This window comes from Arachis stenosperma, chromosome 9, assembly GCF_014773155.1.
Source record: "Arachis stenosperma cultivar V10309 chromosome 9, arast.V10309.gnm1.PFL2, whole genome shotgun sequence".
NCBI lineage: Eukaryota > Viridiplantae > Streptophyta > Magnoliopsida > Fabales > Fabaceae > Arachis > Arachis stenosperma.
In genome coordinates, this window is record NC_080385.1 from 71,518,448 (window position 1) to 71,590,536 (window position 72,089).

Sequence of the window (72,089 nt, forward strand, 5' to 3'; positions counted from 1 at the left end):
TAGTTTTTCGTTAAAATTCACTTTTCTGGACTTTACTATGAGTTTGTGTGTTTTTCTGTGATTTCAGGTATTTTCTGGCTGAAATTGAGGGATCTGAGCAAAAATCTGATTCAGAGACTCAAAAGGACTGCAGATGCTGTTGGATTCTGACCTCCCTGCACTCGAAGTGGATTTTCAGGAGCTACAGAAGCCCAATTGGCTCGCTCTCAACGGTGTTGGAAAGTAGACATCCTGGGCTTTCCAGCAATATATGATAGTCCATACTTTGCCCAAGATTTGATGGCCCAAACCGGCGTTCAAAGTCACCTACAGAAATTCCAGCGTTAAACGCCGGAACTGGCACCTAAATGGGAGTTAAACGCCCAAACTGGCACCAAAGCTGGCGTTTAACTCCAAGAGGAGTCTCTACACGAAAATGCTTCATTTGCTCAGCCCAAGCACACACCAAGTAGGCCCGGAAGTGGATTTTTATGTCATTTACTCATCTATGTACACCTTAGGCTACTAGTTTTCTATAAGTAGGACCTTTTACTATTGTATTAGAGAGCTTTTGATCATGTTTTTATGATTGAACTCATTTTGGGGAGGCTGGCCATTCGGCCATGCCTAGACCTTGTTCTTATGTATTTTCAACGGTGGAGTTTCTACACACCATAGATTAAGGTGTGGAGCTCTGCTGTACCTCGAGTATTAATGCAATTACTATTGTTCTTCTATTCAATTCCGCTTGTTCTTTGTCCAAGATATCACTTGTTCTTCAACTTGATGAATGTGATGATCCGTGACACTCATCATCATTCTCACTCATGAACAAGGTGACTGACAACCACTCTTGTTCTACAAGCATCAAGGCTCTAGTGTTTATCTCTTGGATTCCTGATACACGATGCATGGTTGATCGCCTGACAACCGAGTGCTCGCCTGACAAACGAGCCAGCCATTCCGTGAGATCAGAGTCTTCGTGGTATAGGCGAGAACTGATGGCGGCATTCAAGAGAATCCGGAAGGTCTAACCTTGTCTGTGGTATTCTGAGTAGGATTCAATGATTGAATGACTGTGACGTGCTTCAAACTCCTAGCAGGCGGGGCGTTAGTGACAGACGCAAAAGGATCAATGGATTTTATTCCGGCCTGACCGAGAACCGACAGCTGATTAGCCATATGCTGTGACAGAGCATGGGAACATTTTCACTGAGAGGATGGGAGGTAGCCACTGACAACGGTAAAACCCTACATGAGCTTGCCATGGAAAGGAGTAAGAAGGATTGGATGAAGACAGTAGGAAAGCAGAGAGACGGAAGGGAAGGCATCTTCATATGCTTATCTGAAGCTCTCACCAATGATATACATAAGTATCTCTATCTTTATCTTTATGCTTTATTCGTTTATCACTATACCCATTTGAGTCTGCCTGACTGAGATTTACAAGGTGACCATAGCTTGCTTCATACCAACAATCTCCGTGGGATCGACCCTTACTCGCGTAAGGTTTATTACTTGGACGACCCAGTGCACTTGCTGGTTAGTTGTGCGAAGTTGTGTTTATGCCATGGTATTGAGCACCAAGTTTTTGGATTCATTACCAGGGATTATTTGCGCTGTGAAAAGTATTGATCACAATTTCGTGCACCAATCACTAATCTAGAGCTGCTCATGGAGAAAATGATGAAGAACCAAGAATTGACAACAAAGAACCAAGAAGCTTCCATGAAGAACCTAGAGAGGCAGATTGGGCAAATCTCCAAACAGATTTCTGTTGAAAAATCATCAAGCTCACTACCAAGTGACACCATTCCTAACCCAAAGGAAGAATGCAAGGTCGTGCAACTAAGAAGTGGAAAGATGTTAGTGGATGGTAACCAAGGAGCAACCAAGAAACTTATGGAGAATGACAATGAGCCAACAAGGAATGATGAAGCCATCAACAAGGACATGACAAGCAAGAATGTCCCAGAAAAACTCACAGAGGAAAATAACCAACCACAGAATCTGAAGAAGGGAAAGCAGATCATGGAAGAGCCAATTCCTAGACAACTTCAAGGGGAGAAGAGCTTAACATCACCACTATCTTATCCATAAAAATTCAACAAAGAGACAAAGGATCAGCATTTCCACAAATTTCTTGAGACTTTCAATAAGCTGGAAATCAACATACCTTTGGCTGAGGCATTAGAGCAAATGCCTCTGTATGCCAAGTTCTTAAAGGAGTTCATCAATAAGAAGAGAGACTGGAATGAGAACGAGACGGTAATGCTCAGTGAAGAATGTAGCGCCGTGCTCCAAAAAGGAATTCCACCAAAGCTTAAAGATCCAGGGAGTTTTATAGTATCATGCACCATAGGGAAGCTAGCCTTGGACAAAGCTCTCTGTGATCTTGGAGCTAGTATAAACTTAATGCCCTTGTCCATGATGAAGAAGCTTGCTATAGAAGAACTCAAATCCACCAGGATGTCACTAGTCATGGCTAACAGATCAATCAAGATACCCAATGGAATTGTGGAAAATTTGTTAGTGAAGGTTGGAGAGTTTATCTTCCCTGCGGACTTTGTAATCCTAGACACTGACGAGGAAGGAAACAATTCAATCATCTTGGGAAGACCATTTCTAGCAACCGCAAGAGCCATAATAGATGTGGAAAAAGGAGAAATGATTTTCAGAGTACACAATGAGCAAATGATCATAAATGTTTTTAAATCAATGCAACATCCTCCTGAGCAAGAAGATCATTTGAGAGTGGATATGATAGAGAGCCTGGTGGAAGAAATATTAGACACTAATCAGCATGAGCAAGAAAAAGAAAATCAAGAAACAGTAGAGGAACACGCAGCTGAGATCTCCATTGACAAAGAGGTGGAACCAAGCAAGAAAGAAGAAGCACAAAAGCAAGAACTGAAGTCATTACCTTCTCATCTCAAATATGCATTTCTTGGCACTTCAGAGAGCTTCCCAATGATAATTAATTCATCCCTGATAAAGAAGGAAGAAGGAGAGCTTCTTGATGTTCTCAGAGCTCACAAGGATGCTTTAGGATGGACCATTGATAATCTGAAAGGCATTAGCCCTGCAGTGTGCATGCATAAGATTCTCCTGGAAGACAATTCCAAAGCAGTAATTCAACCTCAGAGAAGACTAAATCCTGCAATGAAGGAAGTCGTCCAGAAGGAAGTAATGAAATTGTGGAATGCAGGAATAATATATCCTATTTCTGATAGCTCATGGATAAGCCCAGTCCAAGTGGTACCAAAGAAGGGTGGAATGACAGTCATTATTAATGAGAAAAGTGAACTCATTCCCACAAGGACTATGACGGGGTGGAGGATGTGTATCAACTATAGGAGGCTGAATGATGCCACACGCAAAGATCACTTCCCACTTCCTTTCATTGATCAGATGCTTGAAAGGTTGGCTGGCCATGCTTATTATTGCTTTCTGGATGGCTATTCTGGATACAATCAGATAGTGGTGGATCCAAAGGACCAAGAAAAGACTTCATTCACATGCCCAGTTGGAGTTTTCGCTTATAGAAGAATGCCATTCGGACTATGCAATTTCCCAGCCACTTTTCAAAGGTGTATGCTCTCCATTTTCTCAGATATGGTTGAAAAATTTTTAGAGGTTTTTATGGATGACTTCTCTGTTTTTGGTGATAATTTCAATACTTGCCTAAACCATCTAACTCTTGTTTTGAAACGGTGCCAAGAAACTAATTTGGTTTTAAACTGGGAGAAGTGCCATTTCATGGTGCCTGAGGGGATTGTTCTTGGTCATAAAGTTTCAAGAAAAGGGATAGAGGTTGACAAGGCAAAAGTGGAAATAATAGAAAAGCTCCCTCCACCAACTAGTGTGAAATCTGTTAGAAGTTTCTTGGGGCATGCAGGATTTTATAGAAGGTTTATCAAGGACTTTTCTAAAATAGCCAAACCTTTAAGTAATCTGTTAATGATTGATAAACCTTTTGTTTTTGATGAAAATTGCCAGCATACCTTTGAAACTTTAAAACATAAACTCACAACAACACCAATTATCACACCCCCGGATTGGAGCTTACCCTTTGAACTCATGTGTGATGCAAGTGATGTTGCAATTGGTGCTGTACTAGGACAAAAGAAGGGAAACTTGCATCATGTCATATATTATGCAAGTAAAGTATTAAATGAGGCTCAAAAAAATTACACTACAACAGAGAAGGAATTGTTAGCTGTAGTCTATGCATTTGATAAGTTTAGATCATACTTGATAGGATCTAAAATTGTGGTTTATACTGATCATGCCGCCCTCAAGTATTTGATGTCAAAGCAGGATGCCAAACCAAGACTTATCAGGTGGATACTACTTCTACAGGAGTTTGACATTGAGGTAAGGGACAGGAAAGGTACTGAAAACCGAGTTGCTGACCATTTGTCACGGTTACCACAAGAAACAATTCAAGAAGCGTCGCAACCTGTAAATGAAAGTTTCCCAGATGAACATCTTCTGCTGATCCAACAAACACCATGGTTCGCTGATATAGCCAACTACAAAGTGGGGAGGAAGATACCTCAAGAATTCACTAAGCATCAAGTGAAGAAGCTAATCAATGAAGCAAGGAAGTTCTTGTGGGATGAACCTTATCTGTTCAAAAGATGTTCTGATGGAATAATTAGAAGATGTATCCCTGAGAGTGAAATAAGAGATATATTATGGCATTGCCATGGCTCAGCGTATGGTGGACATTTTGGTCCAGAAAGAACAGCTGCAAAGATATTGCAAAGTGGTTTCTATTGGCCAACTATCTTCAAAGATGCTAGAGAGTTTGTCCACCAATGTAATGAATGCCAGAGAGCAGGAGGATTGACAAGAAGGAATGAGATGTGACGATTGGATTTTTGACGGTTTAGAATTTCACAAATGAATTCTCGTTGCAAGTATAGTCTCTAAACCAATCGCTAATCCTTTCATGCAAAAATTTGTTTGTCACAAGTACAAACCCCTAAAATCTATAAACCGAAGTATTTAAACCTCGGGTCGTTCTCCCTAGGATTTACAATAAAGTGTTTTGTTATTGGTTGTGAGTTATATTTGGGGTTTTAGAGGAGAAACATGAATAGTAAATGGTAAGAAAACTTTATTAACAAAATGGTCTTGGCAAGATTTGGTTGTCAAGGGTCTTCATCATTATCACTAGCCACAAGTATGGTAGTTGCAAGGATTAATCCCACTTAGTCATCCTTAAATCAATTAACAAAGGAAAGTCAAGTGAGTTATATCAATCCTAGTCCATAAGTCCTAGCTTTCCACTAATTGGATTAATGAAGGCTAGAGTTAATGGCTATCAACTAGCAATCAATTGGACACTAGTGACTCAAGAAATCCTAAGTTACCTTCTCAAGCCAAGAACATAAAATCCTACTCTAACATCCTCTCAAGCATTTCATCAAACACTTGGAGGGTAATGAAAGAAAGCATTTTTATTTGTAAGAATAAAAGAAATCAACAACCAACAATTACAAAGAATTAACAAAACAACAATCAACAACATCACAATCACATGAATTATCTCAAATTGCATTATTAAGAGAAAACAAAAGAACAAGAATATCTCAATTACAAAACCTAGAAACAAAATAAGAGAAATTACAACAAGAGGATAGGGATAGAAAGAAGAACCAAAGTGTAGCAATCACCACTTGAAGGTAGAAGTAGAAGGAGACTTGAATTAAACCTAGAATTATGAGATCCTAATCTAACCCTAATTCCTAATTCTAGAGAGAAGTGAGAGCTTCTCTCTCTAAAACTAACTCTAACTCCTAAAACTAAGCTAATGATCAAAAGTATCTAAAGTATGAAAAAGTATCTAAAGTATCTAAAGTATCTAAAGTATGTTGATTCCCCTTCAATACTTGACTTAAATAGCATCAGAAATGAGTTGGATTGGGCCCACAAGGCTCCTAAAACCGCTGGGGACGATTTCATTAAAGTGGGCCACGGACAGAATCGGCGCGCGCGCGCAAAGTGCGCGTGCGAGTCCCTGAACGCGAAGCAACATATGGCAAAATTTATATCATTTCGAAGCCCTGGATGTTAGCTTTCCAACCCAACTAGAACCGCATCATTTAGACCTCTGTAGTTCAAGTTATGGTCGTTTAAGTGCGAAGAGGTCGGCTTGACAGCTTTCCGGTTCTTTCATTTCTTCATGAGTTCTCCAACTTTTCATGCTTTCTTTCTTCATTCCCTTGGTCCAATCTTTGCCTCCTAAACCTTAAATCACTTAACAAACATATCAAGGCATTTAATTGAATCAAGGAGAATTAGATTTAGCTATTTTAAGACCTAAAAAGCATGTTTTCACTCTTAAGCACAATTAAAGGAGAAGTTATAAAACCATGCTATTTCAATGGATAAATGTGGGTAAAAGGTTATAAAATTCCCTAAAATCAATACAAGACAAACCGTCAAAACGGGGTTTGTCAAGATGCCACAGAACTTTATTTTGGAAGTAGAATTGTTTGATCTATGGGGCATTGATTTCATGGGACCCTTTCCCCCTTCTCATTCTTTTAGATATATCTTGGTAGCAGTGGAGTATGTTTCAAAGTGGGTGGAAGCCATAGCCACAACTACCTGTGATGCACAAATTTTCCTTCAATTCCTAAAGAAGTACATCTTTACTAGATATGGAGTACCCAAGGGTCTTATCAGTGATGGTGGTGGTCATTTTTGTAACAAACAAATGGAGAAACTTCTTCACAAATATGGAGTTATCCATAAAGTAGCCACACCATATCATCCTCAGGCTAATGGGCAGGCTGAATTAGCAAACAGAGAATTGAAAAAAATCCTAGAGAAAACAGTAGGTAGCACAAGAAAGGATTGGGCTAGGAAGTTGGAAGATGCATTTTGGGCGTATAGAACAGCTTTCAAAACTCCCATTGGGAAGTCCCCCTTTCAGCTGTTATATGGCAAATCTTGTCATCTCCCTGTAGAGCTTGAACACAAAGCCTTTTGGGCTACTAAACTTCTAAACCTTGATTCTGAAGCAGCAGGAGAGAAAAGGTTGTTACAGCTAAATGAACTGGATGAGTTTAGGCTAGAAGCCTATGAAAATACCAAGATATACAAGGAAAAAGCCAAGAGATGGCATGACAGGAAGATTTTGAAGAAAGAATTCAAACCCGGACAACAAGTACTCTTGTACAACTCACGACTCAAGATATTCCCTGGCAAGCTTAAGTCTAAGTGGACTGGTCCATATTTGGTAACTAAGGTCTTTCCTTATGGGAGTATTGAATTGCTAGATGAAGCAACAAAGAGTCAGTTTACAGCAAATGGCCACAGAGCAAAACCATACCTAGGAGGACAATGGAACAAGGAAAAAGAGGTTCATAACCTAAATCCTTCTTGAAGTACAAACAGAAGATGTCAAGCTAATGACAATAAAGAAGCGCTTGTTGGGAGGCAACCCAACCTGAGGTAGTTTTCTTTTCATAGATTTTTCAATAAAAATGTTGAATAATTGGTATGCATTGCAAGGAGCTAAGTTTGGTGTTGCACACCAAAACAATTTAAGGGAGAATGAAGGATTCTAAGTTTGGTGTTCCACCAAAAATCTCACTTAAAAGCACATTCTCACTTCTTGCATAATGCTAGCTCCAAGCAATCAGACAAATTATTCAACTATTTAACTGCTTTCTAGCTTTGATTCCATAACCTTTAGCAAGGACACAGGGTTTCAAATATGGTTAACTTGTTGCATCTGAGATAGTGGCAAACAATTAAGTTTGGTGTTCACACACCAAAACAAATCCAAGAGCCACACTCAATTTATGCATACTAACCATACACTTAAGGGCTTGAGAAGCAAGCAACTTTGAGAATTAGGCAGGACATGAGTCAATAATTGAAGATATTGTGCATCCTAACTCAAAGAAAACACAACAGAAGGAAGAATCAAAGGGCTGCAACTTCAAAGGTTGTATCTAAACGTAATCCTTGCTGCTGTGTATTATTTTGAACATGGGAACCATTATATATCCTGCTAAATTGTTTATTTAGTTGCAAGTGAAATTGTTTGATTATGTATGCTACATCTGCATAATGCTTGTCACTCATCACTTAGCTTTAATTTTGTTTTGTTTCCCATATGCTTGAATAAAAGAGATGTTGTTTGAATTGAAAAGTGAAATATCCAATGTTGCATAAGTAAGGATGGAAGTTAATGGTGGTATATATGTTTGATTAAATGCATAACTCATGAAATAATTGTTGCATAATATCATTCTCATTCAAGTGTGAGTTAGCTTGCTGTTATAAAGACCCTTATCAATAAATAAAAAGCCCTTGAGAACAAAAACAGAAAGAAAAGGAAGAAAAAAAAGCCAAAGTGGCAAGAAAAACAAAAAATAAAGGTTGGACACCAATAGCTTGGACCCTAGGACATATGCCTGTGGTGTTCTTGTACTAGGATATGCTTGGATAAGTAAATTCTGAGGGGTATTTCAAAACCCGGTCACTTAGATCAACTGATTTGGGATGACCAATTGAAAGTCCACAATAAAGAGCAACCTAGATACAGAACATTTAGTTATCCAAAGAGATGCTGGGCATCAATGATCCTAGGAAGAAATAGTGAGCCATGTGTCTGTGGTGGAAAGATGTTGAGTAAAAGAAAGAAAACAATAAAGCCAAAGGCTACTACTGCAACATTAGACACCAAACCTCCAAAAGAATAAGCTTGTTAAGCATTATAAGAAAGAAAAGTTAGCAAGGGAGTAATTAAATAAGTAAGTCTTATAACAGCAAGTTTAGCAAGCCTTTGATGAAAAATGTATACTATGTAACAGCAAACAATAACTTGAGTTATCATTGTCTGCATAAAGACCCCATAAATCAAGTTCTGCTATATGCCTAATAAGGATATGTGTTCTTTTCTTGTTCATTTCAATTTCTCTTAGTTTTGATGCTTGCTTGGGGACAAGCAAGATTTAAGTTTGGTGTTGTGATGACTGGTCATCATATACCTATTTTTCAAGCTAATTTTACTTGTTTTGTTAGTCTTTATGCACTTTCTTGCATCCTAAGTAAGTGATTTGGAAGGGAAATGCATAACTTCTTTAAATCAAACAACCACCATGAAATTAATGTTAACTCATGAGGTTTAAGCTAAATTTAATTGAATTTTAATTGATTTATAAGCCTCTTGAATTTAGTGATACTTTGAGTGGTTGTTTTGGTTTATTGTAGGTGAAGAAAAGAAGAAAAGAGGAAAGCGTGGCCTAAGAAAGCGTGGCCCAAGGAGAAGAAAACGTGGTCAAAGGAAGGAGAGGTGTGGCGTATGAAGGAGGAAAGCAAGCATTGCCCTCCACAAGGGCACACTGCCCTCTAGGAGGGCAACATAAGGAAACAAGGCTTGGAAGGCAACTCTGCCCTGCCCACGACAAAGGCAGAGCACAAAATTGTGCCTTGGATCAAAGGAAAGAAAAACCTTGCCAGCCCCCCACAAGGACAGTATCGGGCCTTCATGGAAAATAAATCAAAGGAAAAAGTTCACCCTTGCTTGCCACAAGTCTCGAACACGGCACAATGAGGAAGCAAGGAACTAGGCTTCATTATGGTGCCAAGAAAGCCAAGGAAAATGGGTAGCGTGTGTATCGGCCAAGTCTCGAACACGGGACTTCAATTTGGAAACACTGCCTTGCCCTCCGCGAGGGCAGGGCAGCATTTTGTTGTGGCACGGCCAGCGCACCATTCTGGCGCACTAAGGCATCATTCGGCAGCACCAGGAGCACGCACAGGCACCAAAATGGCGCACCAGAAATTTCTGCCCTGCCCTCCGCGAGGGCAGGGCAGCATCCTGCGCACCAAGCTCGCACCACACGCACGCACCATGGGCCAGACGCATCAATTTTCTGCCCTGCCCTCCGCAAGGGCAGGGCAGCCTCCTGGAAGCAATTTTTCATGGGCCAAAAATTGAGTTAAAAATTCAATTTAATTCAATTCTTCACCAAATCAAAAGCCCATCCAAATCCCAAGATCCAAGAATAGAAAGTGTATAAATAGGAGTTAGTTTGATGTAATTAGGACTTTTACTTTTCACCTTTTACTTGACTTTTGAATTTGGCACTTTCTTTGGAGCTTTGAATTTTGCAACTTCTCTTGGTGACTTCACTGAGATTTCAGAGAATTGGGGAGGAGAATTGATCTCTCTTCTTCCTCGTTCTTGCTTGGGCACTTTTACTTTTCTTGTTTTGAGTTTTGGGTGTGAAGAATTGAGGAAATTCTGTCTCAATCTCCATTCAAAATCTCTTTAATTCCTTTCTGCACAATTGAGTTCAATTTCAATTTCCTTTACTGCTTCTTCTTCTATTTCTTGTCAATCGCTTTGTGAACTTGGATCTGGGAAGGCAATTGAGATCTAGACTTTGCTTTCTAGTCTCTTGAGACCTGAGATCCCATTTTCCTGGTTGGTTCTTCTGTGAACCTCTGCAATTTAAATTCATTTTCTGTTTGAAATTTAGTTTATCCCAATTCATCTTCTACTTTATTAATTGTTGCAATTTACTTTCTCTCGCTGAAATTCTGAATTCCCAATCCTTAATTCCCCTTTTATATTCAAGCACTTTACATTTCTTGCACTTTAAGTTACTGCAATTTACATTTCTTGCACTTTAAGTTTTAGTCATTTAATTTCTTGTTCTTTAAGATTCAGCACTTTTACTTTCCTGCTCTTTAATTTACTGCAATTCTCCCTTCCCCCTTTACATTTTCTGTCATTTACTTCCTGTTAAATACAAACCACTCAACCAAAACTTGATTCGCTTGACTAAATCAACCACTGAACTAAAATTGCTCAATCCTTCAATCCCTGTGGGATCGACCTCACTCATGTGAGTTATTATTACTTGATGCGACCCGGTACACTTGCCGGTGAGTTTTGTGTCGGATCGTTTTCCGCACATCACCAACATGAGAAAGCATTTCTAGCATGATCTCCTCATCCATTTTCCAAGGCTCAGAGGAGATCCAATTATGGAGAGTTTCTTTTCCAAGACAACTAACCAATTGATTTAGGATCGAAAGCTTTCTAGTAAATCCAGAGAAAAAAAAGAAGAAGAAGAATGAAAACTATAATTGATCTATCAAATTACAACAGAGCTCCCTAACCCAATGAAAAGGGGTTTAGTTATTCATAGCTCTGTAGATGGAAGATGATAGAGAAGAGTACATTCTCAAGTAAACTAGAAATTACAGGAAAAGTAAATATACAAAGTGTAGTTCTCCAAAATGCCAAGCTCCTCTCTAGTTCAAAACTACTCCTATATATACTACTCTTCTTGATCTTCTAGTCAGCTCTTCAAGTCTTGGATATGGGCCTTTGATCTTGAGTTGAAGCAGTTACAATCTTCAGTGGACTCAGCTTAGCTTGCAAAAAAAGTGTGAGTCAGGCATGGGTGGACGTTAGTTAGGATGTTAGTGGTGTTAACGTTAAGTGAAAATGTGGGTTCGAGAACATTAGTGACGATCACCTTTTTTACTAACGCTCTAAACCAATTTGATCCACGTTAACTTCAACGTTAGTGGCACTAACGTGACCACTAATGTTGCTTCTTAGTCCTTCGCAAACGTTATTGGCATTCACCTTTACCAATAACGTTGCTCTTTGCTTTCTTTCCCCATGTTCGTGATCCGCGTTATTGTAACTAACGTGGCCCTTAACGTGGGCATGCCCAAGCTTCGAGAGCGTTAGTGACACTTACCTTTGTCACTAATGCTTCAAACGCCCCTCTTTCCCACGTTAGTGTCTCACGTTAATTCCATTAACGTGACCACTAACGTGGTGGTGATTGCTATCTCCAACGTTAGTGACAAAGGTGAGTGTCACTAACGTTGGCCTATCATTCCTTGCTCCATGTTTTCCTTCACGTTAGTGGTCTTAACGTGACCACTAACGTGGGCACTATTGGCTTAGCCCAACGTTAGTGACAAAGGTGAGTGTCACTAACGTTGGCGATTGCTTTCTCCTCCCACGTTAATTGGATTAACGTGACTCTTAACGTGGCTAAGTGTGCCCTTTTTGGAACGTTAGTGGTATTCACTTTTACCACTAGCGTTGGAGCTTCCCTTTTCCTCCACGTTAGCTACCACATTAATATAATTAACGTGACAACTAACGTAGGCTATGATGGCTTCGAAGGCGTTATTGGCGATCACTTTTTCCATTAACGTTGCAAGCTTATTCCCATTCCACATTAGTGGTCACGTTAATTAGATTAACGTGACTTTTAACGTGGCTCTTCCTTGCTTCCTTTGTCCTGAAATCAAGCAAATAAAGTGCAGCAAAGCTCTGTTCCAAGTCATGAGATCATGCATTATCCATTTTATCATTCAATTCCTGCATAATTCTCATGAAATCATGTAAATTTCACAATATTAGCTTGAATCAAGATGTAAGTGTATATCTATCAAAAACTTGCTTATTCACTAAGAAATTGCATGAAACTATCCTAAAACAGTAAAGAAAAGGTCAGTGAAACTAGCCAAGATGCCCTGGCATCAGCATCTCTGAAAGGTTGCAGGTGCTTGCACAGTCCAAATGGCATCCTTCTGTAGGCGAATGCTCCAGATGGACATGTGAATGCTATTTTCTCTTGGTCCTGGGGATCTACTGCAATTTGGTTGTAACCTGAATAGCCATCCAAAAAGCAGTAGTAATCCTGACCTGCTAGTCTCTCTAGCATATGGTCTATGAATGGTAAAGGAAAATGATCCTTTTTGGTGGCTGTATTGAGCCTTCTATAGTCAATACACATACGCCACCATGTAACTGTTCTTGTAGGAACCAGTTCATTTTTTTCATTATAAACCACTATCATGCCTCTCTTCTTGGGGACAACTTGGACAGTGCTTACCCAGGGGCTATCAGAAATAGGATAGATAATCACAGCCTCTAATAATTTAGTGACCTCTTTCTGCACCACCTCCTTCATGGCCGGATTCAGCCGCCTCTGTGGTTGAACCACTACCTTAGCATCATCCTCTAATAGGATCTTGTACATGCATCTGGCTGGGCTAATGCCCTTAAGATCACTTATGGACCACCCAAGAGCTGTCTTGTGTGTCCTTAGCACCTGAATTAGTACTTTCTCTTCCTGTGGCTCTAAAGTAGAGCTTATGATCACGGGAAAAATATCATCCTCTCCTAGAAATGCATATTTCAGGGATGGTGGTAGTGGTTTGAGCTCGTGTTTAGGAGGCTTCTCCTCTTCCTGAGGAGTTTTCAGAGGCTCTTTTGTTTTCTCTGGTTTCTCCAGATCAGGCAGAACATCTTTAAAAATGTTCTCTAGCTTTGATTCGAGACTTTCAGTCATATTGACCTCTTCCACCAGAGAGTCAGTAATATCAACGCTTATGCAGTCGTTTAGGGTGTCTGGATGCTGCATAGCTTTGACAACATTCAACTTAAACTCATCCTCATTGACTCTCAGGGTCACCTCCCCTTTTTGGACATCAATGAGGGTTCGTCCAGTTGCTAGGAATTGTCTTCCTAGAATGAGAGTTTCACTCTTGTGCTCCTCCATTTCCAGCACCACAAAGTCAGTGGGAAAGGCAAATGGCCCAACCTTGACAATCATGTCCTCAATTATGCCTGATGGAATTTTAGTGGAGCCATCAGCAAGTTGGAGGCATATCCAGGTTGGTTTGACTTCTTCAGTCAAACTAAGCTTTCTGATAGTGGATGTAGGTATCAAGTTGATACTTTCTCCAAGATCACATAGAGCTGTCTTGGTACAAGCATCCCCTAATATGCATGGTATCATAAAGCTTCCGGGATCTTTAAGCTTCTTTGATAAGCTTTTCAGAATGACTGCACTGCATTCTTCAGTGAGAAACTTTTTTAGTTTCTCTCTAATCCTTCTTATGACTTAAGATCTCTTTCATGAACTTAGCATAAGAGGGTATTTGCTCAAGTGCCTCTGTAAACGGAATCTTTATTTCAAGAGTCCTTAGATAGTCTGCAAACCGGGCAAATTGTTTATCCTGTTCTGCAGGCAGAGTTTCTGGGATGAGGCATCTTGGCTTTGTATTCTTCAACCTTAGTTGCTGCAGGTTTATTTCCTACAGAAGTGGTTGGAGAAGCCTGCTTAAGGGGGTTGTTATCAACACTTACAGGTGTCTGACCCCTTATTGGCGTTTGAACGCCAAAATTGGGTGCTGCATGAGCGTTTAACGCCAGATTGCCACCCTTTTCTGGCGTTTGGACTCCAGAATTGGCTGTCCCTTGGGCGTTTAACGCCAACTGTCCATTCTTTTATGGCGTTTAAACGCCAGAATCATTCCTCTCTGGGCTCTTACTGTCCTTAGAGGAATTTTGGGTAGTGGTTTGGTTATCCAATGTCAGTTGTTCTTTTCTTGGCTTTCTGCTACCTTGAGCTGAATTATTCAATGTCTTCTCACTCTTTAGTTGAACAGCTTGGCATTCTTCTGTTATCTGTTTGGATAGTTACTGTCTTGTCTGATTCAATTGTGCTTCCATATTCTTGTTAGCATTTTTAGTGTCTTGGAGCGTCTCTTTAAATTTTGCTAACTGTTTTGTTATAAGAAGCAATTGCTGATTAAGTTCAACAACTTGTTCTTGAGGACTAAGATCAGTATATACTGCCTTAGCCTCTTCTTTCATGGAGGACTCACTACTTGAGTACAGATGTTAATTTCGAACAACTGTAACAATGAGCTCTTGAGCCTCTTTAATTGTCTTTCCCATGTGTATAAATCCACCAGCTGAGTGGTCTAGAAACATCTGGGCTTTTTCTGTAAGCACGTAGTAGATGATGTCTAACTGCACCCATTCTGAAAACATTTCAGAGGGGCATTTCCTTAGCATCCCTCTGTACCTCTCCCAGACATTATAAAGAGATTCATTATCCTCTTGTCTAAAGCCTTGGATGTCCAGCCTTAGCTGTGTCATCCTTTTTTGAGGGAAAAATTGATTCAGAAATTTGTCTGATAAATGTTTCCATGTTCTTATGCTTGTTGTGGGTTGGTTACTTAACCACCTCTTAGCTTGATCCTTTATAGTAAATGGAAACAGTAATAATCTGTAGACATCCTGATCCACTTCCTTATCATGTACTATGTCAGCAATTTGTAAGAACTGTGCCAGAAACTCAGTAGGTTCTTCCTGTGGAAGACCAGAATACTGACAATTTTGCTGCACCATGATAATGAGCTGAGTGTTTAGCTCAAAATTGCTTGCTCTTATGGGGGGTATATAGATACTACTCCCATATGCAGTAGTACTGGGGTTAGCATATGACCCCAGAGTTCTTTTGGACTGTTCATTTCCACTTAAATCCATGATAGAGAAAGGGAGATGATGTGGATTGCAAATAAAATATATTTTTGTTTTTATTTTATTTAATTAAGGATAACCGAATTAAAAAGAAAATAAGATGAAATAAAATAAAGTAAAATAATTAAAAAATATAATATAGATTTTGAAAATTAAAAGAAAAGGAAAATAAATAAATAAAAATTCAAATGTTGAAATGACTAATTAATTGAAAAGATTTGAAAAATTTTGGATACTATTTTCGAAAAATAGAGAGAGAAAGTGGTTAGGAAGACTAAATTATGAGGTTATTGGTTTTAAAAAAATTTTGAAATTAATCTAGAAAAAGAAAACAAGAATTTAAAAATTTCACCAAAAACAATATTAAAAGACTCAAAGAAAAATCAAAGATTAATAAAGAAACATAAAAATTTTGAAAGATTTTTGAAAAACAAAAAGATAAAAGACTCAAATTTAGTGACTCTAAACCAATCAAAAAGGTAAATTCTTCCTAATCTAAGCAACAAGATGAACTGTCAGTTGTCCAAACTCGAACAATCCCCGGCAACGGTGCCAAAAACTTGGTACGCAAAATTGTGATACACAACTTCGTGCAGCTGACCAGCAAGTGCACTGGGTCATCCAAGTAATACCTTACGTGAATAAGGGTTGATCCCACGGAGATTGCCGGCTTGAAGCAAGCTATGGTTATCTTGTAACTCTTAGTCAGGAGATTTATGATAAAAATGATTTTTGTTTATGAAAAATGAATAATATGGAAAATAAAAAGTACTTGTGATTCAGTAGTGAGGAACAGGTTGAGGTTTTGGAGATGCTCTATCTTCTGAATCTCAGCTTTCCTACTGTTGTCTTCTTCACGCACGCAAGGCTCCTTCCATGGCAAGCTGTATGTTGGTGGATCACCGTTGTCAATGGCCACCATCCGTCCTCTCAGTGAAAATGGTCCTCTACAGTTTTTCGTATGGCTAATCATCTGTCGGTTCTCACTCATGTTGGAATAGGATCCATTGATCCTTTTGCACACTGTCATTGTGCCCAACATTTGTGAGTTTGAAGCTCGTCACAGTCACCCCTTCCCAGATCCTACTCGAAATACTACAGACAAGGTTTAGACTTTCCACATCTCAAGAGTGCTGCCAATTGATTCTAGCTTATACCACGAAAACTCTGGTTGCACAGATTTGAAGACTCTGTTGTCAGGAGAGGCAATCAAACTTGTGAACCATGAATCCAAGAGATACACACTCAATCTAAGGTAGAACATGAGTGGTTGTCAGGCACGCGTTCATAAATTGAGAATGGTGATGAGTGTCATGGATCATCACATTCATCATATTGAAGTGTGAATGAGTATCTTAGAATAGAAACAAGCGTGATTGAATACAAAATAGAAATAATTCCATTAATCCGTCGAGACACAGCAGAGCTCCTCACCCCAACCCTGGGGTTTAGAGACTCATACCGTAGAAGATACAAAGTCAGATGTAAAATGTGATGAGGTACAAAATAAATCTCTAAAAGTAGTTTTTATACTAAACTAGTAACCTAGGTTTACAGAAAATGGGTAAACTAAGATAGATAGTGCAGAAATCCACTTCCGGGGCTCACTTGGTGTGTGTTTAGGCTGAGCATTGAAGCTTTCATGTGCATAGGCTATTCCTGGAGTTAAACGCCAGCTTTGGTGCCAGTTTCGGCATTTAACTACAACTTTATTGTATTTCTGGCGTTTAACGCCAGAAAAGGGTAAAAAGCTGGCGTTTAAATGCCAGTTTGTGCTATCAAATCTCGGGTAAAGTATGGACTATTCTACATTACTGGAAAGTCCAAAAAGTCTACTTTCCATCTCAATTGAGAGCATGCCAATTGGACTTCTGTAGCTCCAAAAAATCTATTTCGCGTGCAGGAGGGTCAGAATCCATCAGCATCTGCAGTCCTTTTTCAGCCTCTGAATCAGATTTTTGCTCAGGTCCCTCAATTTCAGCCAGAAAATATCTGAAATCATAGAAAAAAACACAAACTCATAGTAAAGTCCAGAAATGTTATTTTTGCATAAAAACTAATAAAAATGTAATAAAAAGTGAATAAAACATACTAAAAACTATGTAAAAACAATGCCAAAAAGCGTATAAATTATCTGCTCATCAACAAGTCATCTTATGCTAGTTTCACAAGCATTTTTCACTAGTTTTCATTAGGTTTTATGCACTTTCTTACACAATAAGTAAGTAATTGGATTGGAATTCATGCATCCCTTAGTTCAATTAAACATATGTATTTATGTGCTTTTTCACAAGGTTTTATGCTAATTTTACTTGATGTTATTAATGGTGCAAATACCCTGTGATTATAGCAAATTTTGATGCAATTGTTTGGTTTATAGTAGGTGAAAAAGAGGCTAGAAAGAAGCAAAAAAGAAGAGAAAAAAGCAGAGGAAAAAGCAAAGCAGAGGAAGTAACGTTTGTGGCCACGGTTGGTCCACCAACATTACCTCAAACGTTGGACGAAAAGAGGTATGCAAGTCAGTGCAAATTTTGGGCAACGCGTACGCGTGGATGTGTAAAACCCGTGAACACATGAGCTTCCCGCACGCATAAAATAGCCTAATTCACCATCGACGCGTATGCGTGGGTCACACGCACGCGTGGGTAACGCGTACGCATGGGTCACGCGTACGCGTGACTGATACGTAAAAATTAGATTTCACGTGTAACCGGCAAGTATACCGGGTCGCATCAAGTAATAAAACTCACAAGAGTGAGATCAATCCCTCGAGGATTAAATGATTAAGCAATCAATAGTTAATTGATTATTCTAGTTAGACATGCACAATTGGGTGATAATCAAGCAAGAAATATAAATAACATGAAATTAAATAAAAGCAATAAAGTGCAAGGAAAGTAAATGACAAAAAATTAAAGTGCTGAAAATTAAAGTGCAAGAATGTAAATTGCAAGGAATGGAAAGTACAAGAAAGTAAAGTGCAAGAAAGTAAATGACTAGAAAGTAAAACCAAGTGAAGTATTTCTACAAATACTTGGAAAGCATAAATGTGGAAAAGTAAATAAAGCCATAAATGTGCATAAGTAAATGACAAGAATTTAAAGAGAACAATTAAATAACAATAATTAAAGTCAAGAAGTAAATAACAAGAATTAAGAATGAAATTAACATTGGGATCAAGAGATATTGCATTCTCAAGATCAACAATTCTCATCTCCACTTCAATCATGCAATCATTGATCTCTTGGCAAATAATAAGTAATCAAACCCTAATCTCTTGGTGATTTGATTTCTCTTAACTTGATCAATTGCCAATCTCTTGATCTAATTGCTCATGAGAAGAGATGAAGAATGGTCTCTAATTTAGAGCCACACAACCCTCAAGATTTCAATTCAAAATGATTACATCTCACATATCAAGCTAAGAATTATCAATCAAGAGAGTTGTGAGAGAAGAGCCTCAAACTAAATTCTATGACTCCTTTCTCAAGTTCATCATAGAATTCAAATAGATCTAATCCCTCTCTCGATAGTAATTAGATCTTTGAAGCACAAAGACTCTCTCTAAAGAAACAATAAAAGAAGAATTGAAGATGAAGAATGAAAATAAATCAACCCATTAAATTGCAATAGAGCTCTCTTTCCTAAATGTTGGAAATTAGAAACTCATAGCAAAATATTTACAAAAGTGTGTATGAAAGAAAATGGAAGAAGAGAAGAAAATGAGAGTGAAAGGGGAGTGGAGTCACCTCCACCCCTCCATGGTGTGTCTCAAATGATGAATCTAAGGTCCTATTTATAAGCTACCTAAATTACAAATTCAAATGAAATTACAATCAAATGCAAAATTCCTAATAACTTCTAGATGATTCTTGTGGCCTTGATTGATTTTTAAGTGTGCCTTGAATTGGGCTTGTGAACTTTTAATTCTCTTCATAGAAGATTGAAACATTGAAGAATAAATGAAGGAATTGGAGTATTTGAAAGTGGCCCAATGTGGAGTGTCATTGAAGTGGCATTTTGGGCCTTTGATGGTTTGGGAAACCATACTCGCTGAATGATTGGTCTGTTGCTTCCTCAAAATGAACTCCAAATATAAACTATTATATATCATTCGAAAGCCCTGGATCTTAGCTTTCTAACGCCGCTGGTTTCATTTGGACTTTTCTAGCCCAAGTTATGATCTTTTGAAGGTGAAGAGGTCAGTCTAGTAAAGTGCAGGGACTGTTTTTACGCTGAAATTGTGAAGCTAAACGAATAGCAATTTTACCCCCAAATCCAGTGTCCAATATAGAATGTTATATATGGTTGGAAAGCTGGTGGAAGAAATTGTGATCATCAACAATGGCTCCAAAGACTTGGTGCTCTCAAACATGCATCACACTTTGTCACAACTCCGCTCAACTAACCAGCAAGTGTACTGGGTCGTCCAAGTAAAAAATCTTACGTGAGTAAGGGTCGATCCCACAGAGATTGTTGGTATGAAGCAAGCTATGGTCACCTTGTAAATCCCAATCAGGCAGATTTAACTGTATTAAGAGATTATTGGTTTTTCGGATAATAATAATAAATCAAACAGAATCTCTGCTTTCCTACTGCCTTTATCCAATATTTGTCACTCCTTTCTATGGCAAGCTGTATGTAGGGCATCACCGTTGTCAATGGCTACATCCCATCCTCTCAGTGAAAATGGTCCAAATGCTCTGTCACAGCACGGCTAATCATCTGTCGGTTCTCGATTATGTTGGAATAGAATCCCTTGATTCTTTTGCGTTTGTCATCACGCCCAACAATCGCGAGTTTGAAGCTTGTCACAGTCATTCAATCCTGGAATCCTACTCGAAATACCACAAACAAGGTTAGACTTTCCGGATTCCCATGAATTCCGCCATCAATTCTAGCTTATACCATGAAGATTCTGATTAAGGAATCCAAGAGATATGCGCCCGGTCTAAGGTAGAACGGAAGTGGTTGTCAGTCATGCGTTCATAGGTGAGAATGATGATGAGTGTCATGGATCATCACATTCATCATGTTGAAGTGCAACAAATATCTTAGAATAAGAATAAGTCGAATTGAATAGAAAATAGTAGTAATTGCATTGAAACTCGAGGTACAGCAGAGCTCCACACCCTTAATCTATGATGTGTAGAAACTCCACCGTTGAAAATACATAAGTAATGAAGGTTCAGGCATGGCCAAATGGCCAGCCCCCAAACGTGGTCAGAAGACCGAATAATACAATCTAAGATTCAAAATATAATAGTAAAAAAGTTCTATTTATACTAAACAAGCTACTAGGGTTTACAAAAGTAAGTAATTGATGCATAAATCCACTTCCGTGGCCCACTTGGTGTGTGCTTGAGCTGAGCTTGATCTATCCACGAGCTGAGGCTTCTCTTGGAGTTGAACGCCAAGTTATAACGTGTTTTGGGCGTTCAACTCTGGTTCGTGACGTGTTTCTGGCGTTTGACTCCAGAATGCAGCATGGAACTAGTGTTGAGCGCCAGTTTATGTCATCTAATCACGAATAAAGTAAGAACTATTATATATTGCTGGAAAGCTCTGAATGTCTACTTTCCAATGCCGTTAAGGACGCACCATTTGGAGTTTTTTAGCTCCAGAAAATCCATTTTGAGTGTAGGGAGGTCAGATTCCAACAACATCAGCAGTCCTTTGTCAGCCTCCTATCAGAGTTTTGCTCAGGTCCCTCAATTTCAGCCAGAAAATACCTGAAATCACAGAAAAACACACAAACTCATATTAAAGTCCAGAAATGTGAATTTAGCATAAAAACTAATGAAAACATCCCTAAAAGTAACTAGATCATACTAAAAACTACCTAAAAACAATGCAAAAAGCGTATAAATTCATTTTGCCAACTCTTTTGCCACCTTGGGAGTGTGCTTCCTCTATTAGTGCTTTTATTGCTTCCTTTTTTATCATTTCCTAAAAAATTCATTAACTCAAGCAATCAGAGCAATATTCAATTTAATCACCAAAACACTCCCATAATTAAGCATTATGAATTGATTTTTATATGAAAAATCATAGAAAAACATAACATGATGTGCAGTCATCAGTGACTGAACGAACGTTGGAGGTCCAATGTTGCCTCAAACACTGCCTTCAACGTCCACGACGAGCAGCCCAGATTTGGATTTGGAAAATTTGCATCAACGCGTACGCATGGGCCACGCGTACCCGTGGATGCAGATTTTGGCCAGACACGCAAACGCGTGAGCGACGCACATGCACAAAATGCTGTTTTGATGCGTACTGGTGCACGAAATTGTGATACACAATGGCGACAATAACTTGGTATGTACAATTGTAATCTCAACTCTTTTTCACAACTTCGCACAACTAACCAGCAAGTGCACTGGGTCGTCCAAGTAATAAACCTTACGTGAGATTGTCGGCTTGAAGCAAGCTATGGTCATCTTATAAATCTCAGTAAGGTGGATTCAAATGGTTATGGAGTTTTGATAATTAAAATATAAATAAACATAAAATAAAATAGAGATACTTATGTAATTCACTGGTGGAAATTTTAGATAAGCGTATGGAGATGCGTTGCTCCTTCTGAATCTCTGCTTTCCTATTGCCTTCATCCAATCCTTCATATTCCTTTCTATGGCAAGCTGTATGTTGGGTGTCACCGTTGTCAATGGCTACTTTCCGTCCTCTCAATTAAAATGGTCCTCTACGAGTTACGTAGGGCTAATCATCTGTCGGTTCTCACTTGTGTCGAAATAAGATCCAGTGATCCTTTTGCGTCTGTCACGACGCCCAATAGTCATGAGTTTGAAGCTCGTCACAGTCATCCCATCCTAAATCCTACTCGAAATACCACAGACAAGGTTTAGACTTTCTGGATCTCATGAATGCTGCCAATTGATTCTAGCTTATACCACAAAGACTCTGATCTCACGGAATGGAAGGCTCTATTGTCAGGAGAGGCAACCATGCGTCGTGGACCAGGAATCCAAGAGATACACACTCTAGCTTTCGCAGGTAGAATGGAAGTGTTTGTCAGGCACGCGTTCATAGGTGAGAATGGTAATGAGTGTCACGGATCATCACATTCATCAGGTTGAGGTGCGAGTGAATATCTTAGAATAAGAATAAGCTTGAATTGAATAGAAGAACAATAGTACTTTGCATTAATACTCGAGGAACAGCAGAGCTCCACACCTTAATCTATGGTGTGTAAAAACTCCACCGTTGAAAATACATAAGTGATAATAAGGTAGGCATGGCCGTGAGGCCAGCCCCCAATGTCTAAGAATAACACAAAAAGCTGGCGTTGAACGCCAGTTTGCATCATTTAAACTCAAGAAAAGTATTGACTATTATATATTGCTGGAAAGCCCTGAATGTCTACTTTCCAACGCAATTAAGAGCGCCCCATTTGGACTCCTATATCTCCCGAAATTCCATTTCGAGTGCAGAGAGGTCAGAATCCAACAGCATCAGCAGTCCTTTGTTAGCCTCTGAATCAGATATTTGCTCAGGTCCCTCAATTTCAGCCAGAAAATACCTGAAATCACAGAAAAACATACAAACTCGTAGTAAAGTCTAGAAATGTGAATTTTTCTTAAAAACTAATAAAAATATACTAAAAAGTAGCTAGATCCAACTAAAAACTATCTAAAAATAATACCAAAAAGCGTATAAATTATCCGCTCATCACAACACCAAACTTAAATTGTTGCTTGTCCCCAAGCAACTGAAAATAAAAATAGGATAAAAGAAGAGAATATACAATGAATCTCACAATATCAATGAAACTTAGTCCCAATTACATGAGCGGGGCTAGTAGCTTTTTGCTTCTGAACAGTTTTGGCATCTCACTTCATTCTTTGAAATTCAGAATGATTGGTGATGTGTGGAAAACGATCCAACACAAAACTCACCAGCAAGTGTACCGGGTCGCATCAAGTAATAAAACACACGGGAGTGAGGTCGATCCCACAAGGATTGAGGGATTGAGCAATTTTAGTTCAGTGGTTGATTTAGTCAAGCGAATCAAGTATTGGTTAAGTGATTTTGTATCCAACAGTAAGTAAATGACAGAAAATGTAAAGGGGGAGGGGTGAATTGCAGAAATTAAAGAGAACTAAAATTAAAAGAGCTGAATCTTAAAGAACAAGAAATTAAATGACTGAAACTTAAAGTGCAAGAAATGTAAATTGCAGTAACTTAAAGTGCAAGAAATATAAATTGCTTGAATGGAAAAAGGATTTGAGGACTGGGATTTCAGACTTCAAGCAAGGGAAATTAAATTGCAACAATTATCAAAGCAAGAGATGATTTGAATTCTGTTAAATCTCAAACAGAAAGGGAAATTAAATTGCAGCAGGGGTTCACAGAAGAACCAGAAGGAAAATGGGATCTCAGGACTCCAGAGACTAGATAGCAAAGTCTAGATCTCAATTACCTTCCCAGATCCAAATTCACAAAGCAATTAACAAGAAATTAAAGAAGAAGCAGCAAAGGAATTGGGATTCAACTCAATTATGCAGTAGAGAAATCTCAGAGATCTTAAATGGAGATTGAGACAGAAATTCCTCAATTCTTCACATCCAAGACTCAAACAAGAAAAGTAACAAGTGCTCAAGCAGGAACCAGGAAGAAAAGAGATCAATTCTCCTTCCCAATTCTCTCATATCTCAGTTCAAAGTTTTCAAAGAAAAATGAAGTTTCAAAATGTAGGAATTCAAAAATAAAAAAAAGGTCCTAATTACATCAAACTATCTCCTATTTATACACTTTCTATTCTTGGATTTTGGAATTTGGATGGGCTTTTGATTTGGTGAAGAAATGAATTAAATTGGATTTTTAATCCAATTTTCAGCCCATGAGAAAGTAGCTTCCAGGAGGCTGCCCTGCCCTTCTGGAGGGCAGAGCAGGAAATAGTGCATGCGGCTTCATGGCGTGCGCTTGGTGCGTGTGATATGTCAGGATGCTGCCCTGCCCTTGTGGAGGGCAGGGCAGAGTTGCTATGGTGCGCCAAGTGCTGTCCGTGCGCGCTTGTTGCTGGCCGAAACTCCCTTGGTGCTCGTCAATTGTGCATGCTGGCCGCGCCAATTTTTGTGCCATGCACCAAGAAATGCTGCCTGCCCTTGTGGAGGGCAGGGCAATGTGCCAATGGTAAAGTCCCACGTTCGAAACTCGGTGGAGGCACATGCTGCTCCTTTTTCCTTGGTTCTCTTGGTACCAAAGTAACGCCTAGTTCCTTGCTTCCTCATGTTGCCGTGTTCGATTCTTAAAGATTGAAAGCAAGCCAATTTTTGCTTGTTTTCCTTGTGTTTGAGCGCTACTTCTTTCGTCCTTGCTCTTGGGTTCGAAACCCATAGGAAGCACTAGGAAGCAATTTCCTTTGAATTATTTCCATGAAAGCCCGATATTGCTCTTGAGGAGTGCAGGGCAGAGTTTTTGCTTCCTTTGGTCCTTGGCATCAAATTGTGCTCCGCCCTTATTGTGGGCAGGGCAGTGATGCTTTTCAAGGCTTGGTTCATTATGCTGCTCTCCTGGAGGGCAGTGTGCTCTTGTGGAGGGCAGTGTTTTCTTCCTTCTTCTATGTTGCACCACACTTCTCATCTCTTGGTCACACTTCTTAAGCCACGTTTTTCTTCTTTTCTTCATCTCTTCACCTACAAGAAACCAAAACAACCAATCAAAGTATCTCTAAACTCATAAGGTTTATAATTCATTAAAAATCAATTAATTTTAGCTCAAACCTCATGATTTAGCATCAATTTAATGGTGGTTGTTTGATTTAAAGAAGTTATGCATTTTCATTCCAAATTACTTACTTAGGATGCAAGAAAGTGCATAAAGACTAGTAAAACAAGTGAAATTAGCTTGAAAAATGGGTATATGATGACCTGTCATCACAACACCAAACTTAATTCTTGCTTGTCCCCAAGCAAGCATCAAAACTAAGAGAAAATGAAATGAACAAGAAAAGAAAACATATCCTTATTAGGCATATAGCAGAATTTGATTCATGGAGTTTTTATGCAGACAATGACAACTCAAGTTATTGTTTGCTGTTACATAATATACAGTTTTCCTCAAAGGTTTACTAAACTTGCTGTTATAAGGTTTACTCTTTACTTGCTCCCTTGTTAACTTTTCTTTTCTCATTCTGCTTAACAAGCTTATTATTCTTTGAAGGCTGGTGTTTAATGTTGCAGTAGTAGCCTTTGGCTTTATTTTTACTCAACATCTTTCCACCACAGACACATGGCTCACTATTTCTTCCTAGGATCATTGATGCCCAGCATCTCTTTGGATAACTAAATGTTCTGTATCTAGGTTGCTCTTTATTGTGGACTTTAAATTGGCCATCCCAAATCAGTTGATCTAAGTGACCGGGTTTTGAAATACCCCTCAGAATTTACTTATCCAAGCATATCCTAGTACAAGAACACCACATGCATGTGTCCTAGGGTCCAAGCTATTGGTGTCCAGCCTTTATTCTTTGTTTTTCTTGCCACATTGGCTTTTCATTCTTCCTTTTCTTTCTGTTTTATTTTTGGTTCTCAAGGGCTTTTTCTTTACTGATAAGAACCTTTATAACAGTAAGCTAGCTCACACTTCAATGAAAATGACATTATGCAGCAATTATTTCATGGGTTATGCATTTAATCAAACACATACACTACCATTAACTTCCATTCTAACTTATGCAACATTGGATATTTACTTTCCAATTCAAACAATTCTCTTTTATTCAAGCATATGGGAAACAAAACAAAATTCAGCTAGGTGATGGATGACAAGCATTATGCAGATTAGCATACTTAATCAAACAACTTCACTTGCAACTAGATAAACACTTTAGCAGGATATATAATGGTTCCCATGTTCAAAACAATTCACAGCAGCAAGGATTAAGTTTAGATACAACCTTTGAAGTTGTAGCCCTTTGATTCTTCCTTCTGTTGTGTTTTCTTTGAGTTAAGATGCACAATATCTTCAATTGTTGACTCATGTCCTGCATAATTCTCAAAGTTGCTTGCTTCTCAAGCCCTTAATTGCATGGTTAGTATGCATAAATTGAGTGTGGCTCTTGAATTTATTTTGGTGTTGAAGACACCAAACTTAATTGCTTGCCACTGCCTCTGATGCAGCAAGTTAACCATATGTGAAACCTTGTGTTCTTGCTAAAGGTTATGGGATTAAAGCTAGAAAGCAGTTAAATAGTTGGATAATTTGTTTGATTGCTTGGAGCTAGCATTATGCAAGAGGTGAGAATGTGCTTTTAAATGAGATTTTTGGTGGAACACCAAACTTAGAATCTTTCATTCTCCCTTAAGTTGTTTTGGTGTGCAACACCAAACTTAGCTCCTTGCAATGCATACCAATTATTCAACATTTTTATTGAAAAAGCTATAAAAAGAAAACTACCTCAGGTTGGGTTGCCTCCCAACAAGCGCTTCTTTATTGTCACTAGCTTGACATCTTCTATTTTTACTTCAAGAAGGATTTAGATTCTGAACCTCTTTTTTCTTGTCTCATTGTCCTCCTAGGTATAGCTTTGCTCTGTGACTATTTGCTGTGAATCGACTCTTTGTTGCTTCGTCTAGCAATTCAATACTCCCATAAGGAAAGACCTTAGTTACCAAATATGGACCAGTCCACTTAGATTTAAGCTTGCCAGGGAATATCTTGAGTCTTGAGTTGTACAATAGCACTTGTTGCCCAGGTTTGAATTCTTTCTTCAAGATCTTCCTGTCATGCCACCTCTTGGCTTTTTCCTTGTATATCTTGGTATTTTCATAGGCTTCTAGCCTAAATTCATTCAGCTCATTTAGCTGCAACAACCTTTTCTCCCCTGCTGTTTCAGAGTCAAGGTTTAGGAGTTTAGTAGCCCAAAAGGCTTTGTGTTCAAGCTCTACATGGAGGTGACAAGATTTGCCATATAATAGCTGAAAGGGGGACTTCCCAATGGGAGTTTTGAAAGCTGTCCTATACGCCCAGAGTGCATCTTCCAACTTCCTAGCCCAATCCTTTCTTGTGCTTCCTACTGTTTTCTCTAGGATTTTCTTCAATTCTCTGTTTGCTAACTCAGCCTGCCCATTAGTCTGAGGGTGATATGGTGTGGCTACTTTATGAATAACTCCATATTTATGAAGAAGTTTCTCCATTTGTTTGTTACAAAAATGACCACCACCATCACTAATAAGACCCTTGGGTACCCCATATCTAGTAAAAATGTGCTTCTTGAGGAATTGAAGGACAATTTGTGCATCACAAGTAGTTGTGGCTATGGCTTCCACCCACTTTGAAATATACTCCACTGCTACCAAGATATATCTGAAAGAATAGGAAGGGGGAAAGGGTCCCATGAAATCAATGCCCCATAGATCAAATAATTCTAATTCCAAAATGAAATTCTGCGGCATCTCATTCCTTCTTGTCAATCCTCCTGCTCTCTAGCATTCATTACATTGGTGGACAAAATCTCTGGCATCTTTGAAGATAGTTGGCCAATAGAACCCACTTTGCAATATCTTTGCAGCTGTTCTTTCTAGACCAAAATGTCCACCATAAGCTGAGCCATGGCAATGCCACAATATATCTCTTATTTCACTCTCAGGGACACATCTCCTAATTACTCCATCAGAACATCTCTTGAACAGAAAAGGTTCATCCCACAAGAACTTCCTTGCTTCATTGATTAGCTTCTTCACTTGTTTCTTAGTGAATTCTTGAGGCATCTTTCTCCCCACTTTATAGTTTGCTATGTCAGCAAACCAAGGTGTTTGTTGAACCTGCAATAGGTGTTCATCTGGGAAGCTTTCATTCACAGGTTGTGAGGCTTCTTGAATTGTTTCTTGTGGCAGCCTTGACAAATGATCAGCAACTCGGCTTTCAGTGCCTTTCCTGTCCCTTACCTCAATGTCAAACTCCTGTAGGAGTAGTATCCACCTGATAAGTCTTGGTTTAGCATCCTGCTTTGACATCAAATACTTGAGGGCAACATGGTCAGTATAAACCACAATTTTAGATCCTATCAAGTATGATCTGAACTTATCAAATGCATAAACTACAGGTAACAATTCCTTCTCTGTTGTGGTGTAATTTTTTTGAGCCTCATTCAACACCTTACTTGCATAATATATGACATGATGCAAGTTTCCCTTCTTTTGTCCAAGTACAGCACCAATTGCAATATCACTTGCATCACACATGAGTTCAAAGGGTAGTTCCCAATCCGGAGGTGTGATAATTGGTGCTGTTGTGAGTTTGTGTTTTAAAGTTTCAAAGGCGTGCTGGCAATTTTCATTAAAAACAAAAGGATTATCAATCATTAACAGATTACTCAAAGGTTTGGCTATTTTAGAAAAATCCTTGATAAACCTTTTATAAAATCCTGCATGCCCTAAGAAACTTCTAACAGATTTCACATTAGTTGGTGGAGGGAGCTTTTCTATAATTTCCACTTTTGCCTTGTCAACCTCTATCCCTTTTCTTGAAACTTTATGACCAAGAACAATCCCCTCAGGCACCATGAAATGGAACTTCTCCCAGTTCAAAACCAAATTAGTTTCTTGGCACCGTTTTAAGACAAGAGTTAGATGTTTCAGGCAAGTATTGAAATTGTCACCAAAAAGAGAAAAGTCGTCCATAAAAACCTCTAAAAACTTTTCGACCATATCTGAAAAAATGGAGAGCATACACCTTTGAAAAGTGGCTGGGGCATTGGATAGTCCAAATGGCATTCTTCTATAAGCGAAAACTCCAAATGGACATGTGAATGAAGTCTTTTCTTGGTCTTTTGGATCTACCACTATCTGATTATACCCAGAATAGCCATCCAGGAAGCAATAGTAAGCATGGCCGGCCAATCTTTCAAGCATCTGGTCAATGAAAGGAAGTGGGAAATGATCTTTGCGTGTGGCATCATTCAGCCTCCTATAGTCAATAAACATCCTCCATCCTGTCACAGTTCTTGTGGGAATGAGTTCATTTTTCTCATTAATAATGACTGTCATTCCACCCTTCTTTGGTACCACTTGGACTGGGTTATCCATGAGCTATCAGAGATAGGATATATTATCCCTGCATTCCACAATTTCATTACTTCCTTCTGGACGACTTCCTTCATTGCAGGATTTAACCTTCTTTGAGGTTGAACTACTGCTTTGGAATTGTCCTCCAAGAGGATTTTATACATACACACTGCAGGGCTAATGCCTTTCAGATCATCAATGGTCCATCCTAAAGCATCCTTGTGAGCTCTGAGTACATCAAGAAGCTCTCCTTCTTCTTTCTTTGTCAGGGATGAATTGATGATCACTGGGAAACTCTCTGATGTGCCAAGGAATGCATATTTGAGATGGGTGGGTAATGGCTTCAGTTCTTGTTTTTGCACTTCTTCCTTCTTGCTTGGTTTCACCTCCTTGTCAATAGAGATCTCAGCTGCGTGTTCCTCTACTGTCTCTTGATTAATTTCTTCTTCTTGCTCATGCTGATTAGTGTCTAACATTTCTTCCACCAGGCTTTCTATCATATCCACCCTCAGGTAATCTTCTTGCTCAGGAGGGTGTTGCATTGACTTGAAAACATTTATGATCATTTGCTCATTGTGTACTCTGAAGATCATTTCTCCTTTTTTCACATCTATAATGGCTCTTGCAGTTGCTAGAAATGGTCTTCCCAAGATGATTGAATTGTTTCCTTCCTCGTCAGTGTCCAAGATCACAAAATCCGCAGGGAAGATAAACTCCCCAACCTTCACTAACAGATTTTCCACAATTCCATTAGGTGTCTTGATTGATCTGTCGGCCATGACTAGTGACATCCTAGTGGGTTTGAGTTCTTCTATAGCAAGTTTCCTCATCATGGACAGGGGCATTAAGTTGATACTAGCTCCAAGATCACAGAGAGCTTTGTCCAAGGTTAGTTTGCCTATGGTGCATGATACTACAAAACTCCATGGATCTTTAAGCTTTGGTGGAATTCCTTTTTGGAGCACAGCGCTACATTCCTCACTGAGCATTACCGTCTCCTTCTCATTCTAGTCTCTTTTCTTGTTGATGAGCTCCTTTAAGAACTTGGCATATAGAGGCATTTGCTCCAATGCCTCAGCCAGGTATGTTGATTTCCAGCTTCTTGAAAGTCTTAAGGAATTTGTGGAAATGTTGATCCTTTGCTTCTTTTTGGAATCTCTGTGGATAGGGTAGTGAAGGTGTAGGACTCTTTTCCACTTGCTGCTGTTTTGGATTTGGTTCTTCCATGATCTGCTTTCCCTTCTTTAAATTCTGTGGTTGGTTGTTCTCTTCTGTGAGCTTTTCTGGGACATTCTTGCTTGTTATGTCCTTGTTGTTAGCTCCATCTTTCTCTGTTGGTTCTTTGTCACTCTCCGTAAGTTTCTTGGTTGCCCCTTGGTTGCCATCCACCAATGTCTTTCCACTCCTTAATTGCACAGCTTTGCATTTTTCTTTTGGATTAGGAATGGTATCACTTGGTAGTGTGCTTGAAGGTCTCTCAATAAAAATCTACTTGGAGATTTGTCCAATCTGCCTTTCTAGGCTCTTCATGGAAGCTTCTTGGTTCTTTGTTGTCAATTCTTGGTTCTTCATCATCTTCTCCATGAGCATCTCTAGATTAGTAATCCTCTGAGAGTCTTGTGAGATTGGTTGGTTTTAGAGTGTTGATGGATGATGGTAAGTGTTTTGGTTAGCTGGTTGGTTATTGGGTGAATAATGGTTAGAGTTGGGGTAATTATTTTGGGGTTTTCTGTAAAAGTTTTGGTTAGTTGGCTGCTAGTTGTGATTTTGGTTGTTTCTTGGAGTGTTTTGAGCTGAGTTTCTTTGCCATGGTTGTTGGTTTTGGTTGTGGTTGTCTCCCCACCTAAGGTTTGGGTGGTTCTTCCAAGATGGATTGTAGGTGTCACCATACACTTCATTTGATCCAGAATTTTGGTTGTTCATATAGTGCACTTGCTCTTGTTGCTGTTCTTCTTGGTTCTCTTCATTCTGCCCCCAAGGAGTTTATGGTTGGCTTGTGGCACTCACTGATGCAACCTGAAGGTTATCAATTCTCTTGGCCATTTGCTCAAATTGTTGTTGAATCTGTTGCTGCATCACTTTGTGTTGAGCCAAAATTGTATCCACTCCTTCTAATTCTAACACTCCCTTCCTCTGTGACGGTTGGCGTTGCCTTTGGTGAGCAAAGAAATATTGGTTGTTAGCCACCATATCAATGAGGTTCTGAGCTTCCTCTGCAGTTTTCATCAATTGCAATGATCCTCCAACTGAGTGATCAAGTGCCTCTTGAGCTTTCAGAGTAAGTCCTTCATAGAAGTTCTGCAACTTATCCCACTCAGTGAACATCTCTGGTGGACATTTCCTCAGCAGAGCCTTATATCTTTTCCATGCTTCATATAAATTTTCAGCATCCATTTGAGTGAATGTCTGCACCTCAATCTTCAATCTTATAATCCTTTGAGGGGGATAAAATTTGGCAAGAAACTTGCTCACCAAATTATCCCAAGTGTTGATGCTCTCCATTGGAAATGTTTCTAGCCATTGAGTGGCTTTGTCCCTGAGAGAGAATGGAAAGAGCAGTAACTTGTAACTGTTAGGAGGCACACCATTGGTTTTGACAGTGTCACAAATCCTCAAGAAGGTAGATAGATGTTGATTCGGGTCCTCCAATGGCCCTCCTCCAAAAGAGCAGTTGTTTTGGACCAATGTGATGAGTTGTGGCTTTAGTTCAAAGTTGTTTGCATTGACATTAGGGGTAAGTATGCTACTCCCACAATGTCTAGCATTTGCAAATGTGTAGGAAGCCAATACTCTTCTTTGTTGTGGGTTATTGTTGGCCCCTCCTTCTGGTTGATTGAGATTTGATGGATCTCCTTCCATTTCTTGGAATTCCTCCTCAGATTCTTCCTCTCCAATAACGTTCTTCCCTCTTTTAGCTCTTCTTATTCTTTGAAGAGTTCTTTGGTCAATTTCAGAGAGAATAGGGGAAGCTCTTCCTGTACCTGACATACAAACACACAACAAGAAACACACAGATCCAGAAAACCAGTGAAACTTCAATCTATTGCTAGAATGAAGTTTTAGTTAGTTTAAGCAAAAATTCAAACAGCTAGTATGTTAGTTAAAAATAAAGAAAAAGTGCTTAATCTAGATCTCCACTTCACTTAATCATTGTCAATCTATTTCAATCCCCGGCAACGGCGCCAAAAACTTGATGTGTGGAAAACGATCCAACATAAAACTCACCGGCAAGTGTACCGGGTCGCATCAAGTAATAAAACTCACGGGAGTGAGGTCGATCCCACAAGGATTGAGGGATTGAGCAATTTTAGTTCAGTGGTTGATTTAGTCAAGCGAATCAAGTATTGGTTAAGTGATTTTGTATCCAACAGTAAGTAAATGACAGAAAATGTAAAGGGGGAGGGGTGAATTGCAGAAATTAAAGAGAATTAAAATTAAAAGAGCTGAATCTTAAAGAACAAGAAATTAAATGACTGAAACTTAAAGTGCAAGAAATGTAAATTGCAGTAACTTAAAGTGCAAGAAATATAAATTGCTTGAATGGAAAAAGGATTTGAGGACTGGGATTTCAGAATTCAAGCAAGGGAAATTAAATTGCAACAATTATCAAAGCAAGAGATGATTTGAATTCTGTTAAATCTCAAACAGAAAGGGAAATTAAATTGCAGCAGGGGTTCACAGAAGAACCAGAAGGAAAATGGGATCTCAGGACTCCAGAGACTAGATAGCAAAGTCTAGATCTCAATTGCCTTCCCAGATCCAAATTCACAAAGCAATTAACAAGAAAGTAAAGAAGAAGCAGCAAAGGAATTGGGATTCAACTCAATTATGCAGTAGAGAAATCTCAGAGATCTTAAATGGAGATTGAGACAGAAATTCCTCAATTCTTCACACCCAAGACTCAAACAAGAAAAGTAATAAGTGCTCAAGCAGGAACCAGGAAGAAGAGAGATCAATTCTCCTTCCCAATTCTCTCAGATCTCAGTTCAAATTTTTCAAAGAAAAATGAAGTTTCAAAATGTAGGAATTCAAAAATCAAAAAAAGGTCCTAATTACATCAAACTATCTCCTATTTATACACTTTCTATTCTTGAATTTTGGAATTTGGATGGGCTTTTGATTTGGTGAAGAAATGAATTAAATTGGATTTTTAATCCAATTTTCAGCCCATGAGAAAGTAGCTTCCAGGAGGCTGCCCTGCCCTTGTGGAGGGCAGAGTAGGAAATAGTGCATGCGGCTTCATGGCGTGCGCTTGGTGCGTGTGATGCGTCAGGATGCTGCCCTGCCCTTGTGGAGGGCAGGGCAGAGTTGCTATGGTGTGCCAAGTGCTGTCCGTGCGCGCTTGTTGCTGGCCGAAACTCCCTTGGTGCGTGATGAGCGGATAATTTGTATACTTTTTGGCATTGTTTTTAGTATGTTTTTGATATCTTTTAGTTAGATTTTAGTATATTTTTATTAGTTTTTAATTAAAATTCACTTTTCTGGACTTTACTATGAGTTTGTGTGTTTTTCTGTGATTTCAGGTATTTTCTGGCTGAAATTGAGGGACTTGAGCAAAAATCTGATTCAGAGACCAAAAAGGACTGCAGATGCTGTTGGATTCTGACCTCCCTGCACTCGAAGTGGATTTTCTGGAGCTACAGAAGCCCAATTGGCGCGCTCTCAACGGCGTTGGAAAGTAGACATCCAGGGCTTTCCAGCAATATATAATAGTCCATACTTTATCCAAGATTTGATGGCCCAAACCCGCGAAGCAATCCGGCCTCAGAAATTCCAGCGTTAAACGCCGGAACAGGATTAAAAGTTGGAGTTAAACGCCCAAACTGGCATGGGAGCTGGCGTTTAACTCCAGAAAACGTCTCTACACGAATTTCCTTGATTGCTCAGCCCAAGCACACACCAAGTGGGCCCGGAAGTGGATTTTTATGTCATTTACTCATCTATGTAATAGTTTTCTATAAGTAGGACCTTTTACTATTGAGTCTCAGAGTCTGGAGACGACATCTGAGTAGCTATCTTTGTTTTATGCTATCTTAGACCTTTGGGAGGCTGGCCATTCGGCCATGCCTAACCTTGTTCTTATGTATTTTCAACGGTGGAGTTTCTACACACCATAGATTAAGGGTGTGGAGCTCTGCTGTACCTCGAGTATTAATGCAATTACTATTGTTCTTCCATTCAACTCCGCTTGTTCTTTATCTAAGATATCACTTGTTCTTCAACCTATGAACAAGATGACTGACAACCATTCTTGTTCTACAAGCATTCAAGGCTTTAGTGAATATCTCTTGGATTTCTGATTGCATGATGCATGGTTGATCGCCTGACAACCGAGTGCTCGTCTGACAAACGAGCCAGCCATTCCATGAGATCAGAGTCTTCGTGGTATAGGCAAGAACTGATGGCGGCATTCAAGAGAATCCGGAAGGTCCAACCTTGTCTGTGGTGTTCTGAGTAGGATTCAATGACTGAATGACTGTGACGTGCTTCAAACCTGTAACCTACTGGGCGTTAGTGACAGACGCAAAAGAGTGATTCTATTCCGGTAGGGGAGGGAACCAAACCGGTGATTGGCGGCACTGTGACAGAGTGCTCTGCATTAGCTTTCACTGCGCGGATGGGAGGTAGCTGCTGACAACAGTGAGACCCTACACAAGTTTGCCATGGAAAGGAGTAAGAAGGATTGGATGAAGACTGTAGGAAAGCAGAGAGACGGAAGGGAAGGCATCTTCATACACTTGTCTGAAGCTCATACACCAATGATATACATAAGTATCTCTATCTTTACCTTTTCTGCTATTTTCGTTATCATCATCATATACATTTGAGTCTGCCTGACTAAGATTTACAAGATGACCATAGCTTGCTTCAATACTAACAATCTCCGTGGGATCGACCCTTACTCACGTAAGGTTTTATTACTTGGACGACCCAGTACACTTGCTGGTTAGTTGTGCGAAGTTGTGTAATGCCATGGTATTAGGCGCACCAAGTTCTTGGAGCCATTACCGGGGATTATTTGAGTTGTGAAAAAGTATTGTTCACAATTTCGCCGACCAAGTTTTTGGCGCCGTTGCCGGGGATTGTTCATGTTTTGAGCAAGCTTGTGGTAACATCAGATGCCAAGATCCGGCAACAACATCAAGTTCTTGGTGTTATTGCCCGGGATTGTTTAGGCTGGACAACTGACGGTTCATCTTGTTGCTTAGATTAGGTATTTTTTTTCGAAATTCTTGAAGGTGAATTCTAGAGTTTCATGATGATTTGTTGAAATCTGGCTGGCTGAGAAGCCATGTCTAATCTGATTGGACCGAGGTTTCAACTTATCACCACAAGAGCTTGTTGATTTCGTATCAATCTTGCTCTTGGAGCAGTGATTTGCTAAGATTTGGCTGACCTTTGGTCATGTCTAGTGTTTTGGACCGAAGCTTTCCTTGGAAGCTTGGCTGGCTGTGAAGCCATGTCTAATTCCTGGACCGGAGTCTTAGACTAGCATTGCACCGATTCCTGGAATTCTCATTAAGAATTTTGATGCCTTTTTTCCACTTAATTTTCGAAAAACACAAAAAAAAATTTATAAAACCATAAAAAGACCAAAAAGATTTTATGTTTCTTGTTTGAGTCTAGAGTCTCATCTTAAGTTTAGTGTCAAATGCATGTTTTTGTTATAATTTTCGAATTCATGCATATATTTCTTGTTTTGATCTTTGAATTCTATTGACTTGAAGTATTTTGTGTGTCTCATATGCATTCTCATATTGTTAGTGTCAGTAGTGCACAAACTGCTAAGTTTGGTGTCTTGCATGCATTGTTATTTGATTCTTGTTGCATTTTGATTAATAGAAAAATCCAAAAAATATTTTTAATTTGAGTCTTTTCAAGTCAATGATACAAGGAATTGAAGATTCAGAACCAACTGCAGAGGAATTATACAGAAAAAGCTGAGCATTCAAAAATGCCCAGTGAAGAAGGCAGACTGGCGTTTAAACGCCAGCCAGGGCACCTGGTTGGGCGTTTAACGCCCAAAAGGGGTGCATTTTGGGCGTTAAACGCCAGAATGTATACCATTCTGGGCGTTTAACGCCAGGATGGTGCCAGGGGGAAGATTTTGTTTTCAAAATCAATTTTTCTTAGTTTTTCAAATCAAATCTTTTTCAAATCAAATCTTTTCAATCAAATGTTTTCAAATTCAATTTCTTTCCTTTTAAAAAGATACTTACCAACAATTAATGATTTGATTGAACATCACAAGATTGTTGCCTTTTCTGTTGAGAGAGGTTTAAATGTTTCAATCATATCTTTTCTTGTTAGGCAAGTCATCAATTTTCAAAATCATATCTTTTCAAATTGTTTTCAAATCATATCTTTTAAAAATGTTTTCAAATCATATCTTCTCAATCACATTTTTTTTTAAACCCATAACTTTTCAATTAAATCTTTTTAACCACATCTTTTTCAAAATAGTTCTCAATCAAATCTTTTTAATTTCTAATTTCAAAATCTTTTTCAAAAATCACTTTATCTCTTTTCCACTTTGATTTTCGAAAATCAATTAACATTTTTCAAAATGTTTTCAAATTTTTTTAATTGAATTTTCGAAAATTCTCTTCCCTCCTTCCCACATCCTTCTATTTATGGAGTACTACTCCTTCTAAATGCACAATTCGAATTTTATCTATTAAAATTCGAATTCTCCTTCTCCTTCTTCTTACTATTTCTCTTTTCCTCTGACATTTCAAGGAATCTCTATACTGTGACATAGAGGATTCCACATTCTCTTCTTCTTTTTCTATTTCTTATGAGCAGAAGCAGAGACAAAGGCATTCTTGTTGAAACTGATCCTGAACCTGAAAGGACCTTGAAGAGAAAGCTAAGAGAAGCCAAAGCACAACTCTCTTTAGAGGGCTTGACCGAATTCTTCAAGGGAGAAGACATGGCAGCCGAAAACAACAACAATGCCAACAATGCAAGGAAGGTGCTTGGTGACTTTACTGCACCTACTCCTGATTTCTATGGGAGAAGCATCTCAATCCCTGCCATTGGAGCAAACAACTTTGAGCTTAAGCCTCAATTAGTTTCTCTAATGCAACAGAATTGCAAGTTTCATGGACTTCCAATGGAAGATCCTCATCAGTTTTTAGCTGAGTTCTTGCAAATCTGTGACACAGTCAAGACTAATGGGGTTAACCCTGAGGTCTATAGGCTGATGCTATTCCCTTTTGCTGTGAGAGACAGAGCTAGAATATGGTTGGACTCTCAACCTAAAGAAAGCCTGGACTCTTGGGAAAAGCTAGTCAATGCCTTCTTGGCAAAGTTCTTTCCTCCACAAAGATGGAGTAAGCTTAGAGTGGAAGTCCAAACCTTCAGACAGAAGGATGGAGAATCCCTCTATGAAGCTTGGGAAAGATACAAACAATTAATCAGAAGATGTCCATCTGACATGCTTTCTGAATGGAGCATCATAGGTATTTTCTATGATGGTCTCTCTGAACTATCCAAGATGTCTTTGGATAGCTCTGCAGGAGGATCTCTTCATTTGAAGAAGACGCCTGCAGAAGCTCAAGAACTGATTGAAATGGTTGCAAATAACCAATTCATGTACACTTCTGAGAGGAATCCTGTGAACAATGGGACTGGTCAGAAGAAAGGAGTTCTTGAGATTGATGCTCTGAATGCCATATTGGCTCAGAACAAATATTGACTCAACAAGTCAATTTGATTTCTCAAAGTCTGTCTGGAATGCAAAATGCACCAAACAGTACTAAGGATGCTTCATCTGAGGAAGAAGCCTATGATCCTGAGAACCCTTCCATGGAAGAGGTAAATTACCTAGGAGAACCCTATGGTAACACTTATAATTCTTCATGGAGAAATCACCCAAATCTCTCATGGAAGAATCAAGAGAGACCTCAACAAGGTTTCAATAATAATGGTGGAAGAAACAGGCTTAGCAATAGCAAGCCTTTTCCATCATCTTCTCAGCAACAGACAGAGAGTTCTAAGCAGAATAATTCTGACTTAGCAACCATGGTCTCTGATCTAATAAAGACCACTCAAAGTTTCATGAATGAAACAAGATCCTCCATTAGAAACTTGGAAGGACACGTGGGTCAGCTGAGCAAGAAAATTACTGAACTTCCTCCAAGCACTCTCCCAAGTAACACTGAAGAAAATCCAAAAGGAGAGTGCAAAGCCATCAATATGGCCGAATTCTGGGAGGAAGAAGAGGCAGTGAACGCCACTAAGGAAGACCTCAATGGGCGTGCACTGGCCTCCAGTGAGTTCCCCAATGAGGAACCTTGGGAATCTGAGGCTCAAACTGAGACCATAGAGATTCCCTTGGACTTACTACTGCCTTTCATGAGCTCTGATGAGTATTCTTCCTCTGAAGAGGATGAGTATGTCACTGAAGAGCAAGTTGCTAAATACCTTGGAGCAATCATGGAGCTAAATGACAAGTTATTTGGAAATGAGACTTGGGAAGATGAACCTCCCTTGCTCACCAAAGAACTGGATAACTTGTCTAGGCAGAAACTGCCTCAAAAGAGGCAGGATCCTGGGAAGTTTTCTATACCTTGTACCATAGGCACCATGACCTTCAAGAAGGCCTTGTGTGACTTAGGGTCAAGTGTAAACCTCATGCCCCTCTCTGTAATGGAGAAATTAGGGATCTTTGAGGTGCAAGCTGCAAAAATCTCCCTAGAGATGGCAGACAACTCAAGAAAACAAGCCTATGGACTTGTAGAGGATGTTCTGGTTAAGGTTGAAGACCATTACATCCCTACTGATTTCATAGTCCTAGAGACTGGGAAGTGCATGGATGAATCCATCATCCTTGGCAGACCATTCCTAGCCACAGCAAAGGCTGTGATTGATGTTGATGGAGGAGAGTTGATCATTCAAGTGAATGAAGAATCCATGGTGTTTAAGGCCCAAGGATATCCCTCTATCATCATGGAGAAGAAGCATGAAGAGCTTCTCTCAAAACAGAGCCAAACAGAGCCCCCACAGTCAAACTCTAAGTTTGGTGTTGGGAGGCCACAATCAAACTCTAAGTTTGGTGTTGAAACCCCACATTCAAACTCTAAGTTTGGTGTTGGGAGGTTTCAACAAGGTTCTGAGCATTTCTGAGGCTCCATGAGAGACCTCTGTCAAGCTAGTGACAGTAAAGAAGCGCTTGTTGGGAGGCAACCCAATGTTTTATAATTAATTATTTTCTTTTGTTATTTTATCTTTTTTGTAGGTTGATGATCATAAGAAGTCATAAAAATAATGAAAAAAGCAAAAACAGAATGAAAAACAGGAAGAAAAACAGCACACCCTGGAGGAAGATGCTGCTGGCGTTCAAACGCCAGTCAGCCTAGCAGATGGGCGTTTAACGCCCAGTCTGGCACCTTTCTGGGCGTTTAACGCCAGAAAGGGGCACCAAACTGGCGTTAAACGCCAGTAAAGGTATAAAACCTGGCGTTAAACGCCAGGAATGGGCATCAGCCCGGCGTTTAACGCCAGAATTGGCCCAAAACGTGGATTTTGGTGCCAATTGGTGCAGGGATGCCTTTTCCTTGACACTACAGGATCTGTGGACCCCACAGGACCCTACTACAGGATCTGTGGACCCCACAGGACCCTACAATCACTCTCTCTTCTTCCCCCATTCACCAATCACCTCAACACCTCTTCCCCAAAAACCCCTCACCTATCAAATCCCATCTTTCTCTTCACCACTCACATCCATCCTTCATAAAACCCCACCAACCTCACACTTCAAATTCAAACCACTTTCCCTCCCAAACCCACCCTCAAATAACCGAACTTTCATCCCCCTCTCTCCTATATAAACCCTCTTTACACCCTTCATTTCCACACAACCTAAACACCACTTCTTCCCCCTTTGGCCGAATACACCTCCATCTCCCTCTTCCTCATTTCTTCTTCTTCTACTCCCTTCTTTCTTCTTTTGCTCGAGGACGAGCAAACATTTTAAGTTTGGTGTGGTAAAAGCGTTGCTTTTTCGTTTTTCCATAACCATTATGGCACCAAAGGCCGGAGAAACCTCTAAAAAGAGGAAAGGGAAGGCAAAGGCTTCCACCTCCGAGTCATGGGAGATGGATAGATTCCTCTCAAAGGTGCATCAAGACCACTTCTATGAAGTTGTGGCCTTGAAAAAGGTGATCCCCGAAGTCCCTTTTTCACTCAAAAGGGTGAATATCCGGAGATCCGCCATGAGATCCGAAGAAGAGGTTGGGAAGTACTTACCAACCCCATTCAACAAGTCGGAATCTTGATGGTTCAAGAGTTCTATGCCAATGCATGGATCACAAAGAACCATGACCAAAGTGTGAACCCGAATCCAAAGAATTATCTCACTATGGTTCGGGGGAAATACTTGGATTTCAGTCCGGAGAGTGTGAGGATGGCGTTCAACTTGCCCATGATGCAAGGAGATGAGCATCCTTACACTAGAAGGGTCAACTTTGATCAAAGGTTGGACCAAGTCCTCACAGTCATATGTGAAGAGGGCGCACAATGGAGGCAAGACTCAAGAGGAAAGCCGGTTCAATTAAGAAGGCATGACCTCAAGCCCGTGGCTAGAGGATGGTTAGAGTTCATACAACGCTCAATCATTCCCACTAGCAACCGGTCCGAAGTGACCATAGACCGGGCCATCATGATCCATAGTATCATGATTGGAGAAGAAATAGAGGTTCATGAGGTTATAGCTCAAGAACTCTATAAAGTGGCGGACAAGACCTCCACTGTGGCAAGGTTAGCCTTTCCTCATCTCATTTGTCACCTCTGTTATTCAGTAGGAGTTGACATAGAGGGAGACACCCCCATTGATGAGGACAAGCCCATCACTAAACAAAGGATGGAGTACACAAGAGAGCCTTCTCACCATGAGATCCCTGAGATACCTCAAGGGATGCACTTTCCTCCACACCACTATTGGGAGCAACTAAACACCTCCCTAGGAGAGTTGAGTTCCAACATGGGACAACTAAGGGTGGAGCATCAAGAACACTCCATCATCCTTCATGAGATTAGAGAAGATCAAAGAATCATGAGGGAGGAACAACAAAGACAAGGAAGAGACATTGAGGAGCTCAAGCACTCCATAGGACCTTCAAAAGCAAGGAAGAGCCGCCATCACTAAGGTGGACCCATTCCTTGATTTCCTTGTTCTTTATCTCTCTGTTTTTCGAATTCTATGCTTTATGTTATCCATGTTTGTGTCTTATGATCATTAGTGTCTTAGTGTCTATGCCTTAAAGTTATGAATGTCCTATGAATCCATCACCTTTCTTGAATAAAAATGTGCTTAATTGAAAAAGGAAGAATTGCATGAATTTTGAATTTTATAATAGTTTAATTATGATGATGTGGTGGCAATATTTTTGTTCTTTGAATGTATGCTTAAACAGTGCATATGTATCTTGAATTTGTGGTTCATGAATGTTGGCTCTTGAAAGAATGATGAAAAAGGAGACATGTTACTGAGGATCTGAAAAATCAATAAAATGATTCTTGAAGCAAGAAAAAGCTATTCAAAAAAAAAAAAAAAATCGAAAAAAGAAAGAAAAAAAGAAAGAAAAAGAAAGAATAAGAGTTGTGATCCAAGGTAAATAAGAGTGTGCTTAAGAACCCTGGACACCTCTAATTGGGGACTTTAGCAAAGCTGAGTCACAATCTGAAAAGGTTCACCCAATTATGTGTCTGTGGCATGTATGTATCCGGTGGTAATACTGGAAGACAGAGTGCTTTGGGCCACAGCCAAGACTCAATAAATAGCTATGTTCAAGAATCATCATACTTCACTAGGAGAATCATTAACACTATCTGGACTCTGAGTTCCTAAAGAAGCCAACCATTCTGGATTTCAAAGGAGAGATTGAGATGCCAAAACTGTTCAGAAGCAAAAAGTTAAAAGCCCCGCTCATCTAATTAATACTGATCTTCACAGATGTTTTTGGAATTCATTGCATATTCTCTTCTTTTTATCTTATTTGATTTTCAGTTGCTTGAGGACAAGCAACAATTTAAGTTTGGTGTTGTGATGAGCGGATAATTTGTATACTTTTTGGCATTGTTTTTAGTATGTTTTTGATATCTTTTAGTTAGATTTTAGTATATTTTTATTAGTTTTTAATTAAAATTCACTTTTCTGGACTTTACTATGAGTTTGTGTGTTTTTCTGTGATTTCAGGTATTTTCTGGCTGAAATTGAGGGACTTGAGCAAAAATCTGATTCAGAGACCAAAAAGGACTGCAGATGCTGTTGGATTCTGACCTCCCTGCACTCGAAGTGGATTTTCTGGAGCTACAGAAGCCCAATTGGCGCGCTCTCAACGGCGTTGGAAAGTAGACATCCAGGGCTTTCCAGCAATATATAATAGTCCATACTTTATCCAAGATTTGATGGCCCAAACCCGCGAAGCAATCCGGCCTCAGAAATTCCAGCGTTAAACGCCGGAACAGGATTAAAAGTTGGAGTTAAACGCCCAAACTGGCATGGGAGCTGGCGTTTAACTCCAGAAAACGTCTCTACACGAATTTCCTTGATTGCTCAGCCCAAGCACACACCAAGTGGGCCCGGAAGTGGATTTTTATGTCATTTACTCATCTATGTAATAGTTTTCTATAAGTAGGACCTTTTACTATTGAGTCTCAGAGTCTGGAGACGACATCTGAGTAGCTATCTTTGTTTTATGCTATCTTAGACCTTTGGGAGGCTGGCCATTCGGCCATGCCTAACCTTTGTTCTTATGTATTTTCAACGGTGGAGTTTCTACACACCATAGATTAAGGGTGTGGAGCTCTGCTGTACCTCGAGTATTAATGCAATTACTATTGTTCTTCCATTCAACTCCGCTTGTTCTTTATCTAAGATATCACTTGTTCTTCAACCTATGAACAAGATGACTGACAACCATTCTTGTTCTACAAGCATTCAAGGCTTTAGTGAATATCTCTTGGATTTCTGATTGCATGATGCATGGTTGATCGCCTGACAACCGAGTGCTCGTCTGACAAACGAGCCAGCCATTCCATGAGATCAGAGTCTTCGTGGTATAGGCAAGAACTGATGGCGGCATTCAAGAGAATCCGGAAGGTCCAACCTTGTCTGTGGTGTTCTGAGTAGGATTCAATGACTGAATGACTGTGACGTGCTTCAAACCTGTAACCTACTGGGCGTTAGTGACAGACGCAAAAGAGTGATTCTATTCCGGTAGGGGAGGGAACCAAACCGGTGATTGGCGGCACTGTGACAGAGTGCTCTGCATTAGCTTTCACTGCGCGGATGGGAGGTAGCTGCTGACAACAGTGAGACCCTACACAAGTTTGCCATGGAAAGGAGTAAGAAGGATTGGATGAAGACTGTAGGAAAGCAGAGAGACGGAAGGGAAGGCATCTTCATACACTTGTCTGAAGCTCATACACCAATGATATACATAAGTATCTCTATCTTTACCTTTTCTGCTATTTTCGTTTATCATCATCATATACATTTGAGTCTGCCTGACTAAGATTTACAAGATGACCATAGCTTGCTTCAATACTAACAATCTCCGTGGGATCGACCCTTACTCACGTAAGGTTTTATTACTTGGACGACCCAGTACACTTGCTGGTTAGTTGTGCGAAGTTGTGTAATGCCATGGTATTAGGCGCACCAAGTTCTTGGAGCCATTACCGGGGATTATTTGAGTTGTGAAAAAGTATTGTTCACAATTTCGCGCACCAGTGCGCGTCAATTGTGCATGCTGGCCGCGCCAATTTTTGTGCCATGCACCAAGAAATGCTGCCCTGCCCTTGTGGAGGGCAGGGCAATGTGCCAATGGTGAAGTCCCACGTTCGAAACTCGGTGGAGGCACATGCTGCTCCTTTTTCCTTGGTTTTCTTGGTACTAAAGTAACGCCTAGTTCCTTGCTTCCTCATGGTGCCGTGTTCGTTTCTTAAGAGATTGAAAGCAAGCCAATTTTTGCTTGTTTTCCTTGTGTTTGAGTGCTACTTCTTTCCTCCTTGCTATTGGGTTCAAAACCCATAAAAAGCACTAGGAAGCAATTTCCTTTGAATTATTTTCCATGAAAGCCCGATATTGCTCTTGAGGAGGGCAGGGCAGAGTTTTTGCTTCCTTTGGTCCTTGGCATCAAATTGTGCTCCGCCCTTATTGTGGGCAGGGCAGTGATGCTTTTCAAGGCTTGGTTCATTATGCTGCTCTCCTGGAGGGCAGTGTACTCTTGTGGAGGGCAGTGTTTTCTTCCTCCTTCTATGTTGCACCATACTTCTCATCTCTTGGTCACACTTCTTAAGCCACATTTTTCTTCTTTTCTTCCTTTCTTCACCTACAAGAAACCAAAACAACCAATCAAAGTATCTCTAAACTCATAAGGTTTATAATTCATTAAAAATCAATTAATTTTAGCTCAAACCTCATGATTTAGCATCAATTTAATGGTGGTTGTTTGATTTAAAGAAGTTATGCATTTTCATTCCAAATTACTTACTTAGGATGCAAGAAAGTGTATAAAGACTAGTAAAACAAGTGAAATTTGCTTGAAAAATGGGTATATGATGACCTGTCATCAATTGGCATCTATAGGAATTCAGAAATTTAGATAGCGTTATTGATTCTCCTAGTTTAGTATGTTGATTCTTGAACACAGCTACTTTATGAGTCTTGGCCGTGGCCCTAAGCACTTTGTTTTCCAATATTACCACTAGATACATAAATGCCACAGACACATAACTGGGTGAACCTTTTCAGATTGTGACTTAGCTTTGCTAACGTCCCCAATTAGAGGTGTCCAGAGTTCTTAAGCACACTCTTTTTGCTTTGGATCACGACTTTAACCACTCAGTCTCAAGCTTTCACTTGGACCTTCATGCCACAAGCACATGGTTAGGGACAGCTTGATTTAGCCGCTTAGGCCTGGATTTTATTTTCTTGGGCCCTCCTATCCACTGATGCTCAAAGCCTTGGATCCTTTTTACCCTTGCCTTTTGGTTTTAAGGGCTATTGGCTTTTTCTACTTGCTTTTTCTTTTTCTTTCTTTTAATTTTCGCCACTTTTTTTTCGCATGATTTCTTATTCACTGCTTTTTCTTGCTTCAAAACTTAATTTCATGATTTTCCAGATCATCAATAACATTTCTCTTTGTTCATCATTCTTTCAAGAGCCAATAATTTTAACATTCATAAACAACAAGATAAAAAATATGCACTGTTCAAGCATTCATTTAGAAAACAAAAAGTATTGCCACTACATCAAAATAATTAAACTAATTTCAAGATAAAATTTAAAATTTAAGTACTTCTTGTTCTTTTGTAATTAGGCACATTTTTCATTTAAGAGAGGTGAAGGATTCATAGAGTTATTCATAGCTTTAAGACATAGACACTAGACACTAATGATCATGTAATAAAGACACAAAACATAGCCAAACATAAAGCTCAAAACCGAAAACAGAAAAATAAATAGACAAGGAGATTAAGGAATGAGTCCACCTTAGTGAGGGTGGCGTCTTCCTCTTGAAGAACCAATGGTGCTCCTGAGCTCCTCTATGTCTCTTCCTTGCCTTTGTTGCTCCTCCCTCATAGCTCTTTGATCTTCTCTAATCTCATGGAGAATGATGGAGTGCTCTTGGTGCTCCACCCTTATTTAGTCCATGTTGTAACTCAAGCCTTCCAAAGAGGTGTTGAGTTGCTCCCAATAGTTGTGTGGAGGAAAATACATCCCTTGAGGCATCTCAGGGATTTCTTGATGAGGAAATTCCTCATGTTCTTGTTGAGGTCCATGAGTGGACTCTCTTATTTGCTCCATCCTCTTATTAGTGATGGGCTTGTCCTCTTCAATGAGGGTGTCTTCCTCTATGACAATTCCAACTGAATTGCATTGGGATCACCTTTTTCTTGGCCACAACTTCATAGAAGTGGTCTTGATGGACCTTTGAGATGAATCTCTCCATCTCCCATGACTCGGAGGTGGAAGCTTTTGCCTTCCCTTTCCTCTTTCTAGAGGTTTCTCCGGCCTTAGGTGCCATACATGGTTATGGAAAAACAAAAAGCAATGCTTTTATCACACCAAACTTAAAAGGTTTGCTCGTCCTCAAGCAAAAGAAGAAAAAAGGGCAGAGAAGAAGAAGTAATAGAGGAGATGGAGGGGGTTTAGTGGTTCGGCCAAGTCGGGGAAAAGTGTATAAGATGTGTGAAAATGAAGGAGTGAAGAGGGATATTTATAGGGAAAGAGATATGGAGGTGATTGGTGAAGAGAATATAGGGAAGAGGATAGGATTTGATTGGTGAGCGGTGTTTTGGATGGAGTGTTATAGAGATGTGTGAGGGGGAGAGAGAGAGAGGTGGGGTAGGTAGGGATTCTGTGGGATCCACAGATCCTGAGGGATCAAGGATTTCTCATCCCTGCTCCTTTTAGGCATGTAAACGCCCTTAGTGTGCAATCCTGGCGTTTAACACCAAACTGCTGCTTGTTTCTGGCGTTAAACGCCAGCTTTTATTCCTTTCCTGGCATTAAATGCCAAGTTGCAACCTGTTTCTGGCATTTAACACTAGCTTGTTGCTTCTTTTTGGCGTTTAACGCCAGTCTGGTACTTCTTTCTGGCATTTAACGCCCAGAATGGTGCCAGACTGGGCGTTTAACGCCCATTCTACTACCCTTTCAGGCGTTTAAACGCCAGTAAGTTTCTCCTCCAGGGTGTGCTGTTTTTAATGCTGTTTTTTATTTTTCTTTAATTTTTGCAGTTGTTTTTGTGACTCCACATGATCATCAACTTAAAAAAAAAAAGAAAATAACATAGAAAAATAAAATTGGGTTGCCTCCCAATAAGTTCTTCTTTAATGTCAATAGCTTGACAGTGAGCTCTCATGGAGCTTCACAGATGTTCAGAGCATTGTTGGGGCCTCCCAACACCAAACTTAGAGTTTGGTTGTGGCCTCCCAACACCAAACTTAGAGTTTGACTGTGGGGGCTTTATTTGACTCTGCATTGAGAGAAGCTTTTCTTGCTTCCTCTCCATGGTTATAGAGGGAGATCCTTGAGTTTTAAAGATAAGGTAGTCCTCATTCAATTGAAGGATCAACTCTCCTCTGTCCACATCAATCACAGATTTTGCTGTGGCTAGGAAGGGTCTTCCAAGGATGATGGAATCATCCTCATCCTTCCCAGTGTCTAGGATTATGAAATCAGCAGGGATGTAAAGGCCTTTGACCTTTACTAGCACGTCTTCTACCTGTCCATAAGCCTTTTTCATGGATTTGTCTGCCATCTCTAATGAGAATTTGGCAGCCTGTACCTCAAAGATTCCCAGTTTCTCCATTATAGAGAGTGGCATTAAGTTTATGCCTAATCCCAAGTCACACAGAGCCTTCTCAAAGGTCATGGTGCCTATGGTACAGGGAATTAAGAATATACCAGGATCCTATTTCTTTTGAGGTAATGTATGCCTAACCAAGTCATTCAGTTCATTGGTGAGCAAGGGGGGATTCATCCACCCAAGTCTCATTACCAAATAACTTGGCATTCAGCTTCATGATTGCTCCAAGGTACTTAGCAACTTGCTCTTTAGTAATATCTCCATCCTCTTCAGAGAAGGAATAGTCATCAGAGCTCATGAATGGCAGAAGTATGTTCAATAGAATCTCTGTGGTCTCTCGATGAGCCTCAGATTCCTTAGGTTCCTCAATTAGAAACTCCTTTTTTTCCAGAGGACATCCCATGAGGTCTTCTTCACTGGGATTCACATCCTCCTCCTCCTCTCTAGGTTCGGCCACACCAAGTAAGGTTCTGGCCTTGTACTCTCTTTTTGGATTCTCTTCTGTATTGCTTGGGAGAGTACTAGGAGGAGTTTCAGTGACTCTTTTACTCAGCTGGCCCACTTGTGCCTCCAAATTTCTAATGGAGGACCTTGTTTCATTCATGAAACTTAGAGTGGCCTTAGATAGATTAGAGACTATGTTGGCTAAGCTCGAGGGGCTCTGCTCAAAATTCTCTGTCTGTTGCTGAGAGGATGATGGAAAAGGCTTGTTATTGCTAAACCTGTTTCTTCCACCATTATTAAAGCCTTGATGAGGCTTTTGTTGATCCTTCCATGAGAAATTTGGATGATTTCTCCATGAGGATTATACGTGTTTCCATAGGCTTCACCCATGTAATTCACCTCTGCCATTACAGGGTTCTCAGGATCATAAGCTTCTTCTTCAGAAGATGCTTCTTTAGTATTGTTGGATGCATTTTGCAATCCATTCAGACTCTGAGAAATCATGTTGACTTGTTGAGTCAACATTTTGTTCTGAGCCAATATGACATTCTGTTCCGAGGGTTACCTGAAACTAGAGGTCGATCTCGGAAAAGATCTTCTATGCTGGTCGGAGCTGCGAAGTCCGATCTTGATGATGGTGGTCGGAGTCGCTGTGTCCGACTCGTTGGACTTGGTGATGATGCTGATCCTTCGTCCCCGGAGGGTGGGGGTACCTACAAGAGACTCTGATGCTTAAGTTAGCAAGGGTATTAAGCACGTATTGAGTAGAATCATTGTATGAGTTATACCTGGGTGCTCCAGTGTATTTATAATGGTGTGGAGTGACCTTTTTAGATAAGATAAGTTAGTTATCTTATCTTATCTTATCTTTATCTTTGAGTGAGGTCATCTTATCTTCAGGGGAACCGCCTTTATCTTTCTGGGCTTTGGCTGCCTTTAGATTGCGCTGTGTTCCTTCGTTTTGGGCCTACTTTGGGCTCCTTTGGCGAGTTTGGCCGAGCTCTTTGAGAAGAGGTAGGGCATTTAGCCGAGCTCTTTGAGAAGAGGTCGGATAGTCTGACCTGAAGATGTCGGTCAGCTTGTCGCTAAACATCCCGGGTCAGACAGCTTGACCCAGGGTATGAACAGTGCCCCTGCTTGAGTTTGATCTTTCCGTGAGATCGTGCTTTTCAGAGCTTCGATCTTTTTGGAAGTCATGCTCAAGCATCTGTCTGGCTTGTTTACTTTATTGCTTTGCAATCTTTGTAGATTTTCTAGAGGTTTGGTACTTCACAGTCCAACCTCTTTTGAGTGGTAGTTTCGGTTTTCTACCCTTGCCTTCTGGATCACGCCTTGCTTTTAAGTTTATGTTAACAACCCTCTGCTTTGGTGAAGCTATCCTTGCGGCTTGATATCCGGGCTTTTAGTGACTTGTCCAATGACTTTTTAGTGTTCTTTATATAGAACTTTTTTTAGTCTCGGATGACGTTCGTAACCTGTTTGAGATTGTGCCTTTTTTGAGTAGAGTTGTATCCCTTTTGGCTAAGCACATTTGAGCTTTAAGTTGTTTCCCATCCCTTTGGCTTGTTCTTTTTTGAAGTTGTGCTTGCGCCTCTGACGTCGACCTGTATGACTTTGCCCCTGCTTGAGTTCGGACTTTTCCATGAGATCGTGCTTTCAGAGTTTCGATCTCTTTTGGGAAAGTCATGCTCAAGCATCCTGACTTTGGTCGATCTTGAGTAGTTTCTCCTTGTGCGAGTCTGGTATTGCCCTTTTTAATTTGTTGAGAGGGCTTTTCATCCTTTCTTCCGACTTGTTTGTCTTTACTGCTCGGACTTTTTAGTCATAATCCAACAACTTTTTTAGGTAGTATTCTGGAGGGGAACCTTTTTACAGTTTGTTTGGATGACTTTTTAGCGCCATTTTGATTTGTGCCTTTGCCTTTTAAGTAGTGTCTTCTTTTTCAAGACTTCGTTCCATTTGCAAGATGTCTTTGCCCCTTTGGTGGATCTTTGTAGAGTGTTGGTACTTTGTTGTCCGACCTCTTTTGATCACTTCTGGTTTCGTCCACTTTCTGTTTGGTCGAGGTGGTCCTTGGGGCTAACTTGTCTAATGACTTTTTAGTGTTCTCGTAGAACACTTTTTAGTTAGTCTGAACAATTTTGATGGCCTTGTTGTGGAGCCGTGGCTTTTTGGGCGGAGCCATGTCTGTTTAGCGCACGTTTTTTGTTGGTTCAACTTCTCTTGTCGATCCTTCTTTAGCTTTGTTGGTCTGACTTCTCCTTGTCAGTCCAAGCTGTAGCTTTCGTTGGTCCGACTTCTTCTTGTCGGTCCAAGCTGTAGCTTTCGTTAGTCCAACTTCTTCTTGTCGGTCCCTTCTAAGTTATTTCTAGTAATCCTCTTTATTGGACCTTTGTCAGGTCTCTTTCAGGGATTTCTTTTTATAACTTTTTGTCGCTTTGATCGGCTTGGGCCAACTTCAACAGGTTGGTCCTGTCGAGTTACTTGGTAATCCTCCTTTTTGGACCTTGTTCAGGTCTCTTTCAGGGATTACCTTTGTAACTATATCTTTCTGGGCCGACTTCGTCACGTCGGGCTTTGTCGAGTTACTTGATAATCCTCTTTCTTGGACCTTGTTCAGGTCTCTTTCAGGGATTATCTTTGTAACTTTTTTGTAGGGGTCTGACTTCATCATGTCAAGCTCTTCGAAATTAAAGAAATCCTCTTTTATAGGGTTGGCCAAACCTCTTTCCAGGGCTTTACTTATAACTTGGGTTGTTGTGGCTGGTCCGACTTTTTTGTGCTGGCCAGTCTTTTAAGTTATTTTATAGCAATCCATTTTATTAGGACCTCGTCAGGTCCTTTCTATCGATCACTTTCTATAACTTCTTGCATTATTCCATTTTCATCTTTGCAGATTTTGTAGAGTTTGGGTTTTAACCCTCGTTTGGCAGACCTTTTGATGAATTTGGTTTTCATCTTTGGTCTTTATCGTGATCGCGTAGTGAATTTGATTTTCACTTTCTGCTGATCTGTAGTTTTATAATCAGATGATGAATGTTTCAGATTAATGCGTCTTGATTGAGCAGTGAATTTGGTTTTCACTTTGTCGACCTTTGTCAAAATCAAATGATGAATTCGGTTTTCATCGTGGTCGGGTGGTGAAGTTGGTTTTCACCTTACCGACCTGTTGCTTTGTAATCAGACGATGAATTTGGTTTTCATCTTGCCAACTTTGTTGTGATCGGGCAGTGAATTTGGTTTTCACCTTGTCGACCTTTGTCTGATCGGGCGGTGAATTTGGTTTTCACCTTACCGACCTGTCGTAATCGGACGTCTTGGTAGGAAACTTTTTAGGGAATCTGCGAACTTTTAAACAATAAAATGAAGATATGAATAAGAGTGTGTACATGTTAGTGCTTACCCTATTAGGTCGGGCAATCTTTTTGGATCTCGGCCTGGCGCCCTTTTTAGATTGCAGGCATGCCATGACCTTGGTAGCTCTTGCCCCTCGAGGTCGGATACTCTGTCGTAGCCTTTTCCCAGTTCCTCTGAACACTTGGTATGGTTCTTTCCAGTTGGCTACTAGCTTTCCTTTCCCTGACCGACCTGTTCCGATGTCATTTCAGAATAGGATGGGGTAGTTGTTTTCCTTCCTTGTTGTGGTCTTGTAATGTAGCCTGGATGAGGCTTCTGTTATTGCCCCCTGGTTTGGTGTTGGCTAGTTTTGAAAATGTATCAGTTCGGGCATTTTACTCCCGAGGTATGTGTCGGACTTCATATTCCCCGAATTGTCCGAGCTGTTGGTGCTGGCTGATTTTGAAAGTGCATCAGCTTGGGCATTCTGCTCTCGAGGTATGTGTCGGACTTCATATTTCCCAAAATGTCCGAGCTATTTTCTGTTTTTGTCCAGGGTCCCCCGAATTGTCCGAGCTGTTCTTCTGTTTTGTCCAGGGTCCCTCGAATTACCCGAGGTATTTTTTTATGGTGGAATCCTCAGCTTGGTTGCTCCCTTCTATTTGTTAGGTAACTACTTGTGAATCACTGGACCTGGTAAGCTCATACCTTCTTACCTAGCTTTAAACCTGCCAGTAGTGCCTCGTATTCAGCTTGGTCATTTAGCTTGATTTGGCTTCCCTGATCGCTTTCTATAATTACACCTGCACCACTCCCGGTTTTGTTTGAAGAGTCGTCCATGTAGAGTTTCCATTTTATAGGAGTTCCCGGGGTGTCAGTGTCCTCTGTAATGAAGTTGGCTAGATACTGTGATTTGTTGGCTGTCCAAGCTTCATGTCGAAGATCGAATTTGGATAACTCGATTGCCCACTGTAGGATTCTTCTAGCTAAGTTTGTTTTCTGTATGATGCCTTTTATGAATGGGTTGGTCCGAACTCTGATAATGTGATCTTGAAAGTATGGTGGAGTTGTTGAGAGGTGAGTATGAGGGGGTTTGTTGAACTTTTTTCTATCTTTTGATAGTTCAGTTTGGCCCCTTGTAGAGCTTTGCTGATGAAGTAGACGGTTTGTTGCCCACTTTCGTCTTCTCTGACTAGTGCTGAGGCTATTGCCTGATGATGAGCTTAGCTTTCAGAAGGTCAAACGCCTACAGACACTCCTTATCAAAGATAAATGGCGTGTCTGCAGCTAGCAGATTACTCAGAGGTTTTGCAATTTTTGAAAAATCCTTTATAAACCTTCTGTAGAATCCTGCATGCCCTAGAAAGCTTCTGATTGCCTTAACATTGGTAGGTGGTGGTAATTTTTCAATTACTTCAACTTTAGCTTGATCCACCTATATTCTCTTGTTTGAAATTTTATGCCCAAGGACAATCCCTTCAGTCACCATAAAGTGACATTTTTCCCAGTTTAAAATTAGGTTGGTCTCTTGGCATCTCTTCAGAACAAGTGCTAGATGGTTAAGGCAGGAGCTGAATGAGTCTCCAAATACTGAGAAGTCGTCCATGAAGACTTTGGTGCGCGAAATTGTGATCACTACAACTTCACACAACTAACCAGCAAGTGCACTGGGTCGTCCAAGTAATACCTTACGTGAGTAAGGGTCGATCCCACGGAGATTGTTAGCATTGAAGCAAGCTATGGTCATCTTGTAAATCTTAGTCAGGCAAACTCAAATGTATATGATGATGAACGAAAATAACATAGAAGATAAGGATAGTGATACTTATGTATATCATTGGTGTAAGAGCTTCAGACAAGTGTATGAAGATGCCTTCCCTTCCGTCTCTCTGCTTTCCTACTGCCTTCATCCAATCCTTCTTACTCCTTTCCATGGCAAGCTCGTGTAGGGTTTCACTGTTGTCAGCAGCTACCTCCCATCCGCGCAGTGAAAGCTAATGCACGCACTCTGTCACAGTACTGCCAATCACCGGTTTGGTTCCCTCCCCTACCGGAATAGAATCACTCTTTTGCGTCTGTCACTAACGCCCAGTAGGTTACAGGTTTGAAGCACGTCACAGTCATTCAGTCATTGAATCCTACTCAGAATACCACAGACAAGGTTAGACCTTCCGGATTCTCTTGAATGCCGCCATCAGTTCTTGCCTATACCACGAAGACTCTGATCTCACGGAATGGCTGGCTCGTTTGTCAGGCGAGCACTCGGTTGTCAGGCGATCAACCATGCATCATGCAATCAGAAATCCAAGAGATATTCACTAAGCCTCAGATGCTTGTAGAACAAGAATGGTTGTCAGTCACCTTGTTCATGGGGTGAGAATGGTGATGGGCGTCAATCATCACCTTCATCATGTTGAAGAACAAGTGATATCTTGGTAAAAGAACAAGCGGAATTGAATGGAAGAACAATAGTAATTGCATTAATACTCGAGGTACAGCAGAGCTCCACACCTTAATCTATGGTGTGTAGAAACTCCACCGTTGAAAATACATAAGAACAAGGTCTAGGCATGGCCGAATGGCCAGCCTCCCAAAGAGGGTTCAATCATCAAAACATGATCAAAAGATTCTCCCTAATACAATAGTAAAAGGTCCTACTTATAGAAAACTAGTACATAGATGAGTAAATGACATAAAAATCCACTTCCGGGCCCACTTGGTGTGTGCTTGGGCTGAGCAATGAAGCAATTTCGTGTAGAGACTCTCCTTGGAGTTAAACGCCAGCTTTAGTGCCAGTTTGGGCGTTTAACTCCCAATTAGGTGCCAGTTCCGGCGTTTAACGCTGGAATTTCTTGAGGTGACTTTGAACGCCGGTTTGGGCCATCAAATCTTGGGCAAAGTATGGACTATTATATATTGCTGGAAAGCCCAGGATGTCTACTTTCCAACGCCGTTGAGAGCGCGCCAATTGGGCTTCTGTAGCTCCAGAAAATCCACTTCGAGTGCAGGGAGGTCAGAATCCAACAGCATCTGCAGTCCTTTTGAGTCTCTGGATCAGATTTTTGCTCAGGTCCCTCAATTTCAGCCAGAAAATACCTGAAATCACAGAAAAACACACAAACTCATAGTAAAGTCCAGAAAAGTGAATTTTAACTAAAAACTAATAAAAATATAATAAAAACTAACTAGATCATACTAAAAATCTACTAAAAACAATGCCAAAAAGCATACAAATTATCCGCTCATCACAACACCAAACTTAAATTGTTGCTTGTCCCCAAGCAACTGAAGATCAAATAAGATAAAAAGAAGAGAATATGCAATGAACTCCAAAAACATCTATGAAGATCAGTATTAATTAGATGAGCGGGGCTTTTATCTTTTTGCCTCTGAATAGTTTTGGCATCTCACTCTATCCCTTGTAATTCAGAATGATTGGCTTCCTTAGGAACTTAGAATCCAGATAGTGTTATTGATTCTCCTAGTTAAGTATGATGATTCTTGAACACAGCTACTTATTGAGTCTTGGCTGTGGCCCAAAGCACTCTGTCTTCCAGTATTACCACCGGATACATACATGCCACAGACACATAATTGGGTGAACCTTTTCAGATTGTGACTCAGCTTTGCTAAAGTCCCCAATTAGAGGTGTCCAGGGTTCTTAAGCACACTCTTATTTGCCTTGGATCACAACTTTATTTCTTTCTTTTTCTTTCTTCTTTTTTTTTCGGTTTTTTTTTTTTTCGTTTGCTTTTTCTCTTTTTTTTTTTTTGCTTTTTCTTGCTTCAAGAATCATTTTTAATGATTTTTCAGATCCTCAGTAACATGTCTCCTTTTTCATCATTCTTTCAAGAGCCAATATTCATGAACCACAAGTTCAAAAGGCATATGCACTGTTCAAGCATACATTCAGAGAACAAAAGTGTTGCCACCACATCAAAATAATTAAACTATTATAAAATTCAGAATTCATGCAATTCTTTCCTTTTCAATTAAGCACGTTTTTATTAAGAGAGGTGATGGATTCATAGGACATTCATAACTTTAAGGCATAGACACAAAGACACTAATGATCACAAGACACAAACATGGATAAACATAAGGCATAAAAATCGAAAAACAGAAGAATAAAGAACAAGGAAATCAAGGAACGGGTCCACCTTAGTGATGGCGGCTCTTTCTTGCTCTTGAAGATCCTATGGAGTGCTTGAGCTCCTCAATGTCTCTTCCTTGTCTTTGTTGCTCCTCCCTCATGATTCTTTGGTCTTCTCTAATTTCATGGAGGAGAATGGAGTGTTCTTGATGCTCCACCCTTAGTTGTCCCATGTTGGAACTCAATTCTCCTAGGGAGGTGTTTAATTGCTCCCAAAAATTTTGTGGAGGAAAGTGCATCCCTTGAGGAATCTCAGGGATCTCATGGTGAGAGGGTCTCTTGTGTACTCCATCCTTTTCTTGGTGATGGGCTTGTCCTCATCAATGGGGGTATCTCCCTCTATGTCAACTCCAACTGAATAACAGAGGTGACAGATGAGATGAGGAAAGGCTAACCTTGCCAAGGTGGAGGTCTTGTCCGCCACCTTATAGAGTTCTTGGGCTATAACTTCATGAACCTCTATTTCTTCTCCAATCATGATGCTATGAATCATGATGGCCCGGTCTATGGTAACTTCGGACCGGTTGCTAGTGGGAATGATTGAGCGTTGTATGAACTCTAACCATCCTCTAGCCACGGGCTTGAGGTCATGCCTTCTCGATTGAACCGGCTTTCCTCTTGAATCTTGCTTCCATTGTGCGCCCTCTTCACATATGGTTGTAAGGACTTGGTCCAACCTTTGATCAAAGTTGACCCTTCTAGTGTAAGGATGCTCATCTCCTTGCATCATAGGCAAGTTGAACGCCACCCTCACACTCTCCGGACTAAAATCCAAGTATTTCCTCCGAACCATAGTGAGATAATTCTTGGGATTCGGGTTCACACTTTGGTCATGGTTCTTGGTGATCCATGCATTGGCATAGAACTCTTGAACCATCAAGATTCCGACTTGTTGAATGGGGTTGGTGAGTACTTCCCAACCTCTTCTTCGGATCTCATGGCGGATCTCCGGATATTCACCCTTTTTGAGTGAAAAGGGGACTTCGGGGATCACCTTCTTCAAGGCCACAACTTCATAGAAGTGGACTTGATGCACCCTTGAGAGGAATCTATCCATCTCCCATGACTCGGAGGTGGAAGCTTTTGCCTTCCCTTTCCTCTTTCTAGAGGTTTCTCCGGCCTTGGATGCCATAAACGGTTATGAAAAAGCAACGCTTTTACCACACCAAACTTAAAATGTTTGCTCGTCCTCGAGCAAAAGAAGAAAGAATAGAGTAGAAGAAGAAGAAATAAGGAAGAGGGGGAAGGTTTGTGTGTTTGGCCAATAAGGGAAAGAAAGGGTGTTTAGGTTGTGTGAAAATGAAGGGTTGAAGAAGGGTATATATAGGAGAGAGGGGTGTAATGGTTCGGCCATGGAGGGTGGGTTTGGGAGGGGAAGTGGTTTGAATTTGAAGGGTGAGGTTGGTGGGGATTTATGAAGGATGGATGTGAGTGGTGAAGAGAAAGATGGGATTTGATAGGTGAAGGGTTTTTGGGGAAGAGGTATTGAGGTGATTGGTGAGTGGGGGAAGAAGAGAGAGAGTGATGGTGGGGTCCTGTGGGGTCCACAGATCCTGTGGTGTCAAGGAAAAGTCATCCCTGCACCAAATGTTGCTCAAAATCACGTTTTGAGCTATTTCTGGCGTTAAACGCCGGGCTGGTGCCCATTCCTGGCATTTAACGCCAGGTTGTTGCCCTTTACTGGCGTTTAACGCCAGTCTGGTGCCCCTTTCTGGCGTTAAACGCCCAGAATGGTGCCAGACTGGGCGTTAAACGCCCAACAGCTAGCATTACTGGCGTTTGAACGCCAGCTTCTTCTCCTCCAGGGTGTGCTATTTTTCTTCCTGTTTTTCATTCTGTTTTTGCTTTTTTTCATTGTTTTTGTGACTTCTTATGATCATCAACCTACAAAAAAGATAAAATAACAAAAGGAAATAGTTAGCTATAAAACATTGGGTTGCCTCCCAACAAGCGCTTCTTTAATGTCATTAGCTTGACAGAGGACTCTCATGGAGCTTCAGAAATGATCAGAGCAATGTTGGAACCTCCCAACACCAAACTTAGAGTTTGAATGTGGGGGTTCAACACCAAACTTAGAGTTTGGTTGTGGCCTCCCAACATCAAACTTAGAGTTTGACTGTGGGGGCTCTGCTTGGCTCTGTTTTGAGAGAAGCTCTTCATGCTTCCTCTCCATGATGATAGAGGGATGTCCTTGGGCCTTAAACACCAAGGATTCTTCATTCACTTGAATGATCAACTCTCCTCTATCAACATCAATCACAGCTTTTGCTGTGGCTAGGAAGGGTCTGCCAAGGATGATGGATTCATCCATGCACTTCCCAGTCTCTAGGACTATGAAGTCAGTAGGAATGTAATGGTCTTCAATCTTCACCAAAATATTCTCTACAAGTCCATGAGCTTGTTTTCTTGAATTGTCTGCCATCTCTAATGAGATTCTTGCAGCTTGCACCTCAAGGATCCCTAATTTCTCCATTACAGAGAGGGGCATGAGGTTTACACTTGACCCTAAGTCACACAAGGCCTTCTTGAAGGTCATGGTGCCTATGGTACAAGGTATAGAAAACTTCCCAGGATCCTGCCTCTTTTGAGGCAGTTTCTGCCTAAACAAGTCATCCAGTTCTTTGGTGAGCAAGGGAGGTTCATCCTCCCAAGTCTCATTTCCAAATAACTTGTCATTCAGTTTCATGATTGCTCCAAGGTATTTAGCAACTTGCTCTTCAGTGACATACTCATCCTCTTCAGAGGAAGAATACTCATCAGAGCTCATGAATGGCAGAAGTAAGTCCAATGGAATCTCTATGGTCTCATTTTGAGCCTCAGATTCCCATTGGAACTCAGAGGAGATTGGTACACGCTCACTGAGGTCTTCCTCAGTGGCGTCCTCCTCTTCTCTTTCCTCTCCATATTCGGCCATATCTATGGCTTTGCATTCTCCTTTTGGATTTTCCTCTGTATTACTTGGGAGAGTGCTAGGAGGGAGTTCAGTGACTTTCTTGCTCAGCTGACCCACTTGTCCTTCCAAATTTCTGATGGAGGACCTTGTTTCATTCATGAAACTTTGAGTGGTCTTTATTAGATCCGAGACCATTGTTGCTAAGTCAGAAGTATTCTGCTTAGAACTCTCTGTCTGCTGCTGAGAAGATGATGGAAAAGGCTTGCCATTGCTAAACCTGTTTCTTCCACCATTATTTTTATTGAGACCTTGTTGAGGTCTCTCTTGATTCTTCCATGAGAAATTGGGGTGATTTCTCCATGAAGAATTGTAGGTGTTTCCATAGGGTTCTCCTAGGTAATTCACCTCTTCCATAGAAGGGTTCTCAGGATCATAGGCTTCTTCCTCAGATGAAGCTTCCTTAGTACTGCTTGGTGCATTTTGCATTCCAGACAGACTTTGAGAAATCAAATTGACTTGTTGAGTCAATATCTTGTTCTGAGCCAATATGGCATTCAGAGTGTCAATCTCAAGAACTCCTTTCTTCTGACTAGTCCCATTGTTCACAGGATTCCTTTCAGAAGTGTACATGAATTGGTTATTTGCAACCATTTCAATCAATTCTTGAGCTTCTGCAGGCGTCTTCTTCAGATGAACAATCTTAGCAGTTTGTGTGCTACTGACACTATATGAGACACATGAACACTCAAGTCAATAGAATTTAAAGATCAAAACAAGAAATATATGCATGGATTCGAAAAATATAACAAAAACATGCATTTGACACCAAACTTAAGATGAGACTCTAGACTCAAACAAGAAATATTTTTGGATTTTATGGTTTTGCAAATTTTTTTGTATTTTTCGAAAATTAAGTGGGAAAAGATATCAAAATTCTTAATGAGAATTCCAGGAATCAGTGCAATGCTAGTCTAAGACTCCGGTCCAGGAATTAGACATGGCTTCACAGCCAGCCAAGCTTTCAAAGAAAGCTTCGGTCCAAAATACTAGACATGACCAAAGGTCAGCCAAGCCTTAGCAGATCACTGCTCCAAAAGCAAAATTGATTAAAATCAACAAGCTCTTGTGGTGATAAGTTGAAACCTCGGTCCAATCAGATTAGACATGGCTTCTCAGCCAGCCAGATTTCAACAAATCATCATGAAACTCTAGAATTCATCTTCAAGAATTTCGAAAAAAAAATACCTAATCTAAGCAACAAGATGAACCGTCAGTTGTCCAAACTAGAACAATCCCAGGCATTGTTACCAAAAGCTTGCTCAAAACTTGAACAATCCCCGGCAACGGCGCCAAAAACTTGGTGCGCAAAATTGTGATCACTACAACTTCACACAACTAACCAGCAAGTGCACTGGGTCGTCCAAGTAATACCTTACGTGAGTAAGGGTCGATCCCACGGAGATTGTTAGCATTGAAGCAAGCTATGGTCATCTTGTAAATCTTAGTCAGGCAAACTCAAATGTATATGATGATGAACGAAAATAACATAGAAGATAAGGATAGTGATACTTATGTATATCATTGGTGTAAGAGCTTCAGACAAGTGTATGAAGATGCCTTCCCTTCCGTCTCTCTGCTTTCCTACTGCCTTCATCCAATCCTTCTTACTCCTTTCCATGGCAAGCTCGTGTAGGGTTTCACTGTTGTCAGCAGCTACCTCCCATCCGCGCAGTGAAAGCTAATGCACGCACTCTGTCACAGTACTGCCAATCACCGGTTTGGTTCCCTCCCCTACCGGAATAGAATCACTCTTTTGCGTCTGTCACTAACGCCCAGTAGGTTACAGGTTTGAAGCACGTCACAGTCATTCAGTCATTGAATCCTACTCAGAATACCACAGACAAGGTTAGACCTTCCGGATTCTCTTGAATGCCGCCATCAGTTCTTGCCTATACCACGAAGACTCTGATCTCACGGAATGGCTGGCTCGTTTGTCAGGCGAGCACTCGGTTGTCAGGCGATCAACCATGCATCATTCAATCAGAAATCCAAGAGATATTCACTAAGCCTCAGATGCTTGTAGAACAAGAATGGTTGTCAGTCACCTTGTTCATGGGGTGAGAATGGTGATGGGCGTCAATCATCACCTTCATCATGTTGAAGAACAAGTGATATCTTGGTAAAAGAACAAGCGGAATTGAATGGAAGAACAATAGTAATTGCATTAATACTCGAGGTACAGCAGAGCTCCACACCTTAATCTATGGTGTGTAGAAACTCCACCGTTGAAAATACATAAGAACAAGGTCTAGGTGGAGCTCTGCTGTACCTCGAGTATTAATGCAATTACTATTGTTCTTCTATTCAATTCCGCTTGTTCTTGTTCCAAGATATCACTTGTTCTTCAACTTGATGAATGTGATGATCCGTGACACTCATCATCATTCTCACCTATGAACGTGTGACTGACAACCACCTCCGTTCTACTTTAGATTGGGTGAATATCTCTTGGATTCCTGATACACGACGCATGGTTGATCGCCTGACAACCGAACGCTCACCTGACAACCGAGCCAGCCATTCCGTGAGATCAGAGTCTTCGTGGTATAGGCCAGAACTGATGGCGGCATTCAAGAGAATCCGGAAGGTCTACCCTTGTCTGTGGTATTCTGAGTAGGATTCAATGATTGAATGACTGTGACATGCTTCAAACTCGCGATTGTGGGGCGTTAGTGACAGATGCAAAAGAATCACTGGATTCTATTCCGACATGATCGAGAACCGATAGCTGGATAGCCGTGCCGTGACAGGGTGCGTTGAACATTTCCACTGAGAGGATGGGAGGTAGCCACTGACAACGGTGAAACCCTTGCATAAGCTTGCCATGGAAAGAAGTAAGAAGGATTGGATGAAGACAGTAGGAAAGCAGAGAGACGGAAGGGACAAAGCATCTCCATTCGCTTATCTGAAGTTCTTACCAATGAATTGCATAAGTATCTCTATCTTTATCTTTTATTCATATTTCATCTATAACCATTTGAGTCTGCCTGACTAAGATTTACAAGGTGACCATAGCTTGCTTCATACCAACAATCTCTGTGGGATCGAACCTTACTCGCGTAAGGTTTATTACTTGGACGACCCAGTATACTTGCTGGTTAGTTGTGCGAAGTTGTGATAAAGAGTTGAGATTGCAATGAGCGTACCATGTTGATGGCGCCATTGATGATCACAATTTCGTGCACCAACAACTAACCAGCAAGTGCACTGGGTCGTCCAAGTAATACCTTACGTGAGTGAGGGTCGATCCCACGGAGATTACCGGCTTGAAGCAAGCTATGGTTATCTTATTCTTCTTAGTCAAGATATCAATAAAGGTTCTTAGTTTTAATTGCGAAAAATAAAGGAGCATGAATTAAATGATACTTGTTATGCAGTAATGCATAATAGGTCGAGGTTTTGGAGATGCTCTGTCTTCTGAATTTCTGTTTTCCTACTGTCTTCTTCTTCATGCACGCAGGTCTCCTTCCATGGAAAGCTGTATGTTGGTGGATCACTGTTGTCAATGGCTACCAGCCGTCCTCTCAGTGAAAAAGATTCATAAACATGGCTAATCGTATGTTGGTTCTTACTAATATTGGAATAGGATCCATTGATCCTTTTGCACACTGTCAATGTGCCCAGCATTCATGAGTTTGAAGCTCGTCATAGTCATCCCTTCCCGGATCCTACTCGGAATACCACAGACAAGGTTTAGACTATCCGGATCTCAGGGATGCTGCCAATTGATTCTAGCTTATACCACGAAGACTTTGATCTCACGGATTTAAATGCTTTATTGTCAGGAGAGGCAGTCAAACTCGTGAACCAGGAAGCTAAGAGATATACATTCAATCTAAGGTAGAACGGAGGTGGTTGTCAGGCACGTGTTCGTAGGTTGAGAATGGTGATGAGTGTCACGGATCATCACATTCATCATGTTGAAGTACAAATGAATATCTTAGAATAGAAACAAGCGTGATTGAATAGAAAACGAGTAATTGCATTAATTCATCGAGACACAGCAGAGCTCCTCACCCCCAACCATGGGGTTTAGAGACTCATGCCATCAAAGATACAAAATCAGGTCTAAAAATGTCATGAGATATAAAATAAATCTCTAAAAGTAGTTTTTATACTCAACTAATAACCTAGGTTTACAGAAAATGAGTAAATTAAGATAGATAGTGCAGAAATCTACTTCCGGGGCCCACTTGGTCTGTGTTGGGGCTGAGCAATGAAACTTTCACGTGCATAGGCTATTCCTGGAGTTAAACGCCAAGTTGTAACATGTTTCTGGCGTTTGACACTAGCTTGTAACCTGTTTCTAGCGTTTAACGCCAGAATAGGGCAGAAGGCTGGCGTTGAACGCCAGTTCACGTCATCTAAACTCGGATAAAGTATGGACTATTATCTATTGATGGAAAGCCCTTGATGTCTACTTTCCGACGCAATTGAGAGCGCGTCATTTGGACTCCTGTAGCTCCGAAAATTCAATTTCGAGTGCATAGAGGTCAGAATCCAACAGCATCTGCAGTCCTTTTTCAGCCTCTAAATCAGATTTTTGCTCAGGTCCCTCAATTTCAGCTAGAAAATACCTAAAATTATAGAAAAATACACAAACTCATAGCAAAGTCTAGAAATATGATTTTTGCATAAAAACTAATAAAAATATACTAAAAAGTAGCTAGATCCTACTAAAAACTATAAGAAAATACCCCCAAAAAGCGTATAAAATATCCGCTCATCACCACACCAAACTTAAACTGTTGCTTGTCCCCAAGCAACTAGATAAACAAAATAAGATAGAAAGAAGATCAAGAGGCAATCACAGAGTTTTACATGAAGCTCAATTCTAATTAGATGAGTGGGACTAGTAGCTTTTTACTTCTGACAGTTTTGTAATCTCATTTCATCCTTTGAAGTTTAGAATGATTGGTATCCATAAGAACTCAGAATTCAGATAGTGTTATTGATTCTCCTAGTTTAGTATGTTGATTCTTGAACACAACTACTTTATGAGTCTTGGCCGTGACCCTAAGCACTTTGCCTTCCAGTATTACCACCGGATACATAAATGCCACAGACACATAACTGGGTGAACCTTTTTAGATTGTGACTCAGCTTTGCTAAAGTCCCCAATTATAGGTGTCCAAAATTCTTAAGCACACTCTTTGGATCACGACTTTAACCACTCAGTCTCAAGCTTTTTACTTGGACATGCATGCCACAAGCACATGGTTAGGGACAGCTTGATTCAACCGCTTAGGCCAGGATTTTATTCCTTTGGCCCTCCTATCCCTTAATGCTCAAAGCCTTGAATCCTTTTTTACCCTTGCCTTTTGGTTTAAAGGGTTATTGGCTTTTTCTGCTTGCTTTTCTTTTTCTTTCTTTTTCTTTTGCGCCAATTTTTTTTCACTGCTTTTTCTTACTTCAAGAATCAATTTTATGATTTTTCAGATTATCAATAATATTTTTCTTTTTCATCATTCTTTCAAGAGCCAACAATTTTAACATTCATAAACAACAAGATAAAAAATATGCACTGTTTAAGCATTCTTTCAGAAAACAAAAAGTGTTGCCACCACATATAAATAATTTGAATTTTTCTTATTAAGAACTCAAAAAAGTTGCCTCCTTATTCTAAAAATATCTGCTACTTCATTCATGTTTAATGATGATGAGAAAAATAAATTATAGCTTACTTGGAAATGATAAAAATAAAAATAAAAATACTAACTACTACTACTCATATGATTCCTAAAATAGATTTCTAATAGCAGAAGTTATCACAGAATTAAGATTAGGACTCAACAACCTTTATTTTGGGAGATGGATGCTCCTTCAATTTGTGGGGTGTCTGGTCCCTCAAAGGAGAGCCTCTAGCGCTTCAGTTCCTGTAGCTCACGCCCTTACTTTTCTTATTCTTTAAGTAGCTTGCAGATCATACTATTTTGATTTTGCTGTTCTTCCTTAAGTTGATCCATAGTTTCTTGCAACTTGGTGACAGATGCTTCTAGGCAGGTCCAGTAGTCAATCTGAGGGATTTCTGGGAGGAACTCATGCGCCCTCCTTTTGATGGAGTTTTCTTGTACTTGTTGTCCCTCCATTGACTTCTTGGTGATTGGATGTTCGACTGGGATGAACTCATTTACTCCCCCCAGCCTCTTTATATAGCAGAAAAATCAAGTTTGGGTAAGCCAATTTGGCTTCTTTGGAGTTCTTATTTGTAATTGTGTAGAGCTCACAAGAAATCAGATGATGAATCTCTACTTCGTTTCCTTGCATAATACAATGGATCATCACTGCTCTCTTGATAGTGACTTCAGAACGGTTGCTGGTAGGCAGTATGGAACTGATAAACCACTATTTTATGGTTTACAATATGTTTAATTATGTGGTTTTATCATGATCTTTACCTACTTATTCATATAATTAGCATGCATTTATATTTTCTTCCTAAAATTATTACATGATTGAAAACTTACTTCCTAGAGATCCTTTAATTAGGTATTTTAATCCCCCTTTATTTCATTCGATACCATGATCTGTGTGTTAAGTGTTTCAAGCTTTATAGGGCATGAATGAGTGAGAGATTAGGAAGGAAGCTTGCAAAAATGGAAGGAATACAAGAAATTGAGGAGATGACCATCGAGAAGTGATGCGTACGTGTCAGCGACACGACCGCGCAGAAGAGAGGAATTCGTAGTGACGCGGCCGCATGAGTGACGCGGACGCACGGATTGGAAAAGCAGAAGCGACACGGAGGCATGGACGACGCGCCCGCATGGAAAAGAAAAATGCCGAATGACGCGTCCGCGTGAATGACGCGCCCGCGTGACGTGCGTGATCTGCAGAATTTCAAAAGTTGCTGGCAGAGTTTCTGGGCCAGATTTTAACCCAGTTTTTGGCCCGGAATTACAGACTAGAGTCAGGGAACATGCAGAAATGAAAGACAACAATTCATTCTGCATAATTTTTAGTTTTAGATCTGGATTTACTCCTCCCCTAGGTTTTTCAATCACTTGACATTTATAATTAGGATTTTTGGAAGACTTTGCTTTTTAGCTTTTGAGAAGAGGCCACCTCCGGTACTAGTCATTATACTTTGCTATTTGCTTTTTACTTATTCTTCCATGTTCTCAATCCCCCTAGAGTTGACATTGGCTTATTTTTACAAGTTATTAATATAGACTTTTTTTATTTTTAATTAATCCTTTTCATTATTATTTATCATGTCTCTTTTTAATTCCCTTTCCTATGTTATGAGTTCTACGTTCACAACGAGCGAGTAGTTCCCTTACTTGATGGGGAGTTGATTGAAAGGAACCCTTGAGTTGGGGTACTTAAAAGAGAAATTGTAATTGGGCTCATTGTTGGAATGCCCTCTAGTCACTGACACAAATCCTTTTCAATGAGCGGATTGGGACTTGTGAATAGAAACAGCAATCCAACTTGTTTGACTCTCCCTTACCTAGCAAGGGGTAACCAAACAGAGCAATCTTCAATTATCAATTAATATTGAGAGTACTTCAACAAGAATAGGGCTTCCAACTAATCTACTCCAAGTCAAGGCTTTTATTTAGAATTAATTAAATTCTCTATTTTAGTTTCCTGTTATTCAACTCAACCATTTTTGAAAACACCTGATTGATAAAATAGCACATCTCTTTGCAACTCGTTGGGAGATGACCTGGGAATTATACTCCCAGTATTTTAATTTAAATTTTGTGACAACCCTTCTAAATTGATAAGCGGATTTTCGGTTGGTTAAGGACTGTACTTGCAACGCATTTCTATTAATAATTTCTTAACCCGCCAATTTCTGCCATGTCAGGAACTCCCAATGAAGTCCAGCCAGCCCCTAGCAACTGGTTTGAGATCCCCTCTCTTGAGTTGGTTTGGAACACCTTTTGTGCTGGTTGTCCACTTGGTTCCAGGGATGCATATGTCCTCTAGAATTTGGTCTAAGCGCTTATCTGATCTCACCATTCTCCTATTAAAAGATTCTAGATCATCTTGTAGTTGAGGCAGCTTGAAGACCTCTCTTATTTTGTCAAGGTGGAAGTAAATAATCTTCCCTCTGACCATGGTTCGAAAGGTATAGAAAGCAGTTCTAGTCATTCTCTGCCTCTCTGTTTGCCATAGATTTGAGTAGAATTCCTGAATCATATTTCTACCCACCTTTGTCTCAGGATTAACTAGAATTTCCCAGCCTCTGTTTCGAATTTACTCTTGGATCTCCAGATATTCGTCTTCTTTCAGATTGAATTTAACTTCCAGGATCACTGACCTTAGACCCATTATTTTGTGGTAATGGTTCGAATGTTCCTTAGTTAAGAACCTCTCTTGATTCCAAAGTGATTTTGGATTATTCTCTTTCTTACCTCTTGAAGTGGTTTGTTTTCTCTTAGGAGCCATGATCTTAGTGAGTCTTAGCTCAGTGATCACGCAAAACACACCAAACTTAGAGGTTTGCTTGTCCACAAGCAAAAGAAAGGAAAGGAGAGGAGAAGGAGGAGAACCAAATTCGAATTGTGGAGGAGAGGGGATGGCCGAATGTGAATTTAAAAGGAAGGGGTGGGTTCAAAAATTTTGGAAAAAGATATGATAGAAGATATGATTTGTAAAAGATAAGTATGAAATGCAAAAGATGTAATTTTAAAATTAAAAAGATATGAGAGAATTTTGAAAATGATAAAACTAAATTGGAAAAGATAGTATGATGAGTTGAAAAAGATTTGAAAAGATATTAAAAAGATAGATGGGTTTTGCAAAAGATTTGAAAAGAAATAAAGATTTTTAGGATTAAGAGTTATTTTTGAAATTGAAATTGAAAGATGAGGATTTGTAATATGTTTATGCAAGAAATTATGGATGAAAACATAAAAATAAAAAAATTTGACTTGGAAAACAAAACTACCTCCCCTCCATGTTCCTGGCGTTAAACGCCCAACTGTTGCCTGTTTTGGGCGTTTAACACCCAACTGTAGCTTGTTTTGGGCGTTTAACGCCTAGTTATTGCTTGTTTTGGGCGTTTAACGCCCAGCCAAGTACCCTAACTGGCGTTAAATGCCGGAAAGCCTTTGTCACTGGGCATTTTTCTAAATGCCAAGAATGTTGTAAGTCTGGCGTTAAACGCCTAGAATGGTACCCATTCTGGCATTTAACGCCCAAAAAGGTATCCTTACTGGCGTTAAACGCCCAGAATGATGCCCATTATGGCGTTTAACGCCCAAAAGTGCCTCTTACTGGCATTTTCTCTGCTCTCTGCTCTGAACCCTTCTATAACTCTGTGAACTCCTGTAAATGAGAATTAATTTTGATGATAATTTATTAAACTTCTATAATTATTATTTAAATGACAAATAAACTACAGTAATGGCTGGGTTGCCTCCCAGTAAGCGCTTCTTTATTGTCTTTAGCTGGACCTTACTGAGCCTTAATCTAGTCTCAGTTTTGAGCATTCTTGCTCAAAATTGCTTTCAAGATAATGTTTGACTCTCTATCCATTAACAATGAACTTTTTGTCAGAATCAATATCCTGAAACCCTACATATCCATATAGTGACACACCTGTAATCACATATGGTCCTCTCTACCGGGATTTTAGTTTCCCAGGAAATAGCCTGAGCCTAGAGTTAAACAACAGAACCTTTTATCCTGGCTCCAAGACTCTGGATGACAGGTTCTTATCATGCCATCTTTTTGCTTTCTCCTTGTAAATTTTGGCATTTTCAAAAGCATTGAGTCTAAATTCCTCTAGCTCATTCAGCTGGAGCAATCTTTTCTCTCCAGCTAATTTGGCATCAAGGTTTAGGAATCTGGTTGCGCAGTAGGCTTTATGCTCCAGTTCCACAGGCAGGTGACAGGCCTTCCCATACACAAGCTGGTATGGAGAGGTTCCTATAGGAGTCTTGAATGTTGTTCTGTATGCCCATAGAGCATCATCCAAGCTCTTTGCCCAATCCTTTCTACGGGCAATTATAGTCCGTTCCAAAATTCTTTTTAGTTCTCTATTAGAGACTTCAGCTTGCTCATTGGTCTATGGATGATATGGAGTTGCCACCTTGTGGCTAATTCCATATCGGACCATGGCAGTATAAAGCTATTTATTGTAGAAATGAGTGCCTCCATCACTGATTAGTGCTCTAGGGACACCAAATCTGCTAAAGATATGTTTCTGGAGGAACTTCAGTACTTTCTTAGTATCGTTAGTAGGTGTTGCAATTGCCTCCACCCATTTAGATACATAGTCTACTGCCACCAGAATGTAAGTGTTTGAGTATGATGGTGGGAAAGGCTCCATGAAGTCAATACCCCATACATCAAACAACTCAATCTCTAAGATCCCTTGTTAAGGCATGGCGTAACCATAAGGCAGATTACCAACTCTCTAGCAACTGTCACAGTTACGTACAAACTCTCGGGAGTCTCTATAGAGTGTAGGCCAGTAGAAGCCATATTGGAGGACTTTGGTGGCTGTTCGCTCACCTCCGAAATGTCCTCCATATTGTGATCCATGGCAATGCCATAGGATCTTCTGCTCCTCTTCTCTAGGTATGCACCTACAGATTATTCCGTCTGCGCATCTCTTAAAGAGATATGGTTCTTCCCACAAGTAGTACTTCGCATCAGAAAGTGATTTTCTCTTTTGCTGCCTGCTGTACTCCTTGGGAATGAATCTTGCAGCTTTATAGTTTGCAATATCTACAAACCATGGCACTTCTTGAATGGCAAAGAGTTGCTCATTCGGAAAGGTTTCAGAGATCTTAGTGAGGGGGAAAGACATCTCTTCTACTGGTTCTATCCGGGACAGGTGATCTGCTACTTGATTCTCTGTCCTTTTTCTGTCTCTTATTTATATATCAAACTCTTACAGAAGCAACACCCATCTTATGAGCCTAGGTTTTGAATCTTGCTTTGTGAATAGATATTTAAGAGCAGTATGGTCAGTGTACACAATCACTTTTGATCTTACTAGATAGGATCTAAACTTGTCAATGGCATAAACCACTGCAAGCAGCTCTTTTTCTGTGGTTGTGTAATTCTTCTGTGCGTCATTTAGAACACAGCTAGCATAGTAAATGACGTGTAGAAGCTTATTATGCCTATGTCCTAATACTGCACCAATAGCATGGTCACTGGCAGCACACATTAATTCAAATAGTAATGTCCAGTCTGGTGCAGATATGACAGGTGCTGTGACCAACTTAGCCTTTAGAGCCTCAAAAGCTTGCAGACACTCTGTGTCAAAGATAAATGGTGTGTCAGCAGCTAGCAGATTGCTTAGGGGTTTTGCAATTTTTGAAAAATCCTTTATAAACCTCCTATAGAATCCTGCATGTCCCAGAAAGCTTCTGATTGCCTTAACATTGGTAGGTGGTGGTAATTTTTCAATTACCTCTACCTTGGCTTGATCCACCTCTATCCCCTTGTTCGAAATTTTGTGTCCAAGGACAATTCCTTCAGTCACTATAAAGTGACATTTCTCCCAGTTTAAAACCAGGTTGGTCTCTTGGCACCTTTTCAGAACAAGTGCTAGATAGTCAAGACAGGAGCTGAATGAATCTCCAAATACTGAGAAGTCGTCCATGAAGACTTCCAGAAATTTTTCCACCATATCAGAGAAAATAGAGAGCATGCATCTCTGAAAGGTTGCCAGTGCATTACATAGACTAAATGGCATCCTTCTGTAGGCAAATACTCCAAATGGACATGTGAATGTTGTTTTCTCTTGATCCTGGGGATCTACTGCAATTTGGTTGTAGCCAGAGTAGCCATCCAGAAAGCAGTAATAGTCATGACCTGCTAGCCTTTCTAGCATTTGGTCTATGAATGGTAAAGGAAAATGATCCTTTCTGGTGGCTGTATTGAGTCTTCCGTAGACAATACACTTACGCCACCCTGTAACTGTTCATGTAGGAACCAGTTCATTTTTTTCATTCTGAACCATGTCATGCCTCCCTTTTTGGGTACAACTTGGACAGGGATCACCCAGGGGCTATCAGAAATGGGATAAATAATCTCAGCCTCTAGTAATTTAGTGACCTCTTTCTGCACCACCTCCTTCATGGCTGGATTCAGCCGCCTTTGTGGTTGAACCACTGGTTTGGCATTATCCTCTAGTAGGATCTTATGCATGCATCTGGCTGGGCTAATGCCCTTGAGATCACTCATGGACCACCCAAGAGCTGTCTTGTATGTCCTTAGCACCTGAATTAGTGCTTTCTCTTCCTGTGGCTCTAAGGAAGAGCTTATGATTACAGGAAAAGTTTCACCTTCTTCCAGAAATGCATATTTTAGGGATGGTGGTAGTGGTTTGAGCTCGGGTTTAGGAGGTTTCTCCTATTCCTGAGGAATTTTCAGAGGTTCTTTTATTTCTTCTAGTTCTTCCAGATCAGGCTGAACATCTTTAAAGATATCCTCTAGCTCTGATTCGAGACTCTCATCCATACTGATATTCTGTACCAGGGAGTCAATAATATCAACACGCATGCAGTCTTTTGCTGTGTCTGGGTGCTTCATTGCTTCAATAGCATTCAACCTAAACTCATCCTCATTGACTCCCAGGGTTACTTCCCCTTTTTGGACGTCAATAAGGGTTCGTCCAGTTGCTAGAAAAGGTCTTCCTATAATGAGAGTTGCACTCTTGTGCTCCTCCATTTCTAGCACTACAAAGTCAGTGGGAAAGGCGAATGTCCCAACTATGACAATCATGTCTTCAATCACGCCTGATGGGTATTTAATGGAGCCATCAGCAAGTTGAAGACATATCCTGGTTGGTTTGACCTCTTCAGTCAAGCCAAGCTTTCTAATAGTGGATGTAGGGATTAGATTGATACTTGCCCCAAGATCACATAGAGTTGTCTTGGTACAGGTACCCTCTAATGTGCATGGTATCATAAAGCTTCCAAGATCCTTAAGCTTCTCTGGTAAGCTCTTTAAAATGATTGCACTGCATTCTTCAGTGAGAAAAACTTTTTCAGTTTCTCTCCAATTCATCTTATGATTTAAGATCTCTTTCATGTACTTAGCATAAGAGGGTATTTGCTCAAGTGCCTTTGCAAATAGAATCTTGATTTTAAGAGTCCTGAGATAGTCTGCAAAGCAGGCAAATTATTTATCCTATTCCGTTTGGCAAAGTTTCTGATGATAAGGTATTTTGGCTTTGTATTCTTCAACCTTGGTTGCTGCAGGTTTATTTCCTACAGAGGTAGGTTGAGAAGCCTTCTTGAGGGAGTTATTATCAGCACTTACAAGTGTCTGACCCCTCATAGGCATTTGAACGCCAGGATTGGGGGTTGGATTGGCATTTAACGCCAGATTTCCTCCCTTTTCTGGCGTTTGAATGCCATAACTGAACATAGGTTGGGCATTTAACGCCAATTTTTCTCCCTTTTCTGGCGTTTGAACGCTAGAACTGGGTGTCCACTAGGCGTTTAACGCCAGTTTTTCACCCTTTTCTGGTGTTTGAACGCCAGAATTATTCCTCTCTGGGCTCTTACTGTCCTCAGAGGGATTTTGGGTAGCAGTCTGC

General features: G+C 40.2%; 1 non-coding gene across 1 annotated transcript; it reads right to left on the reverse strand.

Annotated features, from left to right (window-relative positions):
• Positions 1-37,693: 37,693 nt before the first annotated feature.
• Positions 37,694-37,797, reverse strand: LOC130952852 (small nucleolar RNA R71). Its single transcript, XR_009075028.1, has one exon. It is a non-coding gene; the product is annotated as a small nucleolar RNA R71 (small nucleolar RNA).
• Between the last annotated feature and the right edge of the window lie 34,292 nt (positions 37,798-72,089).